The sequence below is a fragment of the Ziziphus jujuba genome, chromosome 12 (assembly GCF_031755915.1).
Source record: "Ziziphus jujuba cultivar Dongzao chromosome 12, ASM3175591v1".
NCBI classification, from domain to species: Eukaryota; Viridiplantae; Streptophyta; class Magnoliopsida; order Rosales; family Rhamnaceae; genus Ziziphus; species Ziziphus jujuba.
The window spans coordinates 19,934,110-19,991,388 of NC_083390.1; the positions used below are offsets into that span (position 1 = coordinate 19,934,110).

Genomic DNA, 57,279 nt, shown 5'->3' on the forward strand with positions numbered 1-57,279 from the left:
AGTCCACGGTTGAGATAGATCCTCAAGCCCCATAACAAGGTTTGGACTAACACGAATTGGCCTTGGAGCAACAATTGTTTTGTCTTGATTAGTTCTTGGAGATGTACTAGACAAAGGTGGGGGTGTATTAAGACGGGGGACACCTGTGCAAGCAATAAACATATTTAAAATCACATTAAGGAAAATGATAATAAATTAGTCAGCTATGGCAACTCAATAACACAGCATTCTTGTTTCATCAAATGATACAAACACCAAAAGGAGCATAGCCCAATTATACAAATTTATCAAGAGAAACAAACTAAAGCACATGAGACCTTCCATGATAAAGAATTTGAAAATTTCAGAAAGTGGAACAAAAACTCATTATATGCCATGGAAAAGAAATCAAGCTTGCAACCTATAGTCTCAATATTCATTTCCAGATATGATTTAGTGATCCAAGGTCCATTGATGCCCATCTTCAATGCTTCTTTTCCAACTGTCTACAAAATAAGAGTAACCCATTGAATTTTAAGCTTTAGAGACAAGAAAATCAAACATCAATAGATTAGACTTCAGCAACAATATCTCCAATCATTTTCAACCATATTCAAAACGAAAAGATCTTGCTCCTTAACGCAAAGTAGTTATCAAACTTATAACAGCAGACATTAATATAATTCCGAATGTTTAAAGCAAGCATTCATAAATTCAAAAAAGACATTAATATAAAATATTTCCATGCTTCAGAGCTGTCATATATAGATGACTAATAGATACTGATATTAAAAATATTGTGAATTATATCATTGAAAAGGAAGGAAAAAATAAATCAAGATTCCAAATCCTACTTTTGAGAATCTTGGATACTTTGTGACAACTTAGTGCACCCTCATTTTCTATTTCCAGCACAATGGCCCAATCCCAAAATAAAATTTTTCAAGCTACCCCATGGGACATGTTTCTGCATTTTCTTTTTGTTCCGGGACAGGAAAGAAAACCCTTTTTCTACCACCATTCAAGTCCACTAATCCTCCATTATATACACAAAAGACTCTTCTAATCAGGTAAAACTATTTTTTATTTCAAATGGAGGACAATGAATTATTTTCCTCATATATCATAATAAAAAATAATGGACAAAAATATATGAGCATATGATGCGATAACCAGTGTCATATTAATATTAAACCTTTCAAAAAGGAAAATGGCAGGTATCCAATTGTTATATAATAAGTTTACTATAATGAGTCCATACTTTCCTATCTGTGCCTCTCAAAACCAGGAATCTCTCATCGCCAAGAGTATCAATAGTTTCAACTGATATTGAGATGTAGCCATTATTGACTGATGTAGAAGCTCGTTTATAACTGACAACGACAGTGTAACCCAAATCAAGTAGCCCACCTAAAGTCGTCCGTCCAACCTGCTTTTTTAATGTTAACAAAAAGGAGGATTAGTAAGAAAAGCACTCGATTTTATTATATATTAAGATAGCATAAAAATCACAATTATCCAAAAAGGATGCCTTTTATATAATTTGAGATAGGAAATTTGTATTCCCTTCAATATAAAATAAGATTAAACATAGAAGGGAAGGGATGATGGGCACCCAATTCCCACTACATTTACAGATGATGAACTGAAGACCCATCTTGCAACGTTTAGCAGCAACGTAATAATTACTAAGAATACAAAAGAAGACTGTAGGCCATGATGTGAAGTCCATGTGTCAGCTGACAATTTACAGTGGTATGAAGCCCATGGAGGATCATACCAATTATACATCTGCCAAGTTTATGGACTTAAGTTTGTTTTAATTCTCACTAAGCAGGACTGAAACTGAAACATATGGCTTCCCACAGCACCCCTAATGTAGCATAACAATGTGGAATGCAACCTTCCAGACAAAAAGAGAAAACCACTTTTCATGCAGTTTGTGGTCAAATTAGCAAAGGCATAGTTCTGCAGCTGGGATAGATCGATTTGCAAAAGGGTAGATTAGATATGCAAAGTTCTTTAAATTTTTTATTGAAGTTGTTGAAGATTATTATTTTTTTTTTAAGGAAAACGGGAATACAATCATTATTTTGGAACAAAATCAATATACAAGTATATTTCAGATACTGAACCTTTTATAGGGAACAGTAGGACTCATTTATATTAGTATCAAAAGTAGCGAGACAACTCATGACATTCTCACTAACAATTTCCCTGCTGTCCATTCATATCCAACTAAACAACACATCATTCAAGTATGCTAAAGGTTACACGTAAAGTAAAGAACTAACAGTAAGCATACATGTAAAGTAGAGATTAGCAGTGATTTCCTAAAACTACAAAATTTTTATAACAGAATCAACTACTTAGACATGCCTCACCTCAAACTCAGCTTTTGGCCTGATAATGAAATTTTTGTCAACAATCCTCTGATCACCAAGTGATAGATAATATCTAATACCAGATTGGCGCACCTTGATCCAGTCATTTATCCTTGCTTCTTCACTTGCCGAAGGAGGTCTAAGGTACATCTCATAAAAGCTGCAAGAAAAACTCTTTTTATAGCACACTCATTGCAATAGAAGCTCATGAAAAATAAAATAAAAAATCTGAAAGTTTTTATCACAGCTAAGAACTGGTTAGTCAAGCAAGCTAGGAATTAATCTGCCTATGAACTCACTTATCTGTTTGGGGCTCATAACCTTCTAATAAATAAGCTGAATGTCCATCTTGTGCCTGTAACAAGACTCAAATTTAGTCTAATTGAGTCAATTTACTCAATGCATGTCATGAATTATACAGCATCCGTCACCACAAATTGTTAGTAAAAAATTAGTAGGAACCACATGCCAGAAAAGAAAAATCACTATAAGATATTTCAGAAAAGCCTAACTAATGTAAGAAAGTGTATGGCCACACTCCCAACCGGATCCAATCCAAGAATAAATATAAGACAACTATATCAGGCAAAGATCAGAGCCACATACAGTTGCTTATCCTAGCAAACTTGGATCCATTATAAAAGTCTTGTTTCCTAAACTATTTGAGTTCCATAACATCACAGTGAGATATAAGGTCAAGTATTAATGGCAGGACTTTCGAAGTATTAATTAAATCTGTCAAATGTGTGTTTGCATTAACCTCACACACACACACAGAGTTCGCTCACTTTCTTAAGCTTTTGGGATTGTGACAATTAAAAAAGGGAATAGAGATTCAGTTGTCTGTCCAGTTTTATGTTTGAACCACAGTAGAACCTCATTTCTAATAACTTATTGTTCTGTACTTGTAAGGCCTCCTTTCTGTCTTGTTATTGGCTCTGAAATGCAAAGAGGGTGTAAATGTGTTCATTTCATATAAAAAATAATAATGGACCCACTTCATAATAGCTTAAGCTCTTGGGTTTAAGGCAATCTAACAAAATCATTTGCCATACCGAATAACATAGCTACAAAAGACCGTAAGTGAGGAGGCCCTTTTCTTGCATATTAAGACCAAATATCAGTTGATAATACATGAAGCATTACAGACCTCAATTCTGCATTTTAGCTTGTAGATTGCCTCACGAAATGATGAAACAAAGCTATTGTTAATTCTAATCTGCAACATAAATCCAATGCAAAGAATTAACAGAAAAATATCAGCAGCAGTGAAAACCCAGAAAATTATTCGAGGGAGAACCATATGATATATTGTTCAGATCAGGAAGGAATATAAAATTTGAGCGTTACATGCGAACAAAAACATTAGAAATCGAAAGATATCATCAGATAAAGGGGGATACCCAAAAAGGCACAGCCCAATTTTTCCAATTTTTAGAGGAAAAAGCAGCAGAACATGAACCTGTGCATGATGAAGGTCTGGCTCAATGTGCTTTCTAAACAATGGGAAAATGCTGTCAATAAGGTAATCAAGTGAACAAGAATCCCCGATATCATATTGAACTTTAGAAAGAAGACTAAAATGAACACCGCCAACCTGGTATGAAAGAAAAAAATATGAAGCATTCTGTCACATTTTCACTAAATACTGAAAAACTTAAAAGCATAAGCTGAACCAAGCAAAAGGATTAAGAGTCTACCACTGCAACTCGAATATCAAGCAGAGAGCGCAGTTTTGCATGCAGAGCATAGGTACCATCAACAATTACCTACACATCAAGTATCAAAAATGAACCTAATAGACATCATGGTTATCATACAAAATGAAATTTCGATATCCTTACCACCCCAGAAGAAGCACTCTTTATTCTTTTCGAACCAACACGTCTCTTTTGATCATAATCAAACACTGGGATCAATGTATCCTCACCTTTTGTCAAATCCTAATTTCAGCCAGGGAGAAAAAAAAAAAAAAAAAAAAAAAAGAGGGGGTTGTAAGGCTGTTACTAAATACATAAACACAACCACCGCCTAGTAAATAATACAGATGTAACTCTCATTGCACTTTGTTTTTCATTTCTAGAGCACCAAAAGACCTTGTGGTTTCAAAGGTTTAAAATGGTATGCAGTTCAGAGATTATAGCAAATCAGAACCTTGAAACTCTTTTAATACAACTCAAATAACAAAACCAGTAAACAATTATCCTCGGCAGTCCGAAATGATTCAGTCTAATAAGGCATATAAAATAGATCCCCGTTACAAGAAATAAGCAGATGCAAACCTCAAGATTTTGGACTAGGGTATCAAAATCTATTGAATCGAAATCATTCCCTTCATCAACTCCAGCACGGTAGTTTTCCATTGATACAACAGTACAACCAATAACAGATGCCACCTTTTCTGCTAAGCTTCAGGGACCATTAAATTTACATTAAAAAAAAAATCTTAGCATGCATAAAATAAGTCAAGCAGCAAATGCTTTTCTTCCAAAAGAACTAATATATACCTTGTCTTTCCGGAACCACTTGGACCACCAATGCCAACTGTAACAAGACCCTCCTTTCTCTCTCTAAGTTCTTGGATGGATTTTACCAACAAATAATACCCGTGATCAAAAGACTGCACCATTTCAACATAATCAGGTGTTAAAACTCCCCATAAAAGTTCAGAGAAACATTCATTACAACGGGCAAAGGAATTAAGATAAAGTAAATCAATTCCACTCACTTTTGAACACAAACTATTTTGATAATAGTCAATTTCCACCCAACACAACAGTTAAAACTACATAAGCTGCAAAGTAATTATCATGCGAAGCAACATTAACGGTAAAAATAAACACATATATACACTTGCAAGTATATAAGGGGCATCTAATTGATGTATGCTAATTTTAGCAATTGAAGAACTACATACAGCTAATTTCCAGATAACCAATAGGCCGCTAACTAGAGAATATAATAGAGCAGATTACCAATATGTTGACAGTATGACATGCTTACATTGGTCAAGTGCTCCTAAACATTGTGTGAATCTCAAGCTTGTGAACAAGAATGTAATGGCCAACAAAACTAAAGCCGGTGTCTAACCCACAGATGACTAACAGCTCACTTCTGGCGAAAAAATAAATTAAAACAATGACATTTTTATTAAGGGAAAAATTTACACTAGAGAGTTACCGTAACTCTATCCCTCTCTTTATCAACTGAGCCAAAGCTCAAGAAGAATAGACAATATAAAATAAAAACGAACATTTGTTTCCAATTTCAAGTTATGGAGTAGCTTGTTAGCCAAATTTTCACCTATCATTCATCTGAGAGTTATAGCCATAGAAAAGGGAAAATAAAAAAAAACCAGGAACCAACCATCTACGCATCATTTGCCAAGCGCACATTATCATAAATTAGCTTTCTTATTAAAGTATAAATTAGCATCCTCATTTCTCCATAATCCAATTTCAAAACACATATCACTTCCATGAGGAGGGTTATTTCCCTATACCCTATAGGCAAAATTAAAAGCGGCAAAACAAAAAAAATTGCAACCTTATTGATGCAAAGACGTCAAAAACAAAAATTTCCACTGAACCAATACAAAAGAAGAGGGAAAGATACTAACTCCAGAAAATAACTCGTAACTGCAAGAACCCCAATTGAGAAATACAAAAATAAACCCATTTCAGAAACCAAATTCTACAAAGCAACAAAACTGGAGGGAAAAAAAAAAATGAACATGCAAAGCATAGCTTGAACACCCAAATAAACCAATAAAAAGAAAAACCCAAAAGCATGTATTTTTCGTGGTGGGTTAGCCTACCACATGGAGTGGAAGCGATTGGAGGATGGAAGACGATGAAGAAGAAGTGGAGGGTTGCTGTTGGAAGTAGTCACGGCCTCCTTCTTGGAAGACCCGCTGTACAACTTCATCGTCCATAGTGAGGGGATGAGGATGGATTCCAAAATATGAAATATCCCCAATACCAACTCTACACCTTCGCGTTTGTTTTGCTTTGCTTTGCTTGTGAAAGTGAAGGGAATCAATCAAATTAATTAAAGAAAGAGAAAATCCATAAATACATAGAATTTTGATAACTGATGAATGATGATATGGATTGATGACAATATGACATATGGGTTTCTTTTTTGCTTTGCCTTTATGATTACACTTCTCTATGCTTTCTTGCCACTCTCTACTACTGCATACCCCTCTTTGCTTGTTATATGTTCTCTTTCCCAAACTCCCAATTGTTAGGTACTACACCTTTTTCCTCTGTTTTTCTCTCCCATGAAAAATGGTTTTTGTTTTTTTATTTTTTTTATTTTTCATTTTTCATTTTTTTTCCTTTAATTTTCTTTTTTTATGTATAATGGAATATCAGCTGTTTGTTCTGTTTTATAATTTATTTTTTTTGGTTGACAATATTCTCAGCCTTAAATTATTATCAGAAAAAAGTCTCAAATAGTTTTTTTCTTAATAATGAATATAACGTCAAATAAAACAATCTCATATATTGTTTATAGTTGCTTTTTTTTTTTTGTTTTTTCTCGCTACATTATTTAAAATTGCTTTTGGTAAAATTTTATTTAATTTTTTTTTTTTATAAGATGTTATTTGCTGGAATTTAATATGGAAAAGTTCAAAGAATCATCAGTTTGACCATTTCTAATTCAAGCTTTTTCTTTTTAAACGGTTTTTAGGAAAGCTTCAAGACTTGCTTGCCAACCTAATTCTTTATATCCTCTCTTATTGTCCAAAAATAAATCAGAAAAGAATTCTTTATACCTATCTTACTATAGAAAAATTATGAAAAAGAGAAAACTATGAAGGACTTACAACAATACAAAAATAAATCATGAATTGAATCTAATAAGACTTACAACAATGCTAAAATCATGAATTTCTTTTTTCTTTTGGGTAAATATTATATGAAGGACTTCTTGGTTCTTACAGTTAATAGTTACAAAGAAAAAGCCTTATGGTTTTTTTTTTTTTTCCCATAATAAAAAAACTAAGATAAATAAATATTTAATATATATATATATATATATATATATATAAGCCAATAGGTTCCGTGTGGATTAAATTTGAGGGGAAAATGTGGTCATCCCTTTAAATTAAAGCCGTAAAATTTTTACCAACCATCAATACACATAAATTCAGTTTCCACATGAAACTCAATTCAAATTTGAAAAGAAAATCTTTGAAAAAAACAAATGAAACGAAGATTTTAACTTTCTTCCTATTTATCTTTTGATTAAGATTACAAGAGCTTATTTAACAAATATACACATATAATTATTTAATTGATTAACATATTAATATAATTTAAATATAGATAAATCAATTTTTAAAAAAATATGTGTAACTAAATATAAACCATTCAAATAATGATATTTGTTCACTTGTTAAATAATTTAAAAGATTAGATGGTGCTTTTAGTATTATTCTTATTATTTTATCAAGACTAAATTTGTCAAAAGTATCAAAATGTTTGTTATATTGAATTAAGTTAGATGAAATTAGACTATTTTAAATTTAGTTGAATTAAGTTGGATGAAATTGAAAGTTAATTGGATTGGATCTAAAATAGGCCAATTTAATTTTTTTCAACGGACAATAATTTACCAAAAAGCGAATGTACAATAATCTAGCTTGTAAAATTTAAAGTTCTTTATGCAATGCAAAAATAATTCTATATAGTTTCATAAATATTTAAATTATTAAAATATTCATATTAAATTTACCAAAAAACCCTTTTTTTAGTTTTTAAATTTCAATACTGAATTATAATTTTTATAGAAACAAAATTAAATTATAGTTATATTATTATTATTTCTATTTAAAAGAAAACTTATTGGAATGCCAACCGCCTATCGAATACATCCAGTGCGACATCGTGGATGCCAACAGCATCCACAAGAGTACTTCTGCTTTAATTTTTCTCCTTTTCTTTTTTTTTTTTTTTATATATATATATAATTTCTACCATTAACGAACACAAATCACCCCAGCCTTTGAAACTTTTTTTTTTTTTTCCGGTTAAATAATTTTGGATCCCATTTGGTTCTTCCAATTATGATCATGAAATTAGTGAAGTTTAAGAACTAGGAGGATGAAGAAGAAAAGGCCAAAAAGAAACTAAAGAGACAAAGAATAAAAAAAAAAGCTTCAACCTTGGAAATAATTCATACACATCACAAAGGAGGTTAAGCAAACATTCATCGGCTCTCTTAAGGGTATTCATCGGTTCGGAACCAATTTAATTTTTGACTAACCAATCAAATCTAATTAGCTAATTAGTAGTTGGACCATTTTTTAAATCCAAATCAAACTGATCTATATATGAAATTCGATTCAAACCAATTTAATTAGTAATCGGTTTGGATGATTAATTTTGAACTTCATTCTTTTTTCTTTTTTTTTTGGACTTTTTCAAATAACTTTTGAAATTTTTGAATTTTAAATTTTGAACAGCAACTTTTGGTTTTTGGACTTTTTCATTAAATAAAATTTGTATTTTACTAGAATATATAAATTGTATAAAAGAAAAAAAAAACTAATATATAATTTTTTTTTATAAAAAAAAAAAAACATAAGTTAAAGCTTAAAAATAAGTTAAAACTTTGCATAGTATGTTATAATCATATAACCAACCAATAAAATCACAAATAATAATATAAAATTTAAGTATATTAGTTGGTTTAGTTTTGATTAATTTCATTGGATTTTCACCTTGAAAACCAAATTAAACTGAACCAATAGTTGGGTTTTAATCTTCAAAACCAATCTATAATGTTGTAAATAGGTTCTAATAGCTCATGATTGGCTTAAATTTGGTTCGATTTTAATTCACTTGAACTCAACTTATAAAAAAAACAAGTCGAGTTTAAATAAGAAAATGAAGTTTATGAACCGATCTTGAGTAGCAAATTAAACCCCTAAGTAGCTCAAATTTATCATTTATATTTTTATAAAAAAATATATTATAATTTTATAAATTAAAATATATTTAGTATTTATAATGCAAGAATAATATTTTTATATTTTAAACTTATAAATTTTATAAAATTAAAGTAACTTTATAATAAAATATTAAAATAAATGGAATTTACTTATTATCAATGCTAAATTTTTTATTTTAAGAAAACAAATAGAATAAATGGAATTTACTTATTATCAATGCTAAAATTTTTATTTTAAGGAAAAAAAAAGAATAAATTGAGCTTGAACACTTTTAAAATCATGTAAGTCGAGCTTGAAATTGCCATATTCGACTTGACTCGACTCATTTACAATTCAATTACATTAAAAAAAAAATCTCAAATAAATTGAATTTAATTGATCAGTTTTGTCGGTTGATCAATTTTTTTGCACATTTCTAGGATCTCCACAAATGAAAAGATATATACTTTTTTTACATTCCAATTTAAAGAGATGATTTTATAAAATGGAAATAGTTTTGATTCTTTGTAATTGGCTTCATCTTGGTCTTCTTCATCGCACTTGGGAGAAAATGGTGCCCTTAACATTTTGAGATAGGATTATTTAGGTTTGTTTAACAATTGAAAATAAAAGAAAACAATAATTAAATTTTTGAAAAATATAGCTGAAAAATAGTAGTTTAGAAGATTAAAAAATTGGGAATTGTGTAGAGTACTTTTAGTATTGCATCTAAAATTTCTCTTACATTAATAAAGATTGAATTAATTTGTCTTGCACATTCTTTCAATATTAATCATATAGCAAAAAATGGCATGGTCCTGAGATTTGATGGTCCTAAAAACAAAAATGTGTGACTCTATTTTTGTGTTTAGGACCACCAAATATCATAATCACACGATTTTGCTTTAGTCTTACACATATGATTGAGACACAATGAGACTAATTAATATGAACCTAAAATCACTTGGATGACAATGCTAATTAGGATCACCAAAATACATCGAAATTCTAAATTACCAAAATGCCACCATGTCTTAAAATGTTTGAATAGCAACAAAATTCCAAATCGTCTAATAGCAATAGGACCCTAGATTGCTAAATAATAAAGAGATTATTGATTATTAATTAACATAGGGATCCCGGATATCTTAAACAATATTAGAATCCAAAATCACTCAAAAAGCATTGACATCAAAAAACCAAAAAACTCAAAGGACATCGAGATTAGACTGCACCAAAATCCTAGATCACTTGAATTGGATTTGAAACTGCTTTAGATTAATCTGCAATGCCCTTTCAATTCAATTAATTCTAGGTTCAGACTCATTTCAAATAGAGTCAAATAGACTTGACCAGCTTGTAAACGACTGGAACTCAACTTGATTCTAATTCAATCAAACTCAACTCGCAACGAAAACTATTCGAACTTAAGCAAGAAATAAAACTTGTGAGTTGATTTTAAGTAATAAATTTAAGCTTATTAGTAACTTATATTTATTATTTATGTAAAAATTATATCATGAACTAAAGTACATTGAGTATTTATAATTCATAAACAATAATTTTTTATATTTAAAATTTATATGAACTTTTTAAAATTAAATTAATTTTATAATAAAATTAATAGAATAATTAAAATTTATTAATTATTAATGCTAAATTAATAGAATAGTTAAAATTTATGAACTTTTCATGAACGAGATGAACTGAATTCAAGAAAGTAACTTCAAAATTTTATTAACTTAAGCCAAACTTATGCACTCCTAAATTTATGCAAATCAAGTTTAAAATGCCAATACTCAACTTAATTCGGCTGATTTACACCTCTACTTTTTTGTTTTTTGGTAATTACACCTCTACTTTTGACTGGTTGGAATCCTATGATATTTGGTTAATCCTTTAGAATATTATATTATTATTTTAATTTGTTTAAAAATGTAATATAAATATTCAATATTTTTAAATTTTATATTTAAATATTAGATGTAATCTAATTCAATTATTTTAAATTAATCTCATCCACAAGAAACATAGAATTAAATTATGCTAAATCATTCCATTCCAATCAATCATTGCGAATTCAGTACTATCCTATGCTATCCTAACTTATTCCGATCCAATTCTACCAAACAAACAACTTCTTAAGTTACTAAAGAATAGGAACAAAATAAAATGAAAATAAAAAAAGAATCCCTTAAGTTATACTTCGTAAACAGCTAGCAAGAATCTGATACTCAATTTCAACTTAAAAAAAAAAAAATTAAAATAATAAAAATAAAAATAAAAATCAACTTTTAAAAGAGTTATTCTATCTATTCCACGCCGTGTATGTTATCCAACTGAAGTTAACTACTTAACCCCAAAAAAAATTTTTTTTAAAAAAAAAAAAAAAAACTTTAAGTTGAATCTATTTCTTTCACTGCTTCTGCAAAGCCCCACCTTTGCTTTATATTTTTCTTTTTCTTTTCTTTTCTTTTCTTTTATTTTTCTTTTTCTTTTCTTTTTATTTTTCCTTTTCCTTTCTTTTTATTTTACCTTTTCTAGTAAATACCTTTTGATTTAGATTGAAATAAGGTGGTCTAATAAACAATTTTTTGTGTTTTTTTTGTAATATTTATTTGGAAAACATTGCAGTTAGGCCGAAACAAATTCCTACTTTAAACGTTAGTGAAGATGATGTGCGGATCCAATGGAAGAAACAATAAATAAATAAATAGAAACCAATTACCGACTATTGTATATTTGGTTGCTTATGAATAGGAATACTCTTAAAAAATATATAAAATAAATTATATATAAAAAGGAAAGTTTGATAGCATAAGGATCTCACAGGCAATTCAAAAGATTTATAAACATGTCATGTCAGTTGTTATATGAGAAGAAAAATTTTAATCAACCTTAAAAATGTTATCTAACAAAAAAAAAAATGTTTAATTAACCACTAATAATAATTCACAAGTTTTAATCTTTCAAGAACTAAGTTGGATGAAATTATATATAAAATGCCAATCAACCAATAAAGAGGTTCTATTAGCTCATGATTGGCTTAAATTTGGCTCGATCTTAACTCACTTTTACTCGACTTATAAAGAAAACAAATCGAGCTTAAATTAAAAATGAAGCTTATAAACTGATCTTGAATAGTAAATTAAAACCTTAAGTAATTCAAATTTATCATTTATATTTTTATAAAAATATATATTATGAATTAAAATATATTTAGTATTTATAATGCAAAAATAATATATTTATATTTAAAATTTATAAACTTTCTAAAATTAAAGTAACTTTATAATAATGTATTAAAATAAATAGAATTTATTAATTATCAATGCTAGAATTTTTATTTTAAGAAAACAAATAGAATAAATGGAATTTATTAATTCTTAATGTTAAAAATGTTATTTTAAAAAAACAAATATTCAATTTTTTAAATTTTTATAATATAACAAACCAAACCGAGTTAATATTTAATTTTTTATGAGTGAGCCGAGTGAGCATAAGCAAGTAATTTCAAAATTTTGTGAGTTTGAATTGAGCTTGAACACTCTTAAGCTAATGTGAGTCGAGCTTGGAATTGCCAATATTTCACTTGACTGGACTTATTTTACACCCCTACTATATAATGCAATTACACTAAGAAAAAAAACTCAAATAAATTAGGATTGATTCATCGGTTGCTCAATTTTTTTGCACACTTCTAGGATCTCCACAAATTAAAAGATATGTACTTATCTTACATTCCAAATTAAAAGAGATGATTTTGTAAAATGGAAATAGTTTTGATTCTTTGCAATCGGCTTCATCTTGGTCTTCTTCGTCACACTTGGGAGAAAATGGTGCCCTTGACGTTTTGAGATAGGGTTATTTAGGTTTGTTTAATGATTGAAAATAAAAGAAAACAATAATTAAATTTTTGAAAAATAGTAGTTTAGAAAATTAAAAAATTGGGAATTGTGTAGAGTACTTTTAGTATTGGATCTAAAATTTCTCTTCCATTAATAAAGATTGAATTAATTTATCTTGCACATTCTTTCAATGTTAGTCTTATAGCAAAAAATCGCATAGTTTTGAGATTTGATAGTCTCTAAAAACAAAAATGTGACTTTAGTTTTGTGTTTAGGATCACCAAATTTCATAATCATGTGATTTTTTCTTTAGTCTTACACATATGATTGGGTTTAGACACAATGAGACTAATTAATATGAAATTGGGATCACCAAAATACATCGGAATTTTAAATCACCAAAATGCCACCATACGTTAAAATGTTTGAATAGCAACAAAATCCCAAATCGTCTAATAGCAATAGGACCCTAGATTGCTAAATAATAAAGAGATTATTGATTATTAATTGACGTAGGGATCCGGGATAACTTAAGCAACATTAGGATACAAAATCACTCAAAAAGCATTGACATCAAAAAACCAAAAAACTCGAAGGACATCGAGATTAGATTGCACCAAAATCCAAGATCACTTGAATTGGATTTGAAACTGTTTTAGATTAGTCTGCAATGCCCTTTCAATTCAATTAATTCTAGGTTCAAACTCATTTCTAATAGAGTTGCAAATAGGCTAGAACAGGTTGTAAACGACTCAAATTCAACTTGATTCTAATTCATTCAAACTCAACTCACAAAGAAAATGATTCGAGGTTAAGCAAAAAATGAAACTTGCTAGTCGATTTTAAGTAATAAATTTAGCTTATTAGTAGTTTAAATTTATTATTTATGTAAAAATTATATTATGAACTTAATTACATTTAGTATTTATAATTCATAAATAACACTTTTTTATGTTTAAAATTTATGAACTTTTTATGAATTAGATGAGCCGAATTTGAGAAAGTAATTTCAAAATTTTATTAACTTAAGCCAAACTTGTGCACTCCTAAAATTAAAATTATGCGAATCAAGCTTAAAAATACCAATACTCAACTTAATTCGGCTAATTTACACCTATACTTTTGAATGGTTGGAATCCTATCATATTTCGTTGAACATGGATCCTCTGTCCCCATTTGGTGTCCCCTTTTCTGTCATTTCAATTAAAACTGAACATGTGTCATCTAAAATGTAAAAAGAAATAGAAGTTTTAGGATGCAGATCTTCTGTCCCTGTTCCGTGTCCGTTTTCCTGTCTCCTTAATGAGAGATTGCCACCTCATTTAAATTTTTTTTCGAGAATAGTATTCCTTCAACGTCGTTTTCTCCGTTTTCTCTTCTATTCAACCTCTGCATTATTTTTTTATCAACCCACAATAAATTACTTCTAACTCTAGTTTTTTGATTTCTCACAATTGAATCTGCAAGTTACTTTTTAATTATATTTGCAAACCGTTTATGTTCTTTCTGTATTGCACACCCATGGTTTTTTTTTTTTTTCTAATCACATAGTTTACACTCATGGGCCATGGTTAAAAACTAGATCAATTATATAATTTTAGGACATTTAGTGGCATGACCCTCTCAGTTACTGCATCAATGGTCTGTATGGTGGATGTTTTTCTTCCCCTTTATTTCTCTATTTCCATTTCTTTTGTGGTTTTTCAAATATGACTGCTCACTGATTGGGAGCCATTCATGGGATCGGCATGTGAAGATTGTAAGCAGATTTAAAATTGTTAAAACCAACAAAATTTGTTTATAGATAATTTAACTGATGAAGTAAAACATCAGAGAGAAGAGGAAACCAAAGGGCATACGGCATAATAGAAGAGAAACCAACGGCAATAAAACTTCACAATCTTCACATGTCGATCCCATGAATGGCTCCCAACCAGTGAGCAGTCATATTTGAAAAACCACAAAAGAAATGGAAATAGAGAAATAAAGGGGAAGAAAAACATCCACCATACAGACCATTGATGCAGTAACTGAGAGGGTCATGCCACTAAATGTCCTAAAATTATATAATTGATCTAGTTTTTAACCATGGCCCATGAGTGTAAATTGTGTGACTAGAAAAAAAAAACCATGGGTATACCTGGCAATTCGTGTTCGTGGGTCGTGTTCGTGTCAACCTGTTTAATAATCGTGTCAAAAATGCCTAACCCAAACACAATCTATTTATTAATCGTGTTAGGTACCTAAAATACTAACCCGACCTGTTTATAAACAGGTCAACACGACACAATCCGTTTAACACAATTATTTTAACGGGTCGTGTTGACCTATCAACCCGTTAACCTGAAATTGACATATTAATCCGAAAGCTAATCTATTAACCCGTTAACCCGAAAATTAACCTATTAACCCGAATTTTTTTTTTAATTTTTTAATTTTTATTTTTATGTTTTTGTTTTATTAAATATGTATTTTTTGTTTTTAAAAAATTAGTAATAGAAAATTATTTTTATAAAATTTTTAATTTATAATATTTTTTAGTTATTAAATATTATATTAGTGATAAAATATTAATTTAAAATTAAATTTAAATGGGTTGTAATAGGTGTATAATCGTGTCGGGTTGAAACTGACACGTTTAATAAATGGGTTGTAACGGGTCAATTTCGAGTTAAACAGGTCAACCCAAAAATGACACGATTAATAATCGTGTTAAACAGGTTGACCCGATTATGATTCGAACCTATTTATAATAAACTCAAACCTATTTATTCCGTATCGTTTTCAAGTCGTGTTGCCGTGTCATGACCCAAATTGCCAGGTCTAACCATGGGTGTGCAATACAGAAAGAACATAAATGATTTGCAAATATAATTAAAAAGTAATTTACAGATTCAATTGTGAGAAATCAAAAAACTAGAAGTTAGAAGTAATTTATTGTGGGTTGATAAAAAAATAATGCAGAGGTTGAACAGAAGAGAAAACGGAGAAGACGACGGTGAAGGAATACTATTCTCGAAAAAAATTTAAATGAGGTGGCAATCTCTCATTAAGGAGACAGGAAAACAGACACGGAACAAAGACAAAAAATCTGCATCCTATTTAGTTAATCCTTTAGAATATTATATTGTTAATTTAATTTGTTAAAAATGTAATATGAATATTCAATATTTTAAAATTTTATATTTAAATATTAGATATATTAGATTAATCTAATTCAATTATTTTAAATTAATCTTATCCACTACAAACATAGAATTAAATTTTGCTAAAACATTCCATTCCAATCCAATCCTTGCGAATTCAGTACTATCCTATGCTATCCTAACTTATTCCGATTCAATTCTACCAAACCAACAACTTCTTAAGTTACAAAAGAGGAACAAAATAAAATGAAAATAAAAAAAGAATCCCTTAAGTTGTACTTCACAAACAACTAGCAAGAATCTGATACTCAATTTTAACTTTTCAAAAAAAAAAAAAAAAAATCAACTTTTAAAAGAGTTATCCATCTGAAGTTAAATATTTAACCCAAAAAAAAAAAAAAAAAACTTTAAGTTGAATCTATTTCTTTCACTGCTTCTGCAAAGGCCCACCTTTGCTTTATATTTTTCTTTTTCTTTTCTTTTTATTTTTCCTTTTCTTTTCTTTTTATTTTACCTTTTCTACCTTTTGATTTAGATTGAAATAAGGTGGTCTAATAAACAATTTTTTGTGTTTTTTTTTTGTAATATTTATTTGGAAAACATTGCAGTTAGGCCGAAACAAATTCCTACTTTAAACGTTAGTGAAGATGATGTGTGGATCCAATGGAAGAAACAATAAATAAATAAATAGAAACCAATTACCGACTATTGTATATTTGGTTGCTTATGAATAGGAATACTCTTAAAAAATATATAAAATAAATTATATATAAAAAGGAAAGTTTGATAGCATAAGGACCTCAAAAGCAATTCAAAAGATTTATAAACATGTCATGTCAGTTGTTATATGAGAAGAAAAATTTTAATCAACCTTAAAAATGTTATCTAACAACAAATTTTTTTTTTTAAAATGTTTAATTAACCACTAATAATAATTCACAAGTTTTAATCTTTCAAGAACTAAAATAAATGAATTAAATATATAAAAAAAATATATTATTTGATCTATTCATTAGATCTAATCTAGTGATATAACCGAACTAATAAAAAGGACATTGGATTTTTTTTACTTATATTTATCATTGAAAATGACTATTCATATTTTCTCAAAAATAGTCATCGTATAAATCAAATGTACCATACAAAAGGGAATGATCATGTTTTAAATTCATAATTTCATGGTGAGAAGGACTACAGAGTACCTCAAATAATTTCTTTTTTTTTTTTTTTTTTTTTGAGAAGGACTTATCACTAGGTCAAATCCTCTTTAAGAAAAAAAAAAAAAGAAAAAGAAAAAAAAGGTACCATGATGTTTTTACCAATTAACAATTATTGGAATGGGCAGATGGGGCCATAATATACTGTCACTAAATCCTCTGAATATAATGGAAAATAATAAATAAAAATCATTTGACTAATTAGGCCGGGGTGGGGGGGTAATCACGCAGTGAAAAGCCACGAGTTTAGGAGTTAAATAAAATTTAAAGGAAAATTAATTAAATTAAAAATGCGTGTGTTAGTGTTATTAGTTCCACCTCCTGATGATGATTAATTTAAGAGTGGGTTGTTTAATTAATAACTTTAAATTAAAAAAAAGTAGATGCTTTTTGGGAGCACTTCCAGTCTCTCTCTCCCTCTCTCTGTCTGTCACTCAAAAGTCAACGCCTCCACTTACTTTTGCTTTTCAATTGTCCTTTTGTGCCCTTTTCCGTCATTTCACTTCTTTCTTATCCGCGTGTCATCTCATTGACTATATGTGCTTCCTCGCGTGCCTGCTATCATGCGCCGTACCCCATTCTACGAGTTTTACTACTCTATGCCCCTTCTCATATCTCTAACTTTGCACTCTTAATTTTTTTATTTTTTTTATTTTTCCTTCCCCACCTATCCTTAGTTGATCTCTACCATTGGTTTGTAGGACCTTCATCAAATAATATCATTTATTTATAAAATATAATTTGTTGGAATTTTTTTAAAAAAATATATATATAAATTGACATCAACATTTTTTTTAAATTTGCAATCGATGGAGTATTAATTCAAAACCTTCATAATGAAACTTTTTAACCATTAGAATGCATGCCCATTGTACATGAAGAAATAGCCTCTTTATGATATTTTGGGATGTTCATGCTATTGCTAATCGAAAACTAGAAAGACACACGCACTTTCATATAGCAAATGGTTGTTCTCTAATAGAATCGGAATATCCATTAATAAGAAATAAAAAAGAAAAATAAATACTTATTTTTATTGATATATTTTGGTTATTTGATTAAATTATTTTTATTTTTAACCTTTTTAAATACTTTTTCTTTGCAAAATTATTAAATTAATTTAAAATTAACTTTTGTAGGTATTTATGCATTTAATTATATTTTAAATATAATAAATATATTTTAATAGAAATGACTATTTTTTGAAATATAATTGATAATCTTATAGAATAGTTATTTTATTCTAATGCTTATTACACGTAGTATACGTTAACTTACTTTAGTAAACAGTACCAAATCATAGAACTACAACTAGAAATTTGTCGCTCATCAAAATGAGAGATCACAAGAAGAAAATGGGAAGAGCCTCAGGCTAGCATTCTCGCACGATGTAATAAATATTTTTGATGAATACTAAACCAGGCGTGGAGGGTGCGCAGGATAAGAGCGGCAAACTCAATATATCCGAGTCACACCCACAATTGTCATGGTCAGCGTCACTCATTCCCTCAAATCCACTTTCTCTTTTCTTCTTCTCCTCCTGCTCTGGCTCTGAATTTTTTCTGATGGTCATTGCATTTATCTGGAAAAGACAGACAGAGAGATAGACAGAGCGAGAGAGAAAGAGAGAGAGAGAGAGAGAAGAGTGCTTTTTTCAAACTCTGGCTCTGAATTTTCTAACAAGCTCAAGCAATGGAGGGTCTGCCCTCTGGTTACCGTCCCAACGTTGGTGTCTGTCTCATAAACTCTGATGATCAGGTACCCATCTTCTCTTTTCCTCTAAATTTAATGAAAAATCCTTTCTTTATTCTTTTTGTTTCATGGTTTTTTTATTTTTTATTTTTATTTTTTTATATATAATCATTTTTTTGGGGTTCTGGTTTTTGGGTTAGATTGTGAACAATTTACGTGATTGTTATTTGTTATAGATCAGTGGTTCTTTTGCACGTTTGTTGTATGTACTTTGGGATTCTAGAAACCTGTGGTCCCAGTTTTCATCTATGTTGGTGTTATTGGATTTTTATGTTTTTGGGCCCTGCTTTGAGGTGTTTATTTATTACCTAGTCAAATTTTGATATGGCAAAGTTAATTTCTTGTATAATAAAATGGAAATCTGTTGAGTTGGTATCTGAAGATTCTGCTCAGAGGACCCTTTTTTTACTCGAACAGAGGAGAGCTCGATCTATGTATATCAGAAAGAAAAATTGTCACGTTTTGAGTTGGAAGTGACCAAATTCAGAAGAAAAAGAGTAATTTGTCTGAACTACCTCTTGGCAGGGTATGAACCAGAATACCATACTGCTGAGAAAGCTTTCACTATGTTTGGTTAAAAAAAAAAAACCTCTATTCTTGGATTGATAAGAGATATGATTATAGTATTTGTGGTGAGATTAGAGTATTTACCTTATTCCACAAAGTGTTCAGACTGTTCCAGACGGTAAGCTCTATGCTCCCAAATTCCAGCTGAGTGAATAGCAGAATGAATATTGTAATCATTATCGATTTCTTTGAACCTATTCTTTAGAGATCTTTCTATGGTATGTTTTCTTAAAAGGAATTCTTTTATAAAAGTTTGTCTATTTGTTTCTATCAGGATATTTGTGCCTTTTAGTCCGTTTAACCTTTGCAGTACATGTTGGATAAAATCGTAACCTTCTGAGTTTTCTTACAGATCTTTGTTGCATCAAGGTTGAATGTTCCTGGAGCATGGCAGATGCCTCAGGTGATACATGGATGCTAGTTGCTATAAATTTGTTTTTGGAGATATCATTTCTTTGCATTAAAATTTGTGATTAATTCACTAGTTCCAAATGGGCATTGATTGGGAGTTCTACATGACCTGATGACAGAAAAAATATCTGAACCTGGTATATTGGTGGAGAGTAATTGTCTGTTTGTACTTGTAGTCTTAAATTGTTTAAAACATTATTTTAGATACAGTTATTAGCATAAAGGGTTCAAGAGGGTATCTTCTTCTTCTTCTTTTTATTTTTTAATTTTAATATTTAATTTTTTGGATTTTTCTAATTGTATAAATTTCTTAACTCTTTTCAAATACTAAGGTCCTCCTAGGGGGACCTCTGCTGCATAGCAAAAGAAACTATCTTAAAGACCGCATCAGCGGTATGGGCTTGTCATGTAGACAAATTATAAACTATTTCCATCATGATACATCAAATATTTTGTCAATATCTGAATGGACTGTCACTGTCCCAATGGGGTAAAAAACTGCTGTTCAGTCCAAGCATATTCTAACTTTGAGGAAATTTGGGGTTCTTGGACTCAAGTACTTCCTCAAAATAAGTAATCCGTATGATTTGGCTTTCAGTCCTGTAAACATAATTTTTTGCATTGTTTCAGGACATTCCTTATCATCAGTATCTTTCAGCTAAGCCTTGTTATTTATTTATTGTTATCTTCAATCTTAGGGTGGAATTGAAGATGGAGAAGATCCAAAGTCTGCAGCTGTTAGGGAACTGCGAGAAGAAACTGGGATAGTGTCTGCTGCAATTATTGCGGAGGTATGGATACAAATTTAAGCAGCTTGATTCCATTTTCCTTGCAATGCTGTGGATGTAACTGTGGTGCAATGAATCTCTTTTTTTTTTTTTTTTGGGGTGCCTTTGAAGCTTTGTCATTAAACTAGGAGAAGAATCTAGGTTCCTGTTTAAGAAATTAGGAAAAAAAAAATATATATATATATATATATATAACATGGAATGGAAAAGGTTGAAATAATGAAGATGAATAATTTGGAGCAGTCACTTGCCCATGGAGGTGTTATGGCCCTTATATTGAGAATATTTTGATATTGGTCTTGAATTGGGGAATTGCCATGGTGAAATAATGAGTTGTATAACATTGATGCAGAATTAAGCAATCTAGGATGTTATCCAGATTACTTTACAAGCTACTCCAAGTATTCTGTCTAAACAAATGTAGTGCAAGTATTTTATGACAAGAGCCTATTAACTTGGTTGGAGTAAGATTTATTTATTTTCCACTTATGTTTAGGTTGTTTATTGACAGGTTCCAAATTGGTTGACTTATGACTTCCCTCCTACTGTAAAGGCGAAGGTGAACCGTCTTTGGGGAGGTGAATGGCATGGGCAGGCACAAAAATGGTGTGGATTTCGTCTTTCCTGCACATGAAAATCATTGATAGAAATCCATGATAGGTTATAAAGGGCTGACTTGATTATTCAATATATTATGTGAATTCAATTCAATTAGTATCAGAACTCATGGAGAGAGAGAGAGAGAGAGAGAGAGAGAGGAGGGGAGGGGGGGGGGGGGGGGGGCACGCTAACCACTATTGAAATAAGTTTAATAATTTGATGTGAATTTATGTGAGATTTGCATGTGAAGTTCTTTGAGTAGCGCTGACATAATCGACCTGAAAAGTCCATCTTGTATCTGCTTTACTCTAGTTCTCCTGCGTCCTTCCTGAAGCACTTAGAAGTTAATTTCTAAAATTGGCTTCTATATAAGTTTGTTTTGCAGCTTTTTTTGTTTTTGTTTTTGTTTTTTTTTTTTTTTTTTTTTTGGTTTAAATACAGATTCTGCCCTTTTGCAAGGCTGCATAACTTCATGACCTATATCTGCTTCTCCAATAAATAAGTGAAACATGGTATTTTGGTTGCTTTTACCAATGAATTAATTCATTTTGTGGAAGTTTCCATGCTCGATAAACAAAGATTTTTTCTTTTCTTTTCTTTCCTCATCAAGGTTGCTGTATGTCAAAATAGACGTGCTTCCCCTTAGCTGTATACCATGTCTTTTTATTGCCTAGTTTGGTTGTCTACCCCAAGCCAATTGTTAAAGCCAAGGGACATCATTATATAAAGGCGAGAAAGGACACTAGGAACATGAAAAATCATAGCTTGCTTCAGTTGGATCGTATTTAGATTGAGTTTGTTGGGTCTACTTACAGTCTTTGCTCCTCCATTATTCAGGTTTTTATTACACAAATCTCCAAACATATATGTTAGAACATATATGTTAGAAAAGGAAAAGTAATCTATTTTGAGTCGACTGACGATGAGTTTTGACAATTGACAGGTTTCTTATGAGACTAACGAAAGATGACAGTGAGGTCAACCTAGCCAATGGTGAAGCAGAACCAGAATTTGCAGAGTGGAAATGGGCAAGCCCAGAGGAAGTTATTGAGCAGGTTTGCCATGAACTTTTGTTTTTCCAAAAGAATCATTTCGAGCATCATTTCTGCTTAATACTCACTTGGATATCGGATGTAACTTATTTACAGGCAGTAGACTATAAGAGGCCAACATATGAGGAAGTTATGAGAACCTTTCAGCCTTACTTCAACCAAAACTCCATATCTACGAAATGTAAATCGTCAAAGTGGTGAATTGGATTTGTGTAGCTATGCTAATGTCTCTACTTATTTGGCCATTAAGTTTGGTTTTCAGCAGTAGTAGTCTGCATCTTGTAAATGGATATGATGGAGTTTGAAATAGCTGCTTGCTTTAAATAAAATCTTTATGCAATTCTTTTGTTTCTTTCTTTGGTTTTGCTTCAATGATAATGCAGATGGAGGAGAATGGTTGTAAACGAAATTTTGTAATAGTTCCAATCGAAATTTTGATATTAAGGTTCCTTTTGATAACAAATTTATTTTTAATTTTTTGTTTCCGTTTGTTTCTTTTAAGTTGTGTGTAGTTTGTTTATTTCAATATTTATTAATGTTAGTTAACGGTAGTTGAACATTTTTATTAATTTTAAATGTAAGGAGAAAATAAAATAATAAAACACAACTTTAAATTGTAATGGTTTTGCGTTTCTGTGTTTTTTTTTTTTTCATTAATATTTGTAATTGATTGTCATGTTTAAGAAATTCTAAACTAATATAAACAAATCATCTATTAAAGTAAATAAATTACACATAATCTAAAATTAAGAAATAAAAAATAGACTTGTTATAAGGTTCTAAATTATTGATAAACCTTTTTATAGGATTACTTTGATTGCCCTTCGATAAAAGCTTCGCACTCTTTTCATTACCCTCTGTAATTTAAGAATATTCTCTTTGGTAATCCGTATTCCAATGAGACTTGAAATAATTACACAACTAATATTCTTTTTTGTTTTTTCATATTCTCTTTTGTAGAATTTTCTCTGAGTTTAGAAATACTTTGAGTCCTTTCAAATCTTTAGGACCAAATCCCTTTTTTTATTGTTAATATTTCTTCCAAACTATTTAATACTTGCAAATAACTTTTAAATCTATTGAAATAACAAATAAACCCTTCTATTATTATTATTATTATATAAAATGCCCTGTTCCTTCAAACCAGCTAAATTAAATGCTAAATATTATTATTATTTTTTGTTTGGTGAATAAAAAATAGACCTTTTGGTTGTTTTCGGTTCAGATTTTAAAATTGTACGGCTATTTGTGTCGTCATTTTTCACAATGTTTAGCACGTGAAATCTATATCAATATTCAAATGGAACTTATAAAAAATCGAACCTACAATTTCTGCAAATAGTTGGAAGGGGTTGATCGGCTTTCTACCATATCCACCTTTTAAATTATTGTTTTAATTTAACAAAAATACATTTCAAGCATACCCATTGTTATACCCTTTTTCGGATAATTTAATCTAAACTTGGGGGATTCAATCATTTATGTAAACAGAATATATTTTTTGGTAATAAAAAAATGTCTCGTAATAATATTATTTATGTAAACAGTAGCATCTATCACATGTAGTTGACCACAATAATTATTGTTTCAACAATAAATACAACAGCAAAGAGGGAAAGCATAAAAGCACTTTTTGTCTCTTTGTTGACTATGCCATCCAGAATATCATGGCTTGCTACAATAATGACTTAAAGTCAAAAAGGCCAAAGAGAAAAGAAAATCCTTCAGTTCAAATAAGTTTAGATCAGTCGGATGTGTTGTATGTATTTTAAAGACATAAATACCTAATAAACTATAAATAATAGTTAATATGGTGATAAATATTACATGTCTATAGTCTTGATCCTATCACAATATCATAATTTTATAAAATTATAAAGTTATTTACATTTTCTTTTAAATATATATATGTTTCATGTTTTGATGTGATAATTATTGTATATATAAAAATATAATTATATTATAAAATTGTTATAAAAAAAGAATTATATATTATAACAGTTTTAATAGGTATAGAGTTCTATTTCAAAATAAAGTTAACATATTAAAAGGAAAGAAAAATTGAATTTGTGAATTTCTTGAACTAAAATTTTTAAAATTGATGCACGAAAAAATTTATTGTTGAAAGTGCATGAGAGTTCTATGCAGGAAAAAAATAATAATAATAATAATAATAATAATCTTGAGAAAGGAATGGAAACCTTTATATAAAAAAATTTATAAAAAAGATGTGTATATGAGTGAGATATGCTGATGTGGCTATCTATGATTGGTCTGAATACACAATCATTACAAGAAGCCTAAATAAACTACCAATCCATATTACACATAGATTAGGAAACACCTAAGCAACGAGTCTATATAAACTCTATAAATCCATTCTGAATCCACTCCAAACGGTCCAACTCTCAGTCTCACATACTTAGCTCACAGTCTGCTCTAAAGTCTCAACGATGTCGGCCTTCATGAATAGAAAGATTCTGTTTTTACTTCTTCTCGTTTTACGTAAGTATAACACAAACTTTAATTTGTTTCTTTAATTTATTTATTTTTCTTTGTTTTCTCTTCATAATAGTTCATTACAATAAGTTGTTTTCTTTGCTTTCTTTTTATTTTTCTCTAATTAAAATATCAGGAAACAATATTATTGTTAATATGGGTAAATTGGTATGTATGTATAACAAATAGTTTTTATATATATATAAATTTATTTTGATGGCAGAGGAAATTTAAAGTAAAAATAGAAAATGTACAGATGGTTATTGAATTAAGGTTTATAAAAAATTACCACGGCAGAATAATGCAAAGATAACTGAGTCAACAAAATTTCTGCTGCTTAAAAACCCACCTTAAGACTCCCAACCAATATAATTAGTTTACTTTTAGTCAGCCAACTTTTAATATATATATATATATATATATATATGTGTGTGTATAATTTGTTTATTTCTTATCTTTCTAATTATAATTACTAAATTATGCTTTTTTTTTTTGGTTACTGGTTTGCCTTTCTTTGAATTTGCATGCATAGTTTTTTTATTTCTTTAGGCTACTAAAAGCAGGAAAAGAAACTAGAGCATTCAAAAAGAGGTCTTTATATAATTCATACATATACTAATGTTTAATTTTTTTTTTTTTTTTTTTTTTTCAATCAGAATCTATGTGTGTATTAGCCGTAACATCTGGAGGAGGTTCATCTAAACATGGTAGTGTAATTGGAATTGATCTTGGCACCACATATTCATGTGTTGGTGTCTACAAAAACGGCCATGTTGAGATTATAGCCAACGACCAAGGAAACAGGATCACCCCTTCTTGGGTTGCATTTACTGACTCCGAGCGTCTCATCGGAGAAGCTTCGAAAAATCAAGCGGCTCTCAACGCCAATGGCACCGTTTTCGACGCCAAGCGTTTCATTGGAAGAAAGTAAGTTGTATTTTCTTTGATATTTAATTGCTACATGGTATAAACCAAAGTTTTAGATATATGTATATATATATTTATATGGATTTGATTCCGTTATTTGGTATGTATAGGTTTGATGATCCAGTTGTTCAAAAGGACATCAAATTTTTGCCTTATGAAGTGGTGAACAAAGATGGAAAGCCATATATACAAGTAAAGATTAAGGGTGAGACCAAATTGTTTAGCCCTGAGGAAATAAGTGCTATGGTCTTGACAAAGATGAAAGAGACAGCTGAGGCTTATATGGGAAAGAAAATTACGGATGCTGTGATCACAGTTCCAGGTATATATCACATAAGTTTATAAATATATCAAACTTGAATTATGCTATTGTATTGATCAATAGCCAACTACACTTCAATTCGGTTGCATTTGTCTATTGGATTAATAATGTGTTTATTTCTTGTATTTGTTGCACAGCGTATTTCAATGATGCACAAAGACAGGCTACCAAAGATGCAGGCAAGATTGCCGGGCTTAATGTGATTCGGATCATCAATGAACCTACAGCAGCAGCAATTGCCTATGGTCTGGACCAGAAAGGAGTAGAAAAGAACATTTTGGTCTATGATCTTGGAGGTGGAACTTTCGATGTTAGTATCTTAAGCATTGATAATGGTGTCTTTGAGGTTCTGTCTACAAATGGAGATACCCATTTGGGAGGTGAAGATTTTGATCACAGAGTCATGGACTACTTCATCAAGCTAATCAAGAAGAAATACAACAATGATATCAGCAAAGACAATAAGGCTCTTGGTAAGCTTCGTAGGGAATGTGAAAGAGCCAAGAGAGCATTGAGTAGCCAGCACCAAGTAAGAGTAGAGATTGAGTCTCTTTTCGATGGTGTTGATTTCTCAGAGACATTGACAAGAGCTAGATTTGAGGAGTTGAACATGGACTTGTTTAAGAAAACCATGGGACCCGTAAAAAGGGCATTGGAAGATGCAAGATTGGAGAAATCAGATATCGACGAGATTGTACTTGTTGGAGGAAGTACAAGAATCCCAAAAGTGAGAGAGCTTTTGAAGAACTTCTTTGGCAAAGAACCAAGCAAAGGTGTTAATCCTGATGAGGCAGTTGCTTATGGAGCTACTGTTCAAGGTGGAATCATCAGTGGTGAAGGTGGAAATGACACCAAAGGTAGTTAACAATCACAGATTGCTAAATTAATTCAATTCCGATAATTGGGTTTAAAATTTTACTTTAGGTTAATTTACTGAGTACTAATTAAGATTTTTCTTCTTTTTGACTTTCCAGATGTTGTTGTTCTTGATGTTACTTCCTTGAGTTTGGGAATTGAAACAGTGGGTGGAGTTATGACAAAATTGATTTCAAGAAACACTGCAATACCAGTGAAGAAATCTCAGGTATTTACCACCTATGAAGACCAGCAAAGCACAGTTTCTATCAGGGTATTTGAAGGTGAAAGAAGCATGACAAAAGATTGCCATGAGCTTGGAACATTCGAACTCTCTGGCATTCCACCTGCTCCAAGGTAAACTCTTTTGGTTTCAAAACAAAATTGAGTTTTCGTTTTAATCAAATATTGTTACAACATTGCAATTGCCCAGTTGACAAATTTTGATTTCTGTTTCAGGGGAGTGCCTCAAATTGAGGTCACATTTGAGGTTAACACTGAGGGAATTCTGTACGTGAAGGCTGAAGACAAAGCAGCAAAGAAATCGAAAACCATAACCATTACCAATGACAAAGGTCGTTTGAGCCAGGAAGAGATTGACAGGATGGTTCAGGAGGCTGAAGAGTTTGCAGAGGCGGATAAGAAGGTGAAGGAAAGAATCGACGCCAGGAACAATCTTGAAAGCTATATTTACAGCATGAAGAGTAGCATCAATGATAAGGAAAAGCTGGCTGAGAAGATCGATATGGAAGACAAGGAAAAGATGGAGATCACGTTGAAAGAGGCTCTTGAATGGCTGGAAGAGAATCAAAACGCAGAGAAGGACGACTTTGTTGAGAAGCTGAAGGAAGTGGAATCTGTATGCAATCCAGTCATAAGGCAAGCTTATGAGAAGAGTGGTGGTGATGAAAGTTCTGCTGATTTTGAAGATGAAGATGATGAGTTGTAGAAATTTTTTTTTAGTTTTCTTTAGGGTGGTTTAGTAGCTTTCATTATTATTACTATTACTATTTTCAGTTTTTATTTTAATATTTCTTAAACACAGTTTTGATTCTTAATCATACTTGTTATAAAAGATCATCCACACAATTTATACATATATATACTAATTGTAAAAATTGGATGATCAGTACTGAGATAAATCTTGTTTATTTTTTTATCATTTCTGACTAATGATATTGGAGGTTTGTTACTGAAATTGGCTTCAATACATGGATATACTGTTGCTTAAGTTTGCCGTTTTGCTGCAAAATCTGGTTTTTGTAAGTATGATTAAGCAAAACATGGTATTTTGGTTGTTTTGTTACACGTTAATTCGTTTTTTATAGAAGTTTCCATACTCATGAACTGAGAACTAAGATTTTTCTTTTCCTCATCACGGTTGCTGTACATCAAAAATTCAAAAAACATTCTTCCCCTTAGCTGCATATCATGTCTTTCTATCCCAAGCGAATTGTTGATGATAAGAAACATTTTTATATAAATGCTAGAAACGACACTAGGAACATGTGTGTTAGCTCGCTTCCATGGGATTGTATTAAGATTGAGTTCGTCAGGTTTACCAACAGTCTTTGCTCCTCCATTATTCAGCTTCCTTTTACAAAGTCAAATTATCGATGCATCATGTTGTAAGACCTTAAATTGTTATAATATGTTTTGAGTTTGTAAACCATCCATAAAGATATGCCAATAGTTATACATTAGTATTATACCACAGATTTTGTTTTTCGTCCCTGAACATATGGAAAAAAGGAAAGATGACAGGTTTATCATGAGACTTACAAAAGATGACAGTGAGGTCAAAATAATTAATCCTTTAGTTCAAATAAGCTTAGGTGCTGCTCTACTGCTTTATATGATGTTCATTCTGGTACAAAATTCTGCACTTTTCATTCCCAGAGCTTACTGTCAATTCCCTTTTAGCCACTTCCATCAAGTTGTCCAAGAGACAGGAGGTGTGCCATGTATTGCTGCACACACAAAAATAAAAATAAAAGATTACAACAATTAAAATACATTGAAGAGTGCTGCCATAATGTAATGAGCTTTCGTTGTATGCAGCCATAATAAGCTTAATTTCAATTTTACAAGTTATATGGGGCATTCAATTTTCAAATCAGAATGCAGTTGCACCACAAAATGCAAACTACAACTAACACAGAGAAAGAAGCTAGACAATGCATGCATGAATTTAAAGCCAAAGGTTTAGATCTTAAATTTGGAAAGTTGACTCAGTTTGGCTTGGTAATTGGCCCATATCTCTTGAAGACACTAAACTTTGATAAAATGGACTGAAGTTAGCACAAGATAGCATCTGAATAACAGAAATTTCAGCACCAATATATTGCAGATCTCCCACCTATACGTTACAATGAATGCCTATTGTTGTAAATAATACATTGTATCAAGAGAAACATGAGGCACAAAACACCAACACAAGGTAAAATGCGCATAAAGAATTGGACTCTTCTTCAGCCACTCGTCAACCATGTCAAAAATTTCACCTTAGGTAATATGAATAAGGAAATGGTCCAGTCTCATCTGACCTCTTACAAAAATATCCTCAATTAACAAGTAGCCATTGTCTCAATCACATTATCAGTTGTGAAATGTTTTCATCAACAATAATATTAGATAAAGAAAGCCAACATTGGTGGAACATGGCCACCACAAATTTCTGTTATCAGAAAGGGTACCAGATCAAGATCCAATAAAACCTAGTTAACAGATGTAATATTAAATTTCCAACCATAAATAATCTCAACACTATTTCATCCTTCTTGCTTCTAGCTTTCACCTCATACAGAAAGTTACAATTGTCTCATCCCTATTATTTAACGTTCTTAGAAAAGTAGGAATCCAAAAGACACCCACCACCTACCTCATAGTGATAATCAGAAAAAATTGACATAAAGCATACTTTTCTTTAGTAGAATTTCTTAACTGTGGATCCTATCAAGAAAATTTGTTATAGGTAGGTAGACGAAAAAAAAAAAACCACTCCTTATTAGTGTGAGGCTACGAGTTTCAACCATAGACAAGAATTCATTTGGTTGCTCTATCTTGGATCCTGTCAAGAAAATTTGTTAGCAACTTCATGTTTTAACTGATACTGAAATGGGCATCTAAGGTGGTCCTCATAATAATGTGTGACAAATCATATCTTGTTAACCTATTAAAGATAAACCAAAGAAACCATATGACAAGTCCTAATATCTAGTTTTCTAGACTTAGGAATATAGGTATCTATACCTCAATACGTTCACAAATTTAAATATTTAGCTTCTTGCCAACCATCTTATCCAACAACCCAAAAAATTTAAGCAACAATTATATAAGATTCCAAAACAAGCATCCTCCATATATACTCTAGTGTTCATTTCAATACTTATCTCTGACTATTACCAAATTTCCATTAACAGCTACTTTTTTCTGCTAATAATTAAGCATAGAATATCATTTCCATCAAATGAGGCACTCAAGAAAATAGAATCAGTGCATGTAATGAATAACAAAAATACGAAGGTCCTGATATTTACTAAAACCCGGTCATTCACAATGAATAGTTATAACACTAATGCAAAAGAAATAAGAAAACAAATAGTAATTTAGGAATTTAACTATACCAAAATACAATATAGCAGTTGGCAAGATTAAATTACTCACAGAATGGTAAGCATATGGCGAGTTCCCCTGACGCTCGAAGTGTTTAGCCATGATACAGAACTCAACAGGCCCCCATTCTTCTGCTTCAAAGCAATTGCCTAGCGCAGCTTTATACAACTGCCCAAAACACATACACATATCGTTTCTAAGGTAAGGAACCATTAAGCAAACAGATGATCTGCACTGGAAATCAAAAAGGAAATCTTCCAAATCACATAACTCACAAACCTTTGCCGTGTCCGTCAAGAGCTCAGTTCCTGCAGGGTAAGATGCATAGAATTGATCAGCTCTAGAATACCCAGCTCTAGTTCTGCAAATTCATCCACCCACGAAGAAAATTTATCAGAAAACGTAGGAGCAGTAACAAAAATATACTAGTTTAAAGGTTTGTAAATTAACTCACGTATTGCTTGTATATGCATAACTTAATACCGAAACGAAGCAGTAGAATCCAGTATATGAAACAATTCTGCGAAACTTCTGAATCTTTAAAATTTCCTTAAACCCATTATACAACCTCATTGTTGATGATTAGAACGTAGCCCAGAAAGCCTAAGGTTTAAGTGGCTGTCACTGGGACATTTGATCAAACAGATTGTGGGGCTCCCAGTATTAGGAAGGAGTACTTCAATGGAGCTACAGATACGGAGCGGGTTTGGGTTGTATTTGTTTGGCCTGCATGATCTGTCAAAATAGGGTTTTTTGTTTCTTAAGTAGCCATTGCCAAATGGCAAATTAGACCCAAAAAAAAAATAATAATAATAAAACAAAACAAAAATAAAATAAAATAAAATAAGTAATTTCCTTCTAAAAATAATCGTATGTTTTTGAAATTGTCGAAGCCTTATTCTGTGTTTGGATTGATAGAATAAAAAAGGATAGAAAAAAATGGTTTAAATATCTTATTTGAATGATTAAAATAAAGTATAAAAGAAAGGAAATGGAAATTGACTCTTTCAATTTAATCAGCTGAATTGTGCTTTGAAAATTAATAGAAAATATATTAAAAAGAAAAAAGTTTTAAGGTGGTTTTATCACACTATACAAGTTGTTAATAACCACATAAAATTTGCTTTTATTTTCTATATTACAAAAATATGTTTATTTTATTCTTAACAAAATAAAACAAACTCAAATACACTACATCTTTAGTTTTCCAAAAAAAAAATAATAATAATAAATAAAAAAAATCCTAATCTACTGTTTTACACCTTTTTTCATTATTTGCAAGAAAACAAAAATGGCTACCAAAAATCATTGTTCTTCCTCCTCCACTGCTAGTAAAAGGTCCGTGGTTGAAGGAGGGAAAAAAAAAAAACTTTTAATATCTCTTTGAAAAAAAAAAACTTTGGCCCTTTTGAGCTTCTTTATTATTATCTTGATTTAGCTTTCTTCCTCTTGTTCCTTCTGTGTTAATATCTCTTTAAATTTTCCACCTTTGTTGTTATTCCAAATAATGGATTTTGTTTGTTAGCTAGAAAATGATATAATAAACAAAAAAGAAGAAGATAAATTGTTTGTTTTGTATTTAATTGGATTCTACCCTGAGGAAAATTTTGTCCTGTTTATTCTCTTATGTTGTTGATTAATGTCTTCCAAAATCAATTAGGATCTTGATTATTATGTAATCTGTATATATACCTATTAGCTTGTGTTACATAACCTCTTCTTTGAAAGGATAATCTAGATCTTGTTTTTGGTAGAGGTTTAAAGAGTAGAGGATATATGATAGGCTACATCAATGGAGGTTTTGAAGTTTTTTGTTATGGCAAAGAAGGAAAAATGGTGCAACGGCAAGAATGAAACAAATAAATGATTTGATTTTTATTTTATTTTGTTATGTAATTGTTTATAATTTTTATAGTATGAATAGAATCATCTAAAATTTTAATAATTTTTTTTTAATATTTCAAAATTATCTTCATTATTAATATCTGAAAATATTTATTATCTTTTATATTCTTTCCATTAATGAATTAGTCAAAGAATAATTATTAATAAATATTTTCATTTCTTTTTTTTTCTCATTTAATTTATTTTTTTTTTCATTTATTTTCGTTAATCGAAACATAAATGTTATAGCCGCCATCATTGGAGCCACCATGGACAATTATTTAGTCTTAATAGTTTTGGTGTAACGGTAACTGACGTGGTGAATAAAATGTGAAAATTGGGGCATATTGTTTCTAAATATTGTTATTATCAAGGTTTAAAATATTCGATATTTTTTTGAAATTTTTTTGATATTTCTATGTTTTAAAATGGTCGATATAAAATTTAGGTCCGATATGAAAATGGATAAAACTTTCTACATAAACTCCTTAATAATTTGACAAAAAAACCTATAATTTGCATGGAAATTTTCAAAATTTCCATAAAATTTCTATGGAAATTTCAAAAATATCTATAAATTTTTTTAAAAAAAATTCATAAATATTATTGAAGAAGACAATTCATAATTTTTTTAAAAATTCATAAATTTTATTTTTCATTTTCTTTTAAGAAGAAGACAATATATCATTCAATTATATCAATCAACTAAATACTCTGCATGAAATTCTTATACCATGGGGTATCTTATAATAGTATTATATAGTTTTAAAATTAAAAAATTATTTTTTTTGTTAGAGAATCTTAGTACATTATTATATAGTTTTGAAAAAATATTTTTATGCTAGAGAATCTTAGTACATTATTATAGAGTTTTGAAATTAAAAATATTCTTCATAAATGTGTGTTTGACCATTGCTTGGGCACTTTCTTGTTTCTATATATTACACTTGCTTGTCCATTTTCTTGTTTTTGCATAATTTCATGTGTCTTTTATATTAGTATATCATTATATAGTTTTGAAATTAAAAAATATATTCTTCATAAATGTGTGTTTGCTTGGACACTTTCTTGTCTCTATATATTACACTTGCTTGTTCACTCTTTTGTCTTTGCATAATTTCACGTGTCTTTTATATTAGTACATCATTATATAGTTTTGAAATTAAAAAATATTCTTCATAAATGTGTGTTTGACCATTGCTTGAGCACTTTCTTCTCTCTATATACTACACTTGGTTGTCCACTCTCTTGTCTTTGCATAATTTCACGTGTCTTTTATATTTTACCAGAGCCAATACATATTCTTCATGAGTCATGAGTGTGCTTTTGATTATAAAATATTCCATGGAAAAAAAAATTCACATTATTATTTTATTTAAAGAGCAAGTTTGATGCTTTGTTCTTAACATTTTTTCTTATACATATTTTCAGTTATCACAAAATTTCAAGTTCTTTCATACAACTTCTTTGGATATACTTTTTACAGGTTAGTTTCTTTATCTTTAAAAAAAAAAAGGTTTATATTTACTTTTATACTTTAAGATCTAAATTCTTTAATTCACTTGTATTATTGTTATTTGAATTATTAATTGTAAGCTAATTAATTATATATTAACATATGTATCTATCTCTATATATATATGGTGAAAATGTAATATGTATATATGTATATATATATATATATATTTATATGTAGTAATCATAAATGATTAGATTTACAAACCCAAATTTAATATATACCTTAAATTTAATGTATGATGTGTGATTGAAAATATAATTGTTTTTTCTTATTGGATAAAAAGCATAACTTAAAAAATCCACTTTGTCATTTAAATTTTTCATGTTGTCTTCTACGTAAGCAAAACTTCATAATATAATATGTTGAAACTTATAAATAATAAATAAAAACTTGATTAGAAAATAAATCTTATACATATATATATATATGTCGGCTAGAATATACATTGTTAAAGTATATTAAATTTGCCTAAATATATTGGTTATTTCTTTTTTTGCTTTGAAAATATTGGTTATTTCTTTATGTAATGTTTTGTCCCTTTCCAATTGTAAACATCTATACTCAAGGCGTTGGAGATCTGTAAGGAATCATTTTCGTACTAGGTACATTCATTAAAAACGAATTATTTAATTTCAAAGATCTTGATTTTTTTGTTATACTAAATTATTTTTCATAGTTATAAGAAAATATTTTAATCAAATATCTCTATCCAATTCCAATAAAAAATTCAAATATATATATATTTATAGACAAATATTAAAATTGTTATTGTTACTATTATTGTTACTCATTATTATTATTATAGGATAATGGCTAGTGGAGGAAGCAAACGTAAACCTGCATGGGAACATGGTTTTCCAATTGAAAGTAATAAAAGTGGAACAATACGCAAATATTGTAATCGCATGATGAAGAGTGGTGAAGTAACACGATTAAAATACCATCTTAGTGGTATTGATCCTTCACACAATGTACAACCTTGTGGTCAAGTGCCTCCTGAAGTTAAAAAATTTATAATAGATTTGTTAAAAAGAAAACAACAACATAAGATCAAAAAAGCAAATAGAATGGAAGAGATTCGTGTAGATTTACGAGGAGAACTGCATGCTGAAACATATGATGTGGATGATGACATGGCATATCCACCTAGGATGGATCCATATGAGAAAAATGATTATCGAGAGGCAATTCATGCTTCTAAACAATCAGAGTGGGAAAGAAGTCATCTCCACAAAGTTCGATATCAAGCTGAAGAAGGCGAATCTAGCAGTCGTGCTAAACCTGCAGTACAACGAACACAGAGTCTTAAAGATCCACAATCAAGATTTGTTGCACCAAGCTTATACAAGTCCTCTCAAGCAAAGCAAAAAAATATAAAAAAAAAAAATTTCTGGAGGAAAAATAAAAGAAGGTATGGGAAGAATAATAAGTAAATTTTTTATTTATGAAAATTTACCAGCAAATAAAGCATCATCCCATCATTTCAAAAATTTGGTAGTAGGATGCCAACAAGCAGGGCCAAGTATAGAACCTCCAACCCCTTATGAGATCAGCATAAAATATTTGGATATGGAGTATGAGGAGATAAAAGACCATGTAAATAAAATGAAAGCGAAGTGGGAAACCTATGGTTGTACAATCATGTGTGATGGATGGACAGATCCCACCAGGATGTCTATTATTAATTTCATGGCTTAGTTAAAAGGAAGCACAGTTTTTCTAAAATCTATTGATGCTCCAAATCAAATAAAGGATCATAAATATATATATATATATATATATATGAGCAATTGAAGAAAATAATTCTGGAAGTTGGGAAGAAAAGTGTGGTACAAATTATAACAGATAATAGCTCTGCATTTGTTAAAGCTGGGAAGAAATTGATGGGAGATTACAATTTGTACTGGACTCCATGTGTAGCACATTGCATTGATCTCATGTTTGAAGATATTGGGAAGAATGAGAATGTGGCTATTGTGATCAAGTAGGCTAGAGCAATCACAACTTACATCTACAATCATAATTGGTTGCTAGCAAAGATGCGTGAAACTTGCAAAGGTGGCATCATTCGTTCGGGACTTACACAATTTGCTACAAACTATCTTGCGCTTGATAGTTTGGTTAAAAAGAAAGCAGGACTTAAGCAACTATTCACATCTACTGACTGGACTAATCATAATTATAGTGCTTCAAAAGAAGGCCAAACAGTGGAAAATATAGTATTTAATCATACTTTTTGGGATCAAGAACATAATGTGTGTCAATTATTTGAGCCTTTATATAAGTTTTTACGTATTGTTGACACCGAGGTTTATCCAACAATGGGAGCAGTGTACGAGTTGATGCGAATTGTTAAAGAGGAACTTGACAAAATGCATGATGCAAAGTGGATATTAAAGATGATCAATAATAGGTGGGATAAAACCTTAAAGCATCCATTACATGCAGCAGATATGAGCTCATAGTCAATTTATATAAAATATGTTAGACTTTTATTTTTTTGTTAATGTAAAATACTTTATATCTTTCATTATTTATCTCTAATTAAACTAAAATATATATTTTTTTTCCTTTTATATAGCTTATTATTTAAATCCTCAATATCAATATAGATCTGGGGTTGGAGAAGATTCTAATCTTATAAAGGCTGTACACGATGTCTATGCTACATTGGATCTTAAATCAGCCGCAATTAGCCAGTTTGGAAAGGAGGTATAATGATGATAATTTATTAACATAATATATTTTAAGGGTTTATAACTTTATTTTATTTTATTTTACAACTTACATACTTCAAGGATACAAGGAAAGGATTTGCAAGACTAACAGCAATTGCTTCTAGAAAAGAGATATCTCCTGGTAAGTTTAAATATTGTAGTATGTGAATATCAATTGATGTAACAGTACAAATATGTAATTATATATTAATTATTTTATAACAGTTGAATGGTGGGTCATGTATGGTAATAGTGCACCTACAGTAAGAAAATTGGCATTGAAAGTTTTGTCACAAACAGCATCATCCTCTGCCTGTGAAAGAAATTGGAGCACTTTTGCACTAATACATACAAAACAAAGAAATAGACTAGCATATAGTAGAATTGAAAAACTAGTCTATTGTTATTATAATATGAAACTCAAGTTGAGGGATATGGAAGCTGAAGAAGAAAATCATCAAGACTTGGATCCAACAATAATATTTGAAACTATAATGGAAGATGATGATGAAGAGGGCAACCAAATATACCAATGGATTAGAGATGTTCATTTAGATGATCATGAGGGGAATCCTGATCCAAAAATTGCTCAACAAGCTGAAAAAGAAGGGATAAATATTCAAAAAGTGATTACTGAAGAAGTAAATTCTAGTAGTGGTGATTCATTTCAAAGGCTTATGAGAGAGCCAACTAGAACTACTTGTGCTTCAGCTCTATCAGGTGGTACACATTCACAATTTGAGACTCTTAGTAATCACTCTAGCTCCAGTGGTGATGAAGATAACTTCAATAAATTATCTGAATTAGAAAGTAGAAGAGGTAGGGGCCAAAGGGAATCACCAAGTCAAGAAGTTAGATTAAGCCCATTTACTGGTGAACAATATTACACACATACAACACAGGATGAAGATCATGGGAGTAGAGATGCAAGTCAAGGATTCGGTGCTGTTGGAAAAGACTATACACGTAAAGAGAAATCTATGATTGAGATGTCACAACAATAAGAAGATTCAATTTCTATGAATTTTGGATCTATGAGGGTTGAAAGTCATTTTCATAACCCTTATTCAATGAATAATTATGGAATGTCATCAAGTAGCAACTTATGGGTACCATCTCAAACTCAACCATCAGAGAGTAGTAGTTATGCATATAGTCAAGCAATAATGCAAGATCTATATGGTTGGCATATTAATAATTATATGCAAAACTATCATGGAGATACATCCTTTCATAATTACTTCTCACATTTCATATCTCAAAATCAAAATGAAGAAGAAACTGATGATTTTCAACCACCCAGAAGTTCTATATGGTATTAAGATGACATTTATGACCTACAATGTAATTGTAATAATCGTTTTGTATATTTTAGTTAATAAATAATTTTATCATATATGTATTTTTTGATATATTTTTATTAATAATAATTCATCTATGGTTATTAATGTTTAATTGCTCATTATAAGTCAATTCACTAAGAAGAACATAACATACATTCAATATTTTAGTAAGTTTTATAATCAATTTGATAATTGATGGATTAAATAAGCTAATTATAAAATTTCAATAAAAATTTTCATTTTTTAAAATAAATTTCCATCGTTTTTTATAATTTTTTATCGATATTTGATATTTTTCGATATTTACATGGAAATTTCTGTATTTTGAACTCTCGATATTTCCATCAACATCGATATTTTGAACCTTGGTTATTATTAGTTTAGAGGAAAAAAAATGTTCCTACCAAAATTTTGAAGGCTTGTAAAAAGCAATCTTTTAGTTTTTTTTTTTTTTCTTTGTAGATTTTGTTTATTAAGCCAAAAAGAAAAAGAAGGTAAATGTCACTATAACATTTTTTAATTTGCTATTTTTTCAATATAAATTTTTATTATGAAAAATATTAATACTGTCTTTTCATATTTTATTTTAATTTTAATATATTATCATTTTCTAAAACTCTTACAAATAAAGTTAGAATTTGATCTATTTACCTTCTTTTGATTTTTTTTTTCGCTTTTATAATTTATTATATTTTCTAAGAACCAAAAAAAAAAAAGAAAAAAAAAAGAAAAAAGAAAACGGAACAAACATACACAAAAACGCATATATATACTTCTTTTAAAATTGCTAAATCTTTCAAATACTGATATTAAAATTCCCTTCTCAATTTATTTATTTATTTTTTTAAAAAAGTAACAAGTATAATAGCCACGACTATCTTAAACATAACTTTAAAAATTAAATTTGTCAACATTTAATACTAAAACTATTATTTTTTTAAAAGAAAAAAAAAGTTAATTATGAACTATTATTTTTTAAAAGAAAAAAAAAGTTAATTATGAGTTTGATTTTATTGTTTTCATCTTTTAATTTTCATTATTCTTCATTTGTAAGAAAAGATAAAAAAATTTAATTAAATACAAGGTAAATATATTAAATTCTAACTTTATTTTCAAAAGTTTTAAAAAATGATACTACCTTAAAATAAAAGTAAATTATATTAAAAAAAAATTTGTATTGATATATTTTATAATAGAAATATAGTATTAAAAATTTTTTATAGCGATATTTACCATAAAAAAAAAAAAAAGAAAGTTGAAACTTGGGTTATCCAATATATATATTTTTTTCATATCCAAAAATGTTGAAATTTGGTTTGATTGGCTGCGCGGAACAAAAGTAACTTTGCTTCCATACATATTTACCAAAAAAAAAAAACCTTTGCTTCCAAACATATTACCCAGAAAAGTTGATGACATGGAAAAAGCCAAACAATAATCAAAATAAATAACCAAAAAAAAATGGATATGATTTTTACAAAATTTAAGAAAAAGGACATAAAATAACATGAATAAAGTAACAAAATACTTGAAACGATTTTACCTATAAACTGTCATTTAAAATACACAAAAACTTTAGGAAACAAGCCACAAAAATTACACCAACATGTTTCTTGAAAAAAAAAAAAAAAAAAAAAAAAAATTACAACTCAAAGTGAATAAATACGCATTGACGGAGATCTAGGGACGCAGATCTCGAGGACCAATCGCATAAAAGAAACAACGATCACCTTCGGGAATTCCCAAACACAAGTCCAAAGCCTCCAGACAACCGCTACCTTTTATAATAAATACTATCAATATTTATTTCAAAAAATAAAAATACTATCAATTTTTTCTCCCTAATTTATTTTTTATTTTTTATTATACGTATTCATAGATGTCTATATGTTTTCTATCTACTAGTAATTCCTACTATTTCCTAACGTAGGTAAATTGTTTCTGGCACAAACCCACATGAAAAATATATATATTAAAAAAAAAAAAAAACGCGACTAGGAAATTAGCTGCTACTTGACTTATTCAATACCAATCCTATTTGAACTAAAATATTAAATGGTTAATTTGGTTTAAATAGACTAATACATTATTTATATAATACAAAACTTTCCGGGTAGTTTGGTTGATATTGAGATAAAATAATATAGTATAGTATATTCATTAATATATATTATCATATAACAATGAACCGCAAATCAAAGATCCAACAGCTACGCTCAGTGTCAACTCTAATGGAGTTGAGACTTCGGAGCCTCTTTCTCAAGTTTATCTTCCCCTTCCTTCTTCTTCTTCTTCTTCTCTTTTTTTTTTTTTTTTTTTTTTTTCCCCACATCCCAACGTTATGGATCGCCATTATCATCATCCATCTCAGCTTCAACTGGTGTGTTTCCCAAGGAAGCTCTCCCAACCAAATCCGGATACCTTCCAGTCGATCGGAGCTCCGAGTCCGCCATTTTTTACGCTTTCTACGAAGCCCAAAAGCCCACTTCACCATCTCTCTCTCAAACCCCACTTCTCGTTTGGCTCCAGGGAGGCCCAGGTTGTTCGTCCATGTACGGCAACTTCTTGGAGCTCGGCCCATGGCGAGTAAAATTCCAAGAACAACGCCATGACTCCTTCACTCTCGAGCCCAATCCCGGCGCTTGGAATCGGAAGTTCGGAATCCTCTTCCTCGACAATCCAATCGGAGCCGGATTCAGTATGGCTTCGAGTCCACAAGAAATCCCGAGAGACGAGCTTTCGGTAGCCAAACACCTATTTATCGCAATCACGACGTTTTTACAACTAAACCAGTCGCTTAAATCCCGTCCCCTTTATATCGCCGGAGAGAGCTACGCCGGAAAGTATGTTCCGGCAATTGGGTACTACATTCTGAACAAGAACGCCGGACAGTTGACGGAGCACCGGCGAGTAAACTTGGCCGGCATCGCTATAGGAAACGGGTTGACCGACCCGGTGAACCAGGTCGCAACTCATGCTTCAAACGCTTACTTCTCCGGTCTAATCAATCAGAGACAAAAAATCGAATTGGAAAAGCTACAATCCGAAGCGATCGATTTAGCTAAATTGGGTCTCTGGAGCCAAGCAACAAACATAAGGTACGCAGTCATGGATTCGCTGCAAAAGATGACTGGGTTAGCAACAATGTTCGATTACACAAAGAAAGTTCCTTACGAAATCAATCGGGTTACTCGGTTTCTTCAAAACGAGGTAGTGAAAAGAGCTCTGGGAGTGAAAGAATCGGTGGGATTTCACAGATGCAGCGACGCGGTGAAGAATGCTCTGCATGAAGACGTGATGAAGAGCGTGAAGAACATGGTGGAGATGGTGTTGAAGAAGAAGAGCAAAGTTTTATTGTATCAGGGTCAGTATGATCTGTGGGATGGAGTGGCTTCGACCGAAGCTTGGGTGAGGACGTTGGGATGGGAAGAGACTGGGAATTTTTTAATGGCGGAGAGGAAGGTTTGGAAGAGAGATGGAAAGGTTGCTGGGTATGTGCAGAAATGGAGGAATCTGAGTAATGTTGCGGTTTTCGGTGCTGGACATCTTGTTCCCGTTGATCAGCCTTTGAATTCTCAGGAAATGATAGAAAATTGGGTTTTGGATCAAGGGTTGTTTGGTGAGAAGGATTTGTTATCAAATCACTGGGGAACATTTTCCTAGAAACTTTTTGGGAAGGAATATAATGACTTGGATGCACACAATTTCGACAAAAATATGGGTGTCATACTAATTAATGTGCCAATCTCGCTTGTGAAATTTTAATAAAAAAATCTTTTCTTATATTAAGGAAAGGATTTGTAATCGAATTACTGAATCAATGTACTAGAAAATTTGATGTGTGTACTTTAAAATATTTTCTTGTATTAATTAATTTAAATATTAGAACATTTTTAGCAATCGACAGCTTTATTATTATTACTTTGTAAAATTTTTTTAAAACTCCATTTTTTCAAATTTTTTTTTTCTTTTTAGTAAAAGGTAGTATATGTATGTTATGACATATGTATAAAGGCTTTAATCTATCATCCTTTTCCGTTGCTATTCTCTATAAGAGCATTCTATAGATTAGCGGATATTATATGAATTTAGGTGGCATAAAATTATAGATAATTTTAAAATTATTTTCAAAATTAATGTGGAGAAAATTATTTATTAATTATATATATTTTATTAATTTTTTTTTAAATAAACTTCATGAAATCTGATAAATTTGTAAGAAATAAAAGATTACTTAAACAATATAATATGTATTATTTTTTTTATCACATCAATTTAGCAGAGTATGGAGATAAATTTTATTAAAAATATATATTTTTTAAATAACTATCTATTTTTTTAAAATAGTTAAAAAATTTATCAATAAACAGAGATAACTTTTTTATTTTTTTAACTTAAACTTAGAACATCACACATAAAAGAGTTTTTACATCATTACTCCCAGGTTGTCCCCGGACAAATTGTTACTTCATTTAAAAAAAATAATAATAAAAACATGTAATAGTTTTGAAGCCCGAACGGCCAAGTGAAAAATTTCATCTTATTATTTGTTCTTGTGTTACTTTTAAAATTTGTCGTTCCAGATTCAAGATTAGTTAGTTATTATAGTGTGTAAAGTTTAAAGCAACTAATAATGCTGTCATATAAAATAAAATGTGAACTTCAGCAGGATTATAAGTAGTGAGGTTTAGCTTTAGCGCAAAATTTAGAACTTGTTCTATGGTTTGGACATTTTTTTGGGTTAAAAATGGGGTGGACAAATAGTAAACAATTTTGCTAGGGTGGGTTTATATATCTATGACACTGTGAGCATGGTTGATCTTCCAAAAGTTGAAACAAATTAAACTTTTGACGTCGAAAGATTAGCTTAATTCATGGTACAAATACCAGCTAACCTGAAAATGTATTATTTTTCAATAATTTTATTTTAAGATCGAGTTTTAAAATATTATTTAATAAAATTAACTTAATTGATATTCCTTTCTTATTTATTCCATTAAAATTATTGATTTGAAACATGAACGAAACCAAGGGGATTTATAGTAAATGTTAAAGGAGAAAAAAAAAGAACACCATTATCTATGTATATAATTTTTAATTACTTACTTGAATCTAAATTTAAAACTTATTTTCCTTCTCAATATATCCTAATTTGTAGATTAAAACAAAATCATATTTTGATTATCTCTATTTAAAAGTTTATTTATTTATTTTGTTCGTGGAACTCGAGTTGTATTATGAACTCTGCCAAAAAGTTTTAATTAACTTAATTTTTCTCGGAAGCACCAATAATAACTCCGATAATCTTGTAATAATCATTTTGCTTCTTTAAACCACATGTGTATGTTTCCTTCTCATTCTTGTTGACTTTCTTGGGCACGTTGCAACAAGTAGTCATTCTTTTAAATGAAAAAAAGAAAATAAATATTTGGATCATGTGGTGGTGAATATATTCCAACTATCATTTATTCTTTCTATTTGTTCGGAACCTGATATCAGTATCTTTTCAGAGCTCAGTCTTCCACTCTCTAATGGAGTCGATGATCTATAATCTCTTCAGCCTCATCTTCTTCGTCCTCTTTTTCCTTCACCAAACACCGGCCTCTTCGACTTCTTTCTTTCCCAACGAAGCCATTCCAACCAAATCAGGCTATCTTACAGTAAATCAAACCTCTGGTTCCGCCATTTTCTATACCTTCTATGAAGCCCAGAAACCCACTTCATCTCTCTCCCAAACCCCACTTCTCATTTGGCTCCAGGGTGGTCCTGGTTGCTCCTCCATGATTGGAAACTTTCTCGAGCTCGGTCCATGGCGGGTCAACTTCGAGAAGAAGGACGAAGAACCCCTTGCTCTCCAACCCAACCCCGGTTCATGGAACCGGATTTTCGGGCTTCTCTTCCTCGACAATCCAATCGGAACCGGATTCAGTGTCGCCGCGAAACCCGAAGAGATTCCGAGGGACCAGAACAGAGTCGCCGAGCACCTATTTACTGCGATCACTTCGTTTATCGATTCGGACCCGTCGTTTAAATCTCGCCCCATTTTTATCACCGGAGAGAGCTACGCCGGAAAATACGTTCCGGCAATTGGGTATTACATTTTGAAGAAGAACACCCAGTTGTGGAATCGCCGTAAAGTGAATTTAGCCGGCGTTGCAATAGGAAACGGGTTGACCGACCCGATGACCCAGGTAGACACCCATGCTTCAAATGCTTATTTCTCTGGTTTTATCAACGAGAAGCAGAAATCCGTATTAGAGAAGCTACAATCAGAAGCTGTCAAGCTCACTGGGAATGGGGATTGGAGCGAGGCAACTGATGCAAGATTCAAGGTCCTGAATACATTGCAGAACATGACAGGGTTAGCCACTCTGTATGATTATACAAGGAAAGTTCCTTACAAGGACTATTTGGTAAAGGAACTTTTGGACAGAAAAGAGGTGAAAAAGATTTTAGGAGCAAAAGAGTCTGTGGTATACGAGGTTTGCAGTGACTTGGTTGGTAATACATTGAATGATGATGTGATGAAAAGTGTGAAATTCATGGTGGAATTTTTGGTGAAGAAGATAAAGGTTTTGCTGTACCAAGGTCATTTTGATCTGAGAGATGGAGTGGTTTCAACCGAGGCTTGGGTGAAAAATTTGAAGTGGGAAGGTATTGAAGATTTCCAATCCGCTGAGAGAAAAGTTTGGAAAGTGAATGGTGAGCTTGCTGGGTATGTGCAAAAATGGGGAAGTTTGAGCAATACTGTGGTTTTAGGGGCTGGGCATCTTGTTCCTTCAGACCAGCCTTTGAGCTCACAGGCTATGATTGAAGATTGGGTTTTGGATAAAGGGTTATTTGGCAATGATCAAAAGGAGAATTTAGCACAATTTTGAGAGAAACAGTTTAGGAACTTCATTGTTGCTTTTCATTGAGATTGTGCTTGTATGATTTGTATCAATTATTGATTAAAATCATTTCCAAGCGTCATGTATAAGGTACTTTATTAGGTGAATAAGAGATTGGTGATATCCATTGGCTAATGGTTTTCGGTTATTTATTATTTTATATTCTTCAAAATATGCACTCCCTTATGGAAATTTAGTGAAAATATGTGAAATTGAATAACTGTCTCGTTTGTAAAATCTTCAAACGATAAACAATTAGCAATGGTATATAACTCATAATTTTCTTCTAGCTTCGTTGTGTTCGATTTTAAAATGATATTTCAGTATTTATAACTCAAACCTGCTTGATATTCTTGCTTTTTAACAGTTTATAATAATTTCAACATATTATAAACTTGTTACACATAATGAGAAGCAAAATCTAGTTGTTAAGCAGCTGACATAAACAGACTATTAGGGTCTTCAAAGTCCACAACTAATATACAAAACAATATGGAAATATTGAACTTGGATAATCAATTGATAATGACCAAAATCCGATCCAAAATTGCTTGGTAAAAGAAATATATGAAACCACGCACCCAACAAAGTATCTAACTTAAAAATAATTTTCTGGGAAAAAAATCGATATAATTGATAACTTACAAGTTAACAAACGGAGGGAAGGAATGTGGAAAGGGTGTTGAATGTTCTTAAATGCTTTAAGCTAGTTCTGTTTAATCACCTCACAGCAGAAAGCAAATCCTTGAGAGACTAATAACATGCAAGGAGGCTTCCATTCAAACTCATCAGCTTTCAATCATGTAGGGCCGACCCTGGGATTTTGAGTTCCAAGGCTAACTTCATAGGTTAACCATTATACAAATATCTAAAATAAATATAAATGCAATTAACAAATACAATAGTTTTATTAAATAAAAAAGGATTCAAAATTACATACTATAATACTTTAACTTCAAAAAATTTACTTAAGATTTGTTCTTTTAGTATTTTTAGATGCAAAATTAATAATTGAACGATTATGATTAAGTTATTAGAGCACATTTTTTTTCTTTCCAATAACATGAGTGACTCATAACATGCAGACGAGATAAGGATATCCAAAATTGCAAAGCATTTACCTTTTGATAATGTAGAGGTGGTCGAGGCTGAGCACACGGCAGGAGGTTTAGCCCTCTTCTGGAAGTCAGATATAGGTTGGAAAGTAATATATAAGTCCAAATGGATTATTGGGGTGGTAACTACCTTGACATATGGGAAGACTTGTAATGGGTGGTTCTGTTATTGTCCTGCGGAGAGAAGCTTGAGGAAAGCATTCTGGTTGGAACTAGTGGAGGTGGTGAATTCGAACAGTGAAATTTGGATGTGTATGGGCGATTTTAATGACATTTTAAGTCAAGACGAGAAATTTGGTGGGAGAAAGGTCACAGACAAATCTCATTTCTTTTTACGAAATTTCCTAGATGAGGTTTGAGCTGTAGATATTGGATTCTCTGGTACTCCTTATACCTGGCGTAACAGTCGAGGGGGACAAGCCAACATCAGAAAGCGCTTTGATCGGGTGATTGTGAGTCCGAAATGGCCGATTATTTTCAACCAAGCTGGGATTCTCCATCGACATCCTATAAGATCCGACCACATTCCTATTCGTTTATCCTTGAAGCAGGACCACCCTTAAACCCCTCAACCCTTTTGATTCTTGGAGGCTTGGATGAGGGACCTGATGTGTGAGGCAATTATCTCTCAGGCTTGGAGTATTAATACTGGGAATAGGAATAGAATTCCTTTATGTGCCCGAATTGACAAAACCACTAGAGCCTTGAGAAAGTGGAATAAAGAATCGTTCGGCTTCTGCCAATCCACTTTAGAAGTAGATCTAGCTCAGCTTTTTAATAGCACACCTTCACAGGAAAACATTCGACTTCAACATTCATTACATCAACCTTAGATGAATGGAGACTACGGCTCGACATGGTGTGGCAGAAAAAATATCGCAAACTATGGCTCACTGTAAAGGGCCGTAACTCAAAGTTTTTTATGCTTCCACCATTGACAAAAGAAAACGGAATTCCATAGTTGCAATAAAAGACAATGCGGGGAAATGGTTAGAGTCCAAATCGGACGTTGGGAATTATCTCCCTTTCTGTGACTGCCTTGACAAATACATTCACGGTGGCATTACGGATTTGGATAATGCTAAGCTTGATGCCATACCTACAGTAGAGGAAAATTTTCAAGTTGTCAAGAGCATGCATCCCATTGAAGCCCCTGGGCTTGATGGGATGCCTACTCTTTTCTATCAATGGTTTTGGAGCACAGTAGAAGAAGACATCATCAAAATGGTCCAGAATGCCTTTCGCTCGGTTTTCATCCTAAGATCCATCAATCGGTCCTTTATTATTCTTATTCCAAAGACCAAACAAGTGTCAACCTTCAACCAGCTGCGGCCAATCAGCCTTTGTAACACCACCTGTAAGATAATGACAAAAATTTTGGCTGACAGAATTAGACCAGTACTAGACAAGATTATCTTTCCTTTCCAAGCAGCGTTCATATTGGGACGGTGGATTGGTGAGAATTCATTTCTCGTGAATGAAATTGTGCAAACTATGAAGCAAAAGAAAAAAGGAGCAGGTCTGGTGGGCTTTAAAATTGATTGGATGAAGGCCTATGATAGATTTGATTGGGGAATGCTGACACTAATACTAGCAAATTTTGGTTTCTCTAGCAAGGTCAATGCACTTATCCTCGAGTGTATTTCTATGGAATCGGTTCACCTAATGCTCAATGGGAGTATCTTCAGTAAAATTGATATGCAACGAGGCCTCAGGCAGGGCGATCCCTTATCCCCCTTTTTATTGATTATATACACTGAGTTGCTGTCCCAAATGCTGTTACATCTCGAAAGAAAAAGGAAAATTCATGGGATTAAGATTGGTAGAACAAGCCCAACAATCATTCACCTTCTTTTTGTAGATGATATTTTACTGTTTTGCAGGGCCAATTTAGAAGAAGTTAGAGAACTGGTGATGTGCCTTAACTTGTTCTGTAGCTGGACTGGTCAGAAAATCAATCATGCAAAATCTGGCTGTTTTTTCTCAAAAATACACAGGGGAAAGTGAAATCACGAATTAAGAAGTTTTTTGGTCTAAATGAGCTACCAAAAGACACCAAATACCTGGGCAACCCTTTATTTATAAGCAGGCATCATTTAACTGATTATGCAGATCTCAGAAACAAGGTGGAAGGCAAACTCCAAGGCTGGAAGGTAAAGTTGATTTCATAGACAGGTTGATGTACCTTAGTTAAATTTGCAATTAGTCCTATGCCCCTCTACAATATGTCGACTATGAGACTTCTTGCTACCTGGTGTAAAAATATTGAGAGAACAGCCAGCAGGTTTCTATGGAACAAAGGATCAGACCGAAACAGTTTCATTCCAATTTCATGGGACAAGCTATGTAGACCCAAGTGCACTGGAGGTCTTGGCATTAGGAAGCTTCAGAATATGAATTTAGCTCTTTTGAATAAACTTGGGTGACATTTAGCTGTAGATTCGAATAAAGTTTGGGTCAAGGCGTTAAAAGCTAAGTACTTCTCGGGGAGCTCCTTTATGAATTGCAAGTTGAAGAAAAATAGTTCCTGGTCATGGAGAGGAATTATGGCCTCCCGAAAACTCTTATCAAATGGTTTGTGTTACAGAGTGGGTAAATGGTCGAACATCAATTTTTGGGAAGATACTTGGGTTCCCAATAGCCTAAACTTCAAACCTACACCTATGTCCGAAGAAGCAAGACTATGTTGCGGAATGGTGGATTCTCTGCTCAATCCAAATGGCTCGTGGAGGCCGAATAAACTACAACAACTTTTTGATAGTGGTACCATCAACAACATTTGTAAAATTCCTCGTACTAATCGAAGACTGGAGGATAGGCTTATTTGGAACGGCACCACAATTGGCTATTATAGTGTGAAATCGGCCTATACTTTGGAATACTGGAACACTTTTTCTAGTTCTACATTGTGGAAGCATTTATGGGAGTCCAAAATTCATGAAAGGCTTTAGTTTTTTATGTGGAAGCTAGCCAACCATGGTCTCTCAACCTTTTCAAACTTCATCTCCTACAACATGACTCCGAACAGGATTGCATGTGTTCATGGTTGTGACAGCGTGGAATCATAGTGCCATGTCCTTTTCCATTGCCAGGTGGCAAGAGCAATTTGGTTTGCTATGCCATGGAGTATTAAATGGGAAGCAATGATTACCAAAACCTTTGGGAGAAGTTAAGATTAATCGCAAGTCTTTCAGGGTTGCTGCTGGTCCACTCATCTGACCAAGACGACTTCTTTCTATATGCCAACATCCTTATGGAGCATATCTGGAAAATAAGAAATTCCACCCTCCATGACAAAACTAGTTTCTCTCTCGACAATACTATGGCTTGGCTTAATCATAGATTTCACGAGGCAAAAACGGCAATTCCCAATTGCAACCCAAAAACTGTCATGCCCTCAGTTAGTAAGTCTCCTCAACTGATCCAAAACTTTCATAAATGCATCTGGATCCATTCAGATGCTGCAATTAAAGAAGGCCGAAGCACGGTTGGTGTCATTGCCAGAAACCACCTTGGTGAAGTTCAACAAATCAAAACCGTGTATTTTGAATCAGACATTCCAGAAGTGGCAGAAGCTTATGGCATTTTGCAATCGTTAAAACTAGATATAGAGGAGAATTGGCCCAATGTGTGGTGCATATTCGATGCATGGAACGTAATATCCACACTCAACAACCCTCAATCTCAAATCATTCACTAGTATGCCGAAGGAATTTTCAAGGATATTGAGGACTTAGCAAAGCAAATACAAACAGTTCATTTTGCTTGGAATCCAAAGGAAAATAATTTTCTAGCGGATTTTGTGTGCAAGTGGAGCCAAAGTAATGGTATTATTGGGTGCTTATCTTGTAATATGTTACCGTTCATCTTCTCAGTTTTTGTAACCCAAGAGAGTGGCTTGATCGCCAACTCTTTCTGAAAGTGTATCTTTCAGGTTTTTTGACTTTTATAAAACCGCATTTTCATAGCCAAAAAAAAAAAAAAAAAAAAATCAGTTTTTGATCCATGTAGGGGCTCACGTCAACTTTATAGGTTAACTTTTCTATAGATTTTTAAAATAAATAATAAATACAACCAGCAAAAACAATAATTTTATTAAATAAAAAGGATTCAACAATTGCATGCCATGACACTAACTGTAACACCCCGTCGCAAAGTACAACGGAAATTTTCCAACTTTGACCGTTGATCGTTGACTTTGACTTTGACTGTTGATCAAGGGGTCAAAAGTTGACTTTTTGTTCCGGTTGGAATTCTAGGTTGCCTGAGGTATCGTTACGAAGTACACGTTGGCACGAGTTCGTAAACTAGTAGCACGTTGAAAATGGAGCTACGGTTTGAAAGATATGAGCAAAACAAATTGAGGTCCAAACTGTCCAAGGGGTGCCGGAGTTGACTTTTTATTCATGCAAAGTTGAGCTTTGACTCATGCATGGTTGTGAAGTACTCATCGATACGAGTCCGTAGACTAGCGGCACGTCCGATTTGGACATGTGGTTTGAAAGTTATGGACCTGTAAAGTTTTTCAAATACTGTATTATTTTAATATTATTTTTAAACGTGTAACGATGTGCCACGTGTGGCTTAATAAATGTGACCATGTGTCACCATGTTGAGATGCCACATGTCAACCATGCTTAATACCATATTATTTTATTATTATTGTTTTATATAATAATATTAGTTAATTATTTTTATTTTATTTTATTTTCCTTTTCCTTTTCTTTTTCTTTTTCTTTTCTTCTCCCCACGTGGGAAAAAAGGCCACGGGGCCATTCCTCTTCTTCTTCCTCCTTCTTCCTTCATTTTCTTCCCACCGGCCGTCTCTCTCTCTCTCCCGTGTTCACCATTTCCGGCCACCACCTTGCCACACGCGCCGGCCACCGTCCAAGACCACACGCCGACGAGCTCACCAGCCAAATTTGGCGACCGGCCGGCCGGCGACGCGCCCAGATCGGGCCGGTGAAGTCGCGGCGGCGGGTTGAATTTTTTCCGGCGATTCTCGCCATTTCCGGCCAGCCCAGTCCAAATTGTCACCCTTCTCCCCCTATTTTGGGTCCTCTGAGTTCAAATATGGCCTCCAATTTCCAAAATTCGAAGTGGTTTGTGAGATGCGAAGGAATCAAGACCGGCCGAAGCTTTCCAGCCAAATTCCGGCCACCACCGGCGGAATTGGGGTCGATGGAGACCGGTAATGCGATCCTCGTTCCACAAGCTTCGATTTGGTATATTATTCGATAATTTTGGTTAACGTTTGTGTTTGACCTCTCGGATACCGGGTATTATTTACCTGAATAAAATATTAATTTATTTGACTGTGTGTGAATTGTGTTCTAGGAGCACGGGTGAGTCGTGGAATTGATCCCATGGAGGATCTTAGGTTAATTGCGTGCTCCAGGTGAGTGACCCACCTTGAAAACTATTTGGGCAATTAATTATATTTATGTTGTGTTAATTTGATATTTGGAATTTATGCTCATGTGGTGTATTTTAAATATAATCGGAAAAAAATATTATTTTATATATATATATATTTACCCATTGGTGTTAAACGGAAATTTTGGGTCATTAAGAAATTTTCCGATTATTATTTTATTGTGATTTAATTTTATTTATTATGCATGAGCAAGGTATTTTCAGTAATAAATCGTATGTGATTTTAATATTATTTTTGGGCATAATTGGTTTGAATATTTTAAGAAAATTATTTGTTTAAATTGATGGTTTCGAATTTTATAATTATGCCCATGGTATTTTATTTGTTGAGCCTCGTGTTACGAGGAAAACTATTGTTTTACTGCTGTCGATGTTTTCGTACCGGGTTTGTTAAAGGAAAATATGTGGGATGATAAATGTGAAAATTGATATATTTCCCACGGTAATTTTGAAAAAACGGTACGGTTATAATTAATTTAGTAATTATTTTAGACGCACTCATACAGTATTGGTGTTTTGCTGTATATGTGGTTTAGCGCGCAAGTATTATGTCTTCCGTGAGTTCCCATTGGACCGAGGGCAGGCAAGTCTTATATATTGCGCATCAGCCGCTCCCCTCCTTGGCCGGGATGACGGTTTCAGCAGCGGTACTGTCGGGACGCCGAAGTGCCGTTTGCAAGTTTTTCTCTTTAATCTCCCCGCTAGTCGGTGCTCAGGACGCTGGGTATCGGAGGGCATCACTGGTATATGGTATGGTGCGTCAAGTGTAAATTTTTCAAATAAAATTTCAAACCTTAAAGTGTTCAAAAATTATTTATTATATTTATTTACATTTTAATTACATTTGGGGTATTTATTTATTTATTTATTGTTTATTAAATTAATTGATCCCTTGGTTTTCGAGAAGTACGAATATCGAGTTTTGTGAAAATGTTTTAAAAGGGGAACATTTCCAACGGAGTGAATAGTGAAGGTTTTGAGAGAAAATATTACTTCAATTGTTTATTATTTATTTATCTATTTAATTGCTGGTATTAATTAAATCCCTTTATTTGTTATATTATTAATATTAAAGGTGTTCAGTAGATAGGGTCACTCACTGAAATGATTAGCATCTCATGTTTTTAAATTCCGTTCCCCTAGGTCCAGGTTGGGTGACGTCGATCATCCGGGGCGACCCCGACGTCTTAGTTCATTGCCGGAAGTCCAAGGAGCATCTCCTTTCCTTTTTCCTCTCTATCCTGTATTACTTCTTTATCTGTCGTCGTATTAATTTCATATTTACTGGCTTAATGCTCTGTATACTGTATTGAACATTTAGTTGTTATTTATGCACTGATTTGCTGTTATTCTTGGGAATGCTGTAAATTTGTGGAAACAAATTGTAGTAAAGTGGGAGAAATAAGGAGATGAATATAGAAGTGTGTTTTCAGTGCAGGAAATTTTTGATAAGTCCTACCCTTAGGGGAGGTGCTGCCGGATTTTCCGCTGAAAGGTTCGGTGGTATTTCCCTGGGATCAGGGCTTGTCTAGGGTTCCGAGGAGGAATTTTGGACGGTCCTGACACTAACACTTCAAAATGTTTATTTAAAATTTACTTTTTAAGCATTTTTAGATGCAAAATCAATAATTAAACTACTATAATCATGTTGTTCTAGCATTTTTTTTTTAAATAGACATCTTTTTTTCTCCATTTAAATAATAACAAATTAGAAGGGTAAAAGCATTTATATGCTGTATGTATTCAAGAAATAAGCACACCACAATTGTAGATTTATTGGAGGTAACCAAAAAAATAATTATGGCTATAAATTTTCTAGGAAAAGTACAATACTATTTAAGGATACTAATTACCAGTTAATAAGAAAAATCTAAAATAATAAAAAGAAGCCCATCTCATTGTTATTTTTACAATGTAATTTAGCATTCCAATTTTTTTTAATATTTTTAAAAAATTTTAAAAAAACTTTTAAAATAATAGGTGTCCTAACCAAATATTGGCCTTGCCATTGCACATCAGGTTCATTGTCCGCATTGACTCTAAATCCATTCATGTAACGAATCACTACTGCTCACCACATGATATCTTTCATGCTGCCAAAACATACTTGGACTGGAACATGGAGAAGAGGATGATTATGCGGTTGGTTTCTAAGGATACAAGGTATTTGTGTGTGTGTGTATATATATATATATATATATGAAATTCTTCTACGGTCAGGACTGCCAACGCTTTCTAAAAAAAAAATTCTAAAAAACATTGGTTTTTCTCTCACACATAAAGAAAAAATTAATGTTTTTTATGACTTTTTTTTTTCAAAAAAATATTAATTTTTTTCTTGATCTGTATGCAGACGATCCTGATAATATAATCATCTTATATAATAAAAAGAAACATATCTCAATGTTATTTTCAAAATATCAGTTAAATTTTAATTTTTATTAAATATAAAAAATATTATTGAATATATATAAAAATCTAAATCCAATCAAAAGGAGGTTAAATATACAAGTACAAATAGTTCAAATTATATATCTCAAACAACTACTTCATATATTATTCATTTTTATTATAATCATATAATTTTTATAAAATAGATATATTTAATATAAAAACCTACATGAAAACATAAAATATCAATTTCAACATGATGTGGGTTTAATTCCATTTAGTTGGCACATCTTGCCAACTATCCCTACTTATGGAACACGATCATAAAATGTATATGTCCTACTCTATCCTCCCCGCCTTTGGTATCCAAAAAGAAATTTGTCCAAATAGAAACCATAATGACTATCGTATCCGCCTCCAGTCATAATGCTTTTCATTATAGCTCCACTACCTGTGCTAGGTTTTGGAACTAGTTTCTAGAAGATAAAGTAATTTAACTTTACCTTTGACTTCTCACTTTTTAATTTTTTAATTTTTAATTTTGTATTTACTGCATAAGAACTGATGCTGCATATAGTTGCATCCAAATTGGAATTAAACATGAAAATTACTAATAATGACTTGTAATTCTTGGAAAAACGTTTGCTTATAACTTTGTTACTTATAACATTTCTTATACAATATACAAAAATAATTAAATATAATTTTAGAAAAATATATTATTAAATAACTTTCAAAGAACTTTAGATCAAACTTGTGTTATTCCTACCATTTAGCTTGAGGAAAGGTCTTTGTGGCTTACTTTTTTGTTACAAAATGATATATATATCTAATGTACCTGCCTATCCAGAAGGAGACCTCATAGTGGTGTACCACCATGACCTCATAGTCCTACCATTTATCTTTATTTATTTTTTATTATTTATTTATTAATTTATAATTGAAAACTAAAAATATTTTTATTTTTGCCTTAGTATTTATTGATTATCAACAAGTAGTGTATTAAGGTGTTGATTCATGTTTTGTGTGTTCCCATGATCAATGCCACCACAACTTGAAAATTATGCTTGATCCTGAAAAGATGAATTTTCAGTCAGCTCATAGTATCGTGGCACTTCGATTGCCAGTTTGGAACTGCCAGCTTTCTTCATCACGATCGATGAATTGAAAATTTCATCCATTCAAACGACAGTTTGTTGGTAATACACTAACATCTTCATATTCTCACAATCATTAAACTCAAACATGTTTAAGTAGTTCCACAAATCACTAAAAATCTTTAAGAGAGTCTTATGGTAGTGCCATAGTAATATCCTCTAAATTTATCCTAACACTACCATTATATTCCCTTATAGGGTAATATTAGTTAATATTTTTTTTTTTAATTTGTATTGTTAAACTGATAAAATCTTGGTTAAATGACAATATTATAAAATCAATAATAAATTCTTTTTTATATATAAATTTTCATAATTTTCAATATTTTTGTTGATATTTTTATATTTTAAAATATTTATTATTTCTATTGATATCGATATTTTGAATTTTAATATAAATTATGTTCAAAAAGATTAAATTATTAAAAGTAAGAGGCATTATAACATTTTTTAAGATATATAGTTTGGGCAGGGGGATTTCTTTAGCTTCAGGAAGGGACAGTTATTGTAACATTAATTTTCAAGAAGTGCTTTTTCTTTTCCGCCCCTTTTCTTTCTTTGTTAATTTTGTGATAAACAATGATCTCAACGATGTATTAATTATACCCAACGAATTTCAACAAATGTATAAGAAATTTGAAAATATTTTTTTTTGTAAAAATACAAGTGCAAAAAAAATCAACAATTTAACGTATATAAAGTTATCAAGCTTTTGCATATTTTTACGTTCACAATTATAAAAATAAAAAATTAAAAAAAAAAAAAAGAAGAAGAAGAAGAAGAAGAAAAATTTGCACATACAAATATATGAATCTGTATTGGCATATTGTTCCCATGTGTTTATATTGGGTTGAAGGCATGAAATTGAAGCCTATATATCCAATCTAATGAAAAAACAAAAAAACAAAACATAAAAAATAAAAAAAAATAAAAGGGTGGGGAGCATCACGTGGAATGAAATGAAGCATTACTTTTCTATATTTTTGGAGAAAACATAAAGTATCTTTCCAATTTGTCATAAACTACAAAGAGGCTTTTGGTTTTTTTGTTTTGGTAATTAATTTTCAAAGAGGCTTGGCAAACATGCATTATCACTATCTATTTGAACGCATCACTATCTATTTGAACGCAAAAGGTTGGTTGGCAACGATCAAGAGGAGATTTTGTAACCATTAAATCTGCGAGAGGAACAATTTAAAAGCTTTATTATTGTTTTCAGTGACAAGGTTCTTGTACAATTTTTTATTTTTTTTATTTCTTTTTATCAATTTAGTTATTCAAATCATGGGCAATTGTGAAGATGTACAACCTAAAAGGACTTATTTTGTTGAATAAAAGATTGGTGATCTATTTCGTAACAATTTCACAACTTCAACTTTATGTTAAATGGGTAAAAACAAAAATTTTAAAAGCGTGCATTTTCCTCTGACTAATTCTTTTGAAGAATTCACCTTTGAATTACCCGGAGGACTTTTCAAACTCCATATACAGGTAAGATCACCAGTTTGAGATTGAGATTTATATAACTCAAACCTATTTGATATTCTATATATATATATATATATATTGTTTCAATTACTCTTTCTTTCTTTCTTTCTTTTTTCAGTCGAATTGGTTCAACTACTCAGTAATTTTTTTTTCTTTTTCTGTAACCTATTAATGATCTTAACGGTACATATAAACCTAATGAATTTCAAAACATAATTCTTTGAAAATACGAGTGCACAACAACAAACACTTTAAAATCATAAAATTGTATAAAATTATATAAAACTTTTGCATATTTCGAATATGATATATAAAATATAAGAATCAATAAATCTGTATAGTTATTTTCACCAAAAAAAAGAAATAAATCCGTATAGCCCCACCGCACCTTTGACTAACAAAGTTTATTGGGTTTATTCACCAAAAAGTATAAA

The 57,279-nt window shown here is 31.3% G+C and overlaps 7 protein-coding genes across 12 annotated transcripts in view; 5 read left to right on the plus strand and 2 right to left on the minus strand.

The window, feature by feature from the left end:
* LOC107429338 (uncharacterized) overlaps positions 1-6,705 on the minus strand; it is a 13,930-nt gene extending 7,225 nt beyond the window's left edge. Inside the window, exons 1-12 of one of the 6 annotated variants that reach the window (XR_007237444.2) lie at positions 6,181-6,705; positions 4,871-4,983; positions 4,646-4,772; positions 4,208-4,306; positions 4,064-4,132; positions 3,826-3,960; positions 3,514-3,582; positions 2,663-2,718; positions 2,364-2,523; positions 1,241-1,411; positions 401-485; positions 1-143 (exon numbers count right to left, since the gene is read on the minus strand). The exon at positions 1-143 is cut by the window's left edge and continues 91 nt beyond it. Coding sequence is in view for 5 of the 6 variants with exons in the window: in XM_060813235.1 (XP_060669218.1) it covers positions 1-143; positions 401-485; positions 1,241-1,411; positions 2,364-2,523; positions 2,663-2,718; positions 3,514-3,582; positions 3,826-3,960; positions 4,064-4,132; positions 4,208-4,306; positions 4,646-4,772; positions 4,871-4,983; positions 6,181-6,297 (1,344 nt within the window). In the remaining variant the exon portion in view is untranslated. Of the gene's footprint in view, positions 144-400; positions 486-1,240; positions 1,412-2,363; positions 2,524-2,662; positions 2,719-3,513; positions 3,583-3,825; positions 3,961-4,063; positions 4,133-4,207; positions 4,307-4,645; positions 4,773-4,870; positions 4,984-6,180 lie in introns of those variants that run through there. The other 5 variants (XM_060813235.1, XM_016040009.4, XM_016040010.4 and 2 more) reach the window with 5 other exon arrangements.
* A 12,282-nt stretch (positions 6,706-18,987) lies between these two features.
* LOC107429324 (nudix hydrolase 25) lies at positions 18,988-23,039 on the plus strand. Its single transcript, XM_016039991.4, has 6 exons — positions 18,988-19,275; positions 20,189-20,239; positions 20,946-21,038; positions 21,547-21,641; positions 22,579-22,690; positions 22,784-23,039. Exons 1-6 carry the CDS (start codon positions 19,210-19,212, stop codon positions 22,886-22,888), a joined length of 522 nt encoding a protein of 173 aa, XP_015895477.1. The 5' UTR covers positions 18,988-19,209; the 3' UTR covers positions 22,889-23,039.
* A 2,054-nt stretch (positions 23,040-25,093) lies between these two features.
* On the plus strand, positions 25,094-28,466 carry LOC107407469 (heat shock 70 kDa protein BIP1). Its single transcript, XM_016014755.4, has 6 exons — positions 25,094-25,192; positions 25,843-26,113; positions 26,224-26,435; positions 26,573-27,292; positions 27,410-27,647; positions 27,750-28,466. Exons 1-6 carry the CDS (start codon positions 25,141-25,143, stop codon positions 28,237-28,239), a joined length of 1,983 nt encoding a protein of 660 aa, XP_015870241.4. The 5' UTR covers positions 25,094-25,140; the 3' UTR covers positions 28,240-28,466.
* A 465-nt stretch (positions 28,467-28,931) lies between these two features.
* Positions 28,932-31,811, minus strand: LOC107407471 (uncharacterized). Its single transcript, XM_016014757.4, has 4 exons — positions 31,360-31,811; positions 31,185-31,266; positions 30,957-31,073; positions 28,932-29,260 (listed from the first exon to the last, which is right to left on the minus strand). The coding sequence occupies exons 1-4, from the start codon at positions 31,476-31,478 to the stop codon at positions 29,210-29,212; spliced, it is 369 nt and encodes a 122-aa protein (XP_015870243.2). The 5' UTR covers positions 31,479-31,811; the 3' UTR covers positions 28,932-29,209.
* An 8,798-nt stretch (positions 31,812-40,609) lies between these two features.
* On the plus strand, positions 40,610-42,231 carry LOC107407470 (serine carboxypeptidase-like 50; the record flags this gene model as incomplete). The annotated part of the gene is made up of 1 exon (XM_048462040.2): positions 40,610-42,231. A coding segment is annotated over one exon (1,422 nt), but the record flags the coding sequence as incomplete, so codon positions are not given.
* Positions 42,232-43,779: 1,548 nt separating this feature from the next.
* On the plus strand, positions 43,780-45,547 carry LOC107429321 (serine carboxypeptidase-like 50). Its single transcript, XM_016039988.4, has one exon. It carries the CDS (start codon positions 43,900-43,902, stop codon positions 45,244-45,246), a length of 1,347 nt encoding a protein of 448 aa, XP_015895474.2. The 5' UTR covers positions 43,780-43,899; the 3' UTR covers positions 45,247-45,547.
* Positions 45,548-46,836: 1,289 nt separating this feature from the next.
* On the plus strand, positions 46,837-49,324 carry LOC132800158 (uncharacterized). The gene is made up of 4 exons (XM_060813174.1): positions 46,837-46,985; positions 47,318-48,284; positions 48,371-48,506; positions 48,807-49,324. The coding sequence occupies exons 1-4, from the start codon at positions 46,837-46,839 to the stop codon at positions 49,322-49,324; spliced, it is 1,770 nt and encodes a 589-aa protein (XP_060669157.1).
* The last annotated feature ends 7,955 nt before the right edge of the window (positions 49,325-57,279 follow it).

Excerpts from the sequence above, each read along its gene's own strand:
- LOC107429324 (XM_016039991.4), top strand. The coding sequence starts at position 19,210 with ATGGAGGGTCTGCCCTCTGGTTACCGTCCCAACGTTGGTGTCTGTCTC. Across the intron at positions 19,276-20,188 it reads TCATAAACTCTGATGATCAG|ATCTTTGTTGCATCAAGGTT; the intron begins GTACCCATCTTC and ends GTTTTCTTACAG. Across the intron at positions 20,240-20,945 it reads GAGCATGGCAGATGCCTCAG|GGTGGAATTGAAGATGGAGA; the intron begins GTGATACATGGA and ends CTTCAATCTTAG.
- LOC107407469 (XM_016014755.4), top strand. The coding sequence starts at position 25,141 with ATGTCGGCCTTCATGAATAGAAAGATTCTGTTTTTACTTCTTCTCGTT. Across the intron at positions 26,114-26,223 it reads AAGCGTTTCATTGGAAGAAA|GTTTGATGATCCAGTTGTTC; the intron begins GTAAGTTGTATT and ends TGGTATGTATAG. Across the intron at positions 27,648-27,749 it reads GGCATTCCACCTGCTCCAAG|GGGAGTGCCTCAAATTGAGG; the intron begins GTAAACTCTTTT and ends TTTCTGTTTCAG.
- LOC107407471 (XM_016014757.4), bottom strand. The coding sequence starts at position 31,478 with ATGAGGTTGTATAATGGGTTTAAGGAAATTTTAAAGATTCAGAAGTTT. Across the intron at positions 31,267-31,359 it reads TATGCATATACAAGCAATAC|AACTAGAGCTGGGTATTCTA; the intron begins GTGAGTTAATTT and ends ATGAATTTGCAG. Across the intron at positions 31,074-31,184 it reads TCTTGACGGACACGGCAAAG|TTGTATAAAGCTGCGCTAGG; the intron begins GTTTGTGAGTTA and ends TGTTTTGGGCAG.
- LOC107429321 (XM_016039988.4), top strand. The coding sequence starts at position 43,900 with ATGGAGTCGATGATCTATAATCTCTTCAGCCTCATCTTCTTCGTCCTC.
- LOC132800158 (XM_060813174.1), top strand. The coding sequence starts at position 46,837 with ATGGCCGATTATTTTCAACCAAGCTGGGATTCTCCATCGACATCCTAT. Across the intron at positions 46,986-47,317 it reads TTGGATGAGGGACCTGATGT|AAAACGGAATTCCATAGTTG; the intron begins GTGAGGCAATTA and ends CATTGACAAAAG. Across the intron at positions 48,285-48,370 it reads TAGAAGAAGTTAGAGAACTG|GGGAAAGTGAAATCACGAAT; the intron begins GTGATGTGCCTT and ends AAAAATACACAG.